This window comes from Ixodes scapularis, unplaced genomic scaffold (assembly GCF_016920785.2).
Source record: "Ixodes scapularis isolate PalLabHiFi unplaced genomic scaffold, ASM1692078v2 PGA_scaffold0__279_contigs__length_252992795, whole genome shotgun sequence".
NCBI classification, from domain to species: domain Eukaryota; kingdom Metazoa; phylum Arthropoda; class Arachnida; order Ixodida; family Ixodidae; genus Ixodes; species Ixodes scapularis.
In genome coordinates this window covers 44,864,504-44,925,451 of record NW_024609835.1, presented here as the reverse complement: position 1 = coordinate 44,925,451, position 60,948 = coordinate 44,864,504, and the positions used below count along the sequence as shown (strand labels likewise).

Below are 60,948 nucleotides of genomic sequence, written 5' to 3'. Positions count from 1 at the left end.
TCGCTCAACTGTAAAGTGATCTCGTAGACGTCGTACGGCCGCACTTGTGAGGCGGACCGACTCGTTGGTGGGGCTTTTAACCGCCTTCTCGACGGAAGATGCCGATTATTGAAGCTTGTCTATCGTTTCTTGACTCACAATGTAAATTAATTATCTTTTTTTAAATTTCTACCGTGCGCTTTAAACACGTACCTGCGATGCCAATTCGACGCGACCGACGGGACACGACTGTGTTTTGTACGGCGGAGGCGCTACCATCGCAATTTAGAAGCGCCCCATGGTTGGACGCATAGTTCCTATTAGCGGCTGAAATCAAAGCTGCTTGATGGATATCATGTAGCCTTTTCTGACCAAGGTGACCGCTTTGTGTTTTCTCGTGATCGCTTACGACTAGAACGCATTGGCGGCATCTGCCAAATAACCCTCCAGCAGTTTTTATTTTTTATTTTTTTTTACGCTTTACTTTCTTTCTTTTTTTTTTGTGGCTAGATATGATTTTCGCAATGTAATGAGCGACCGTTTCTCATGGATGGCCCGTATATCTGATATCGCGTATACTGCCTAACTTTCAGTTTTCGATACCCAGACCGGAATTTTTCCAGGGTTACCGGAGCGACGGCGCCTGTGTGTTCTCTCGCAAAGGTGTTATCCACATCTGGGTTGCTGTCGAATGGTATTATCGGTTTCACTGTCCCCTTCCCTTATGGAGCCCTCCTCGAAGTCAAAGCACTTAATCAAGCAATGGCACGCACCGGAACTGTCAAATACCGGCGTGCTAATTCCACCCCGGTGTGAGTTCCAGGGCCGTTCCGAACGCACGCCTCCGGAAGGGTGGCAGGACAGCAAATAGGACGAGCCCTCCGGTGCATCTGAGAAGTGATTTCAGTCCACTCAAGGCCGAATCCGAAGAAGAAATTACCTAGGTGCCAGGATGACTTCGGTTACCGGCGGGGTCGATTCTCAGGCCGGCCTTTCCGGATCTGGGGTGGTCGCGAACGACAGCCAAGTTTATCGAGGTTATTTTAACCCAATACTGGGGAAGAATGAGGAAATTCTTTTGCAATTGGTCGAGCTGAATATGATCTATGTCCATCCTGCGATGCGTTCGGTGACATCGTGGTATGCTTTGTAAAAGCAGGACTTATATATCTGAAAGAATATCACTCAATACTCGATGACGTGTAAAAGATTATAATTCAGTAAGGCTACATCATCTGCTTGGTCCTTGCTCGGTCTTCCGCCGTCAGAAAAAGCAACACCACACACAAAAAACGCCTGAATTAAGCAGACTTGTTTTCAAATCAATATATTCGATACAACCGTCATTATTGTTACTTCATAGAGCAGACGTATACTCTGAAACACCACAAATGTTAGTTTGCCGTCTACAGCGCGACACGTTAAATCATTTTATATTTAATACCAGCTATACTCCCTTCCGGGGGGCCCTAGACTCGTCAAGCACAAAGTTTACGGGGCGCGCTGATTGTACTCATGACGATGGCGCCGAAGTCTAATCGGGCGGTCCGCGAACTTTCGGCTTCAAATTTCTGTTTGGCGAGACTAGAGCTCCAGATGTGCCTCTATTTTCCGGTGTAATGTGTTTTCCTTTTTACCAACTGTAAACAAAAATGGTTTGACTCATCATTTAACAAGAATACCAACTGTACATACAACCGGTGTCTGCTGCGCATGGGAACTCGAGTTGTTATTCACGGTTGTTGGTATCTATCCAAATGGAAGTAGTTGTGCGATTGTTAACAACCGTGAACTACGCAATGCTTATATTATCTCAAAGGAAAGGTCGCTCATCTACTTTTATACAGAGCACGCAGTATAGAAAAACGCATTAGCGCTGCCAAAGCTAGCGCTCCAGAGAGAGTGTAACTCAAAGTTCAAGTCTCTTGCGGTCGCACATCTCGGCTTCGATCCTGCCTATTTCACGTCTCCCCGTTTCCTCAAAAGCCCATGCTTGTTCCCTCCCCCTCGCTTTCTTCTTGCGCAGATTCCCAGAATATGTGTGTGCGGTCCCGCAGCACAGTGGCAACCTTTTAAACTCGCTTTACCAGCGTTCGCTGCTAGCGTAGCTTGACCAACACAAAGAACATTTTTATATTTATTTAAGCGCTTTCACATTTCCCTTGTGATTTTTTTATCCGGTTGTATTTTCGTGTGACACGTTTTCATGCCAGGAATCTACGTTGCTTAAAACTGCTAGGCTATACCATATTCTTGGTTAAAGTTTTACTTTCTCTTTCTCTCTTGTGTGAATTGCGTAACATTCCAACTCAATATTGTAATATGACCCCTTTAAAGAAACAGCTATGCGGTGCGTTTAGTTATAAATATAATACTGGTGGAATACCAGTTCTCAGCGCTCGTTGCATGGGCGGGATTCGCTCGATTAATGGTTTAATATGTAGAGCGTTATAAAGCTGTCGCACTCAGTATGCTGATCATGACTCGATCTAAAAAGGTATGTTCAGTTGTTTTACTAGACAATTAGGGTACCCTTCCTCTGCATTGCTGAGGGGGAAGGTGCGTCGAAGTACCTTATTCGTAGCACAGAACTCAGCCTCATTTCGACTTTTGTCGCATTCAGTCCTCTGGTCCAACGTAATCACTGCAGTATTCTCCCGGGTGACTTTCCAGGGCACATGTTTTATTGATTGATTGAAATATGAATCTATCGACTGTTTTTTCTTTATTATTGAACGAGTATAAATAATGGAAGGCACGATCACAGATCAAACTATGCCATAAATTGCGGGCTTCCCCGCTTAAACAAACGAATAAAAAAAGGACTCGATGGAAACCAATGCGTTCCATGGAAGGCTGTGTGTCAAAACTATTCGTACTTAACTTTCAAACTTACGTGCTGTTTATTGTGCTTTACAATAAGAGTATTTCTTCCACCTTGCTTACTGCTTAACTCTAGGTATATAGCCCCTGGGTTACTTTACTTGAACGCAAGCAATTATAATAACGATGTTTGTTTTCATTTAAAGACATGATGGAGCATGAGGGGAAAGCTTCGATATTTAGCTCGACACGACCTGAGCTCATTCGGTGCGGGGCTCAGGAACTTCATGTACTTTTTTTTATGTGTACTTAACGTCTTCATCTCAGTGTCCTCGTCTTAATGTCTTCGAAAATGTTTGAACTGTTCTTGCTATTTTTATTTTTATTTTCTTATATCCTTGGCAACTGTGGTCTTGGCAATAGAGACCTAAGTTGGTATTAAGGTATCCTGGAACCTTGTCGTTTGAAAAGATCGTTTAGTTGAGAGGACGGTCGCGAAAAGGCGTAATTGTCTTTCCCCGGCATAAAATATTTACTGAACTACTTTCGAAACGAAACGACGTGAGAGGGTTGCTCAGTCGTGCCCGAGCCGCCTTTCATGGATCCACGCATCAAGGTGCCGTTCGTGCTGGTTCTGGTAGAGACAACGTTGGTCGTCCTCTTCGGTGTCTGCGTTCGATTCGATACGTCGCTGCAGCCGAAATCTTTACGTCTATCAGAAGACAGGGAGAGCCGCGTGTTCAACGAGTACTACCCTAGTGAGCCAATTTCGTTATTCCGAAACTTTGTCTCCACACCGTACAACTTGCGTTTGCACTGGGCACCGAGCGAGGCTTGTTGCTGGCCAATGGACGCTGATCTAGTGGAAAGTTCCCGTGACGTCACTGCGTGAAAAGATGTGCAGGCGGGCGTATATTTTACGGGCGTTGTCAGGCGGTTACATCGAAAAGTTGGCTTGCATTGAAATGCATGGGAAATAGAAAAGACCGACACTTAACAGTCGTAAGGTGCTGATTTGCTACACTCTGTGTTAGGGGAAAGGTGGAATTGGTAAAGGCTTGAGGAATGAAGAGTCATGCACTGTATCGTGGGAAACAAAAACGTGTGGGGTGACACGGCAGACCCCAGATCATTACATAACCATAAGCCGACTTAACACAACAGCTGCCTGTCTCTCTAGTATGTCACAAGGGCGCTCTAAATGCATATCATTTATAGGTCCTCTGTGACGTCACAGTGTAATATAAAAACGACGACTCGAGAATTTCTCGTCTTAGGACTCGTCACTGTTCCAGCCCCATGGTCAGACACCAGCTGTTGCGAACACCGTGACGTCATAAGGGTGTCGTAAACCATCGAGGCGACATCGAAGGCGCGGACACAATAACCCTAAGGGATGGCCCCATGAATGCCGTTCACTTAATATGAAGACGTAATTACAGGCAAAAAACAATCATACTTGTGTTGAAGAATGTGGGCGCCTCTTTGTGTATTTTACGAGCATCAATCGTTTTTCTTTTTTGCTTGTGTGCGTGTGGGCTTAGTGTTAGACCCATAGCGTCAGCATAGATGCCCTCAACTACTTGCTGCTTCAGTGGAGTAAGCACCCGAATTCTGGGCGTGCTTCAGTGTTCGAGGACGTGCACGTGATGGTGTACGTGGGCTTCGGCTACCTGATGACGTTCCTGAAGCGCTACGGCTACGGCGCCGTGGGCTACACTCTGTTGCTCAGCGCCATCGTGCTGCAGTGGGCGGTGCTCATGCGGGGCATATGGCACGTGCGCCAAGCCAAGGTACTCCTCGACGTGGAAAGGTGCGTGTCCCCTCCAAAGTTTGATTCCCATCGCTCTTCCTATCGGTCTGATTGGGAATCGTACCGACGTGCGCTCGCGTATTACTACTGCCGTGATGCACGTTAAAAGAGGGTAGCAGTGGTACTGTACTGGCACAATTTCTCATCAACGGCGGTGACGCCAGGCGCCCAAGGGGGCTGACTAACTTCCAACTATCTTAATTTACGCACCTCACAATAGTCTCCACCAGTGATGGCTGGCAACCTTGAAGTGACAAGGAAGTCACTGGTAATAACCTGCGGCTAACACAAGTGGCAATGGTGATTTCTTTTACCGTGCATATTAAAGCGCAAATTTCACTTTTTAACTATGTACCGCTGCGATGTTTACAGACAGTCCAGTGTGCGATTCCTACAGCCCAGCACGCGCATGTTCGTAGCTCTGGAAAGCGAGCAAAGCAAGTGCCATATGCACGAACGCTGACTCGGCAGCGGCCTGAAACCCTTTCTCGGAATGGTCTGTAGTATCTGGAACAGTGTTCCTATCTTTCAGGTCTACAACAGAACTATTACGCACTCCCTTAGAAGAGTCAGAACAGCCTTGTGAACAATCACGGCCATACACGTAGGCAATCGAGTGCCTGAATTGCCTAGAAATACTGTCTGTTTGAACATGCGTGGTGGAAGACACCTGCGTTAGCATAACAGGAGTGCTCTGGAATGCTCGAGTACTGCTGAAATATATAGAGGCGGGAACGTCGATACTATCTGTCCGTTCTTTAAAAAGCAAAACTCATATATGTGGTGCAGCATTAACGTTACCTATTGTCTGTGACACGGGAGAAAATAAACCAAGACTCAAAGGAACTTGACTACCGTTCTGGAACAACTCGATAAATGGCCAAGTTCTTCCAAGGCATGGGCGAAAAGTGATATCTGTTTGCCCACTTGTTGCTTCTCTGTAATATTTGAGACATTCTCTCGTACACCTGACGCCCGCTGATGTATTCCGTTACCCTTTAGCGGTGCTGTCTCGCTTTCATATGCGTTGTTCCAGCCTACTCGGCGCAGAGTTCTCGGTGGTCACGTTCCTCATATCGTTTGGCGTGGTCTTGGGCAAGACGAGCGTCGTTCAGAGCACCGTAATGGCCCTCGTGGAGACAGCCATTGGGGCCAGCAATGAATACCTCGGCGTCGAAGTGTTTCAGGTGGGTGTCTTCCAGTGGGGTTTCTAGACAACCTTGGTTACGAGAATCAATTAAATTACGGGGAGCGATATCCCTACACCTTGTGAATACCGACGAATTCTATATATATATATATATATATAAAGTCGTCAGTTTTAAGCCACAGTCAGACTGCTAACACATCATACAAAAGAAACGGCGTTCGCTGCATACATGATGACGTAATTTTCTGCAGGAAAGCCTCGAGTACGAAACACGTTTGCTTCATACATGTTTCATATATGTATGTGCTTCGAACATTTCTAAAGACAGCTTTTGTATGACGAATGTTGCCGGTATGATGAAACATATCGTAGGCAGTATCTGCAGATTATTTTATATTGATGTATGAGCAATGCGACCGCGACATAAAGAAAAATGTTATAATTTCAAAATGTTTTGTTGAAAAAAATTTGAATTTGTTTGATGTTTTTCCATAAAGCTACCCTATGACGGCGTTTAAAAATTTTTTTCATTGATTTTTGTTTCGAATGATTTATGATACCTCTTTTCTATGTAAGCTGAATAAGATCTATCACGGCCGTCAAAAGTTATATATATATATATATATATATATATAAAGGAACTCGAAGCACTCTATTATAGTCGAGCGCAGTGGCTGCAGTTGCTCGCTCATATTACCTTACGTTGAATCTATGTTTACAAAATTAAATTACAAAACAGCGAGTTTTTTTGTGTGTATTTTAACCGGGGCTTGACGAGGAGGATCAAACACAATGCGCACATCTACTGCCCAGGCCGTAGACCCGGGTGGCTCGATCTTTCTGCACACGTTCGGTGCCTACTTCGGCCTTGCGGTGGCGGCCGTCATTCACCAGAAGGACTTCGTCGACCACCGAAACGAGGGCTCTGTTTACACTTCGGACATCTTCGCCATGATTGGTAAGTGAGAAGTGATGGGTGAGTGACCACTTCGCCTGCTCCAGGTTTGACTGGGCCTGAATCAGGTGAGGCACGTTTTACGGTACGCTTCGTCCGACATAGTCTGTTTCATAGTGCGCGGAAAAGTCTACTCGCCTCGAAGCATTTTTATATACTATACATGGGACTGATTTGGGCGTTGATTTCATTCAATGCTGGTGGTAACAAATTTCCTATAGCAGCTAAAAATACAGAAAATTCGGTATGCTGTATTGTATTGTGACCATGGACGATGGTAGGAAAACGTTTTATATGTGATAAAGCCGATAGAACTCATACGAATGCATCGGTTTTACTTTAGAGGCACCGATAATGACTGGCCGACAGACACAGCGCTTCTGGCCTTGCACCATTCGAATACTCGTGTGTTTGATCATTGTCCTTACCTGGTGGACAAACTGAAGAGCTCGTGCTGAGGCAACGTCTGTTCTCTTTGCTTGCCTGACATTTTTATGTTTAACACCTTGCAGGTAGTTTTTATGTGTCGTAAATACAACCTCTGTGTTCACAACATCTGTGTTTAAAAAATATGGGTAAAGCAACTCATCACCTGCCAAAGGCGACAGACGGTTGTCGGGTGACGGATGTATTGGAAGATTTCTCTCGGCATGCGCTCAACAACGCACACGCCTGAGGCAGTTATGAGATTAATACTTCGGATACAGCGTTTCACTGTTGTACACACCGGTACAGCGTGTTTTTCAGATCGCGCTGGACAAGCACGTAGCCAGGATTTTGCTTCGTGGGGAGAGGAGGTCCCAGCAAAATGGAAGATTTGGGGGGGGGGGGGGGGCGGGCCCAATAGGTCCTCCCCCCTGGCTACGTGCCTGGCGCTGGATTCTATCATGCGCTTGGTTAGCAACACCTCACGTTTTCCTCTCATGTGATGTTTGCATGCCTGTTATTGTTTTTCGTGATTGAGGTCTAGTCTTCTGTAAAACGAGTTGGACATCTTGTCTAGGCCTTTGCTTGCGGCATCTGGCCTTCCTTTATGTGCACTCTCATGCGTAATATCATTGTATTTTGTTTCCCAAACACATAGATTGTCTGTCGCGTCCTTGAACGACAGGTACTCTATTCCTGTGGCTCTTCTGGCCAAGTTTCAACGGCGCTTCGGTGCACGGTGCCGAGAGGCATCGAGCAGTCGTCAACACGTACCTGGCATTGACGGCCTCCTGCGTAGCCGCTTTCGCCGTCTCGTCCAGCGTCGATGACCACGGAAAGTTTGGCATGGTGGGTTGCGCACCCCACAACGCCGGTTTTGGTGCGAAATAACATCTCGAACTATACTTTCCAATATAATTTTGGTCCGTACTCTATGCCACAAAACTCTGGACAACTCTGTTGAAAGTTGACCTCACGAAAACCTTTGTTGTACCTTTCTTAAAGTATGTGCCGTTTAAAGAAAACCGTCTTCAACTTGCTGGCGCATTGTAAAACTATGCATCTGAAAAAAAAAATCTTGTACCGCTTAATTGCGATCTATATTTTTAACTTTTCCGCAATTTACAGTCACCTCATGCGAATTCCAGAGATACCAAACTATCATTTCATTTTTGTTTAGGTTCACGTACAGAATTCAACGCTAGCAGGTGGCGTTGCCATAGGAACCACGGCCAACATTATGGCAGATCCACACAGCGCTATCATCGTGGGCAGCGTGGCTGGTGTCATTTCTGCTTTGGGCTACAAATATATCACGGTCGGTACCATTGATTTTATAAACAAATGAGGGATAAAAAATGAAAGCCGTTTACAAATCCCAGTAACGCCGAATTAGAGCGCAGCTCTCGAGGAGGAGGATGCAAGGGTACTGAGGGGAGGGTATACCCAAATACTTTACTAGAAGGGAATGCATTCCACTCCGCTCATTCGCATTAGACAGAACGCCTACAGCGCCGAATCCAGCCTTAACGGAGGAAAGGTCCGCGTCAGTCGAGTTTTTTTTTTTTTTTTTTCCCTTTTTTTGCAAATAAGTTATAATTATTATCAGTCGCAGACATTTTACGACTACGCGCTACGCTACGCCGGCGGTCGGTGCGCCAGTGCAAGCCAGTGTTTCGAGGTGTCAAAGAACGTCAAATGTGTTGCGTGGCATTTTTGGTGATACTTCTTAGAAACGATACACATGATATACCCCAAGTTTCAGCAAACATTAGCTTCGGTTTCTAAATTTTGCTTTTAGAAGAAAACAAAAACTCCCCAATTATGTGTATTTTTCCGTTTTGCGTTCAAGATACAATCTTATTTTTTAATTGCATATGTTATTTAAGTGATGTGTGCCACTAGTATGCTGTAGTTATGGACTTTGTATCCTATAAACTAGGAAACACTATTGTTCTTTCTTTTAAGGCGCTACCGGCTGTCGGTCGGCAAAGCATTTTGTCTCTAGTCTTTATTTAGTTGGCTCTGGAGAGCTGCTGCACCTCGCAAAGGCAGCTGCTCGTACCATGGAGGCCCGCGGTGCCGCGTCTAGTGAACATGATAATGTCATGAGCATATACATGCAAGATGACGACGACATGGATTGTTGCTATTGGGGAGGATGGCAGTCCGATTTGCATAAGTCCCGATTTTGTGAAGGCGGGTTGGGCGGGTCAGCAGCGAGCCATGGGGATCTGCCACTCTGTTCGATCGGTGTATGAAGGAGCCCCAGGAACATGATGGCGCAACAGCGCCATCATGTTCCTGGGGCTGGGACTGGGGTCGAAGCATCAGGCTCCAAAGAGGGAGCCCAGTGAAAGTAAAAGTTGCCGTCTCCTAGGAACCTAGGCCCAGGGCTCAGATTGAGGCACCGCCGTCGCCCGTCTCAACGTCGTCGTCGATGTGTTCTTTATTTATACGCGTTGCGGGATTCGACTTGCCTTACTGCACCACTAGGTCGATCCCACTCCGTAGCTCGATGTTGAGGACTGCTACAGCCGAGTCCGTCCGGAGGCTGCCGTGGACTCCGAGGAGAGGATTCACTCCAAAACACAAAGATACTGAAGAAGCGGGTTTATTTGGCTGTTGTGCCACCACGCTGTGCCCGTCGGCCAAACTAATAAAAGAAAAGAACGGAAAAGGGTCGGCGCTGTCGCATTAGACAGATTCACCTGGAGGGGGCCCACGCTGCCGCATTAGGCAGATTCGTGGAATGGGGAAAGCTCCAAAAAGAACGAGGCTCCGTGGCCCAGAGCCTTCCCCGGACGAGACCCAGGGCCGCCGTTCGCGGCCGCTTATCTAGCCAGCGGAAAGTGGACGCGCCCGGGGTAGGTAGTGTGGCTTATCCCGCAGATGGGCCGCGTCCACAATCATTTCCGAAGGGTGCGCCGGAGGCACTTTCACCCAAAAGGGCGAGGGAAGACACGCCCTCTTCGAGGAATGCGGCCTTACCCCCGTATCGGGATGACGTCGCCATAACGCTCCCACGGCCTGCTTGTGCTAGGCCTAGATAGGGAGACGGGAAACACGTGGTCCCCACAGCGTATATATGTATAAATAAAATAAGATAAATAAAAAGATACACAATCGAACGGCCAGTGGCGCCCCCACCGGATACTGCCTTTGAAGGAAAAAAAAAGTGAAAGCCGTTTACAACTCCCTGTAACACCGAATTAGAGCGCAGCTCTTGAGGAGGAGGAGGGAAGGGTACTGGGGGGGTGAAGTGACCTGGGGGGGGTCACGTGACCTTGGGGGGTCACGTGACGATGCCGATGATGTCAGCAGTGACGTCACTGATGACGTCATCCGTGATGATGACGATGCGGATGCCGGTGACGTCATCAGTGACGTCACTGATGACGTCATCAGTGACGATGACGATGCGGATGCCGGTGAGGGCATCAGTGACGTCACTGATGACGTCATCAGTGACGATGACAATGCGGACTCCGATGACGTCATCAGCGATGATGACGATGACGATGCGGATGTCGGTGACGTCATCAGTGACGTCACTGATGACGTCATCAGTGATGATGACGATGACGATGCGGATGCCGGTGAGGTCATCAGTGACGTCACTGATGACGTCATCAGTGACGATGACGATGCGGACTCCGATGATGTCATCAGCGATGATGACGATGACGATGCGGATGTCGGTGACGTCATCAGTGACGTCACTGATGACGTTATCCGTGATGATGACGATGCAGATGCCGGTGACGTCATCAGTGACGTAACTGATGACGTCATCAGTGATGATGACGATGACGATGCAGATGCCGGTGAGGTCATCAGTGACGTCACTGATGACGTCATCAGTGATGATGACGATGCGGATGCCGGTGACGTCATCAGTGACGATGACGTCATCGGGGAAGTCACGTGACCTCGGCGGGGGGTCACGTGACCTCGAGGGGGGGGGGTCACGTGACCTCGGGGGGACACGTGACTTTGGGTGTCACGTGACCTTGGGGGTCACGTAACTTTGGGGTGACCTTGGGGGCCACGTGACCTTGGGGTGACCTTGGTTACGCCGACGCCGACGCCGCTCAAGCCGGGAACGGGCCCCTAAAAGCTGCGCTCTAAAAGCCAGCCTCAGAACAAAGACCCTCCATCATCATCATCATCATTTACCGCCTGATAGCCGAGACCTCCCCGACGATAGATGGCTCTCGCCAAGCCCAGAATACCTGTCCACGCTGAGGCTATTGTCTTTTCGAGGAGTGGGATGTATTTTCCATAGTGAAGTATTTGGTATGCCCCTCCTCCCTCCTTCTTACCTCGTCATCCTGCCTGCTACTCCGCCACGGGGGCCACGTGACCTCAGGTGGGACGGGGGTCACGTAACCTTATGGTTACGCCGATGGCGACGCCGCTTAAGCCGGAAACGGGCGTCTAAAAACTGCGCTCTAAAACTAAACGTAGCATTGCAAATAAACAGTTCTGGAACATGTTAATCCACCATGTCCTAAGACACGCGCTTGAAGACATGCAGGTGTCGGCAGCTCAATCGGAGAGCAATCCACCTTCATGTTACTTTCAATTAGAGCTGTGTGTATGTGCTGTTGTGACCTACGACACTCCATTCAACCCTAAGCTGTCAGCGCGGTAGAAGCTGCGTGCCCATCAGACCAATCAACCACCTCCCTTTCATCTCCTTACCCCGTTGTGTGCGCGTGGGGCGTGAGCGCGATCACGGGGCGAAAGTAGACGTATATGACTGGTCCAACGCAGGGGCGGATCCAGATCCTAAACTCCGTTTTTTTTAATTTCTTTTAGGGGGGGGGGGGGGGGGGCGGGAAATTTGTAACGATACTATTCTCCCATTCTTTCTTGTGCCCCGGGGGGCCCACCCATGCTTAATTGCCCTCCGAGAAGGGGGGAGGGGGGCGGGGGGCGGCCGCCCTCGTCGCCCCCCTTTCGATCAGCCCCTGGTTCAACGAGCATGTAGCTTCTACCACACGCTCAGCTTAGAAATGAACAAAGGTATTTGGAAACGCTTTTACAATTGACGACACTCCCAATGTCAGAAGAGCGATGAATTAAAATGCCAAGATATTCCGCAGACACACATCTATGAAGGTGTAACATTACAACTGGTATATTGCCGCGACTTGAGTACGGCGACCCTCGGAATAATGTAAAGGGTTTCGGTGGTCGCAGCCCTTCCTCGCCCGGCGATGGAAGATCCATGACACGTGCGGAGTGAACAACCTGCACGGCATGCCGGGGCTCCTTGCTGGACTGATAAGCATCATCGTGGCTGCGGTGGTTTCAACGGACACCCACGGTGAAAGGTGACTCGCCGCCACGGTGAAAGCTGACCAAGCGAATGCGTTGTGCAGGGTCGTATCAGCTCAGCATCTGGTTCGCACATATGCTGCACCGCTATGCTTGAGTATAGCAGAAAACAAAAGAATTCGAGACGACGCTCGCTGCTGTTACTTGTATTCTACAAGAGCGGATCTTTTTAGTCACCTTTTCACACCAACGCAACCAACACCGACTTTTTTTCCGCCGACATGAACGAAATACAGCAAGTTCAAACCTTCATAAGAATCCATTATCCATTCTATAGTAAGCTTCATAAGAAACTTGTTGTTTTGTTGCAATTGCTGCCCCTCATACATAAAAAAAAAGATTGGTAGCAAAGCGTGTTTTATATGTCTGCCAGGAGTGTTTGGATTTTGTCGCCCTATTGTTTCAAGATTCTAACAACGCAAGTTTGAGGCCCTACGCGATGTTCGAAACTGTCGTAGAACCAGCTCTTTTAACCCGCTGAAATATATTTCGGCAATCTCGGATCCAAACATGATTCGAGACGAGAGGTATGCTTGCGTTCTGCTTTCAGCCTCTACTTGATCTACCCAGCGAGAGTGCCCCAAGCCAACTCGACCGAGTTCCTCGCCCTCAACACCAGCGTGGCCTTCCAGCCCGGCGCAGGAAGGTCAAACGGAGATCAAGCCGTCTTTCAGCTCTGGGCGTTGTTATCCACCGTCACCATCGCCATTAGCGGTGGAATTGCAACAGGTCATTTCGACAACCTTCGTCTGATTTTTTTCTTGTTAATAGGTTTTTAAGGGGACCATGAAATGATTTTTTTAGCTTCTTCCTCCTTAGTTTTCCTCCTCAAGTCAAAAGCGAAATGAGAAATGAGGTGGTCGTGACGTGCTTGGTCACCGGATGCGAAGACTCCAAGCTTGCACCGTGCTTTTTAAGCACACCGTGGAACTTGTCATTCGCAGGTGATGCTTAATGTCCTGACGGCACTCACTGGCCACGAACGCGAATCCAAATATTCTTTGACGGATTGATTGTTGACGAGCGCATACGTACGAGTGACGCAGTGCTTCTGTCCGATGCGTGAGCTGGGTTCGGCTGACGGGGTTGGGCACCGCGGATGTATATACCACAGTGAAAAGGCGGAGAGCCTTCGAAGGAGAGCAGGTAAGAAATAGTCCGGTATATCTTTGAATTTTCGTACGAAAAGTGGCTTTCGATTTTCGTGTACAATTTTTCTTTTCTAGCACACTAAACAATGTGAGTTCAGTAAGATTTAAATCTAAAACCATTTATCCCAGTCCAAAATTCATTTCATGGTCCCTTTAAATAGTACCTGCCAGCACCTAGTCTATCGTTCCCGTACGAGGAACTATCAACTGCCTAATTATCTGTCCTTGTTGACTTTCGCTGCGAACAACTGTGCAAAGAGTTGCAATCTCGTTCGTCAGAACATGCCCGCTGATTATAACCCGCTGTCCCGTGATTAGGGACCGATATGTGATTCCACTAGCGAAACAACAGCATGGGCTAACGGCGCTGGATGGTCCGAAGCTCATTATCTTAGTATCACGTGCTTTTTGTGTAAACACGCTTATTTTGACCGTTCTTCTTGCTATGCTTATCTGCAATTATGTGTTTGTGTATTTAGGATATACTGAAGGGTAGTCATTGGCTACGGCAGAAGTGTTTAAAATAAAGAAAACAATTACGCTGGAACTCTAAATATGTTCCTCAAATTAGAATTCGCGAAGAACTTCATTTGTCTCAAAAAGCGGTCATGAAACGATAAGTTTGAATTTCTTTCATTAGTACTGCGACCTGCTAAAAATAATTACATCGTGGTTAATATATTTTATTTTATTCAGGCATATGTACAAGTTACTGACAAAAAAAAAAGGGAACTTGATTTTGTTTTTGTCTTTTGCTTAAGAAGTAACTATGGAACGTTACTCATTACTGAGATTCAAAAGAGACGCGTTTCTTCAGCTCAAAACTAACGAATCACTTTCTCGTATACTTTGAACTTGTCGTTTATTTAACGCATTCATGGGCATGTTTTTTTATTTTATTTTTGGTGCTCTTTGGCCATGGAAGTCATAGGCACGAGCAGGGCTGAAAACCAAATATGGCAACTTGTGTTCTACACGTTTCCCTCCAGATGTATAACTAAATATTGTTACTCTCTATTCTGCCAAACAGTAACGAAAAAATGTTACTCGTTACTTCGTTATCGGATAATAGGGATTTTTCGTAGACCGCGTTTCTCTCTCCGCTAAGCCCTCCGTAACGAAGAAGCCGGTACCGCGCCTGCGCGTCGATAGCCTTGACTTTAGAGTTCAGGGTGTCGTAGCGGGTTGCGGAGGGCGTTGCGGGACGGCAAAAACCGTCTACGAAAAGTCACTATTGAAACGAGATAAAGGTAGCGCGTTACATACAAATCTTATTTTATCATGCCGGATAAGCGTATTAACGCAGTAAATATATTAAAATGACGACGTTGTCAGCTGTATGGGCATGGCTTTAAGTTGTAAATACAAAGGCGGAGTCTTATCGAGCAGTAGTATTTTATCTTTAACTAATTGCAGACCTCCTTTATTGCGCGTGTGCCTGAGACCTTCCGTCCCCCCCCCCCCCCCCTTTCCCTCTTTTTTTCTTTTTTCTTTATTAATCGCTTGCGCGATATAACGGCTTCGACGCTGCTGTCGAGTCCGAACAGCGACGCAAGACTCGTGTCTAACAATATTAAGTTTTGGTATTGTGTGTACCATGGATGGGCAGTATTTCAAATACAAGTATTTGAAATACGTATTTCAAATACGTTGCGTATTCTGAATTTGTATTTAATTAGAAATTGGGTAATGTATTTGACTTATGTATTTAAATACTAAAACGTGGGTATTTCAAAAACACTTGTAATTAAATACAATTTGGTGGGCACAAATACATCCCTCAAAACTATGTTCTGCACCGAATGCAGTGTCTCTCAACCAAGCACAAGCGTTTAGAGACTTTGTGATTACGGTTCTAGTCCAGGGCAAGAATAGTGACGAAATCGACGTTCACAGGCAGACTGGCTAATTAAGTGCCTGTGACAGCTTGTGATGCTTTCCAGCCTGATTTCCATCCATATTTTTGCCTAGAACATTCTAAATCCGCGGGTCGTCCAGATTTTCGTAACTGGTGCGAGGTGCAACAATAAAAAATTCTCTAGCTAGTGCTGCGCGTCTTGGTCGTCTCGGTTTTTTGTTGGTCTATACTAAAATGTAATCGACAAAAAAAGCTGCTTGAAGCTCTGCACTTTTTTCAACTATTACGTCCAAGCTCATTACATTTTTTTGTGATTATATTTCTATTACGTTACTAGAGCCTTGCACACTAACTCCCGAGTGTGCGATGCAAAATTAAAATGAGATACCCAGAAACCCGTTGCAGGCGCCATGAAGTCGCTGACGCAAATTTTGAGGAATGCATTTTGAAAAGTATTTGGAGGAGACCAAATACATTTGGTTGTATTTGTATCTTCTACTTAAATGCTTTTTTGGAAATGTAATTAGATTTGTAATTAGATACATTTTTGACGAAGTATTTTGTATTTGTATTTCGATACATATTTGCATGTATTTTGCCCATCCGTGTGTGCGATCAAACGCAGGTACTGTGCGTAAAGCCTGGTTCAGACAGTTGCGTTTGACTGGGTTGCGGCTGCGAGAAACCGGGACATCCCTGCGGCTTATATCGCGTGCCGAGATGATTCCTTGAATTAGTCTACACGCTTCATACGAAGCGCAGATGTGCCGGTGAATCGCTTTCGGTTCTCGACGCAACGCAGTCAAACGCACTCAAACGCAAGTGTCTGAACCGGCCTTAAGAGTTAGCTTTGCGTGTTCCCCACACTTCGCGTGCGTGGAGCAAAAAAAAAAAAAACGGAGTCTTGGCTTGGCGCATGGTGACGACGCGCATGCGCAGTGGGGAGCACGCAACGCTAACGCAAACGCACAACGCTAACGCAAACGCACAATACTAAAACTCTGTAGTTTGTGCGCGCACTCCGACGTAGTGCGATGACGTTGAAAACTCGGACTCTCAGCAACCATCCAAATGATGTCGGTTTACCGCAGAACCGTTGAAGCGACGTTTCATTCACAGGCTTTCTGCTCCGGCTGAGCTGTTTCGACCCCGTGGAAGTGCACGGCTTCTTCGACGACACGCTGGCGTGGGACGTCGCGGGACCGGAGCTGCCCATCTTCGTCGAAGTGAAGCCCAGGCGTCAGTCTCCGCAGAGGCGACCCTTGAGGTTCAAGACCAGAGTGCGGGCCATCATGCAGAATTCCAGGACGCAACACTGACACGAACGCCTCACTGGACGTACGCCGCAATGGTGGCGGACTTCTGCTTTCGCCAGGGTTCTTGTTTTGACAGAATCCTGCTAGAGAGGTGTTTTATTAGGGAGTTTTAGTAGATCGTTCTGATAATTCAGAACACAATACCCGATACTTTACCGATGTCTTTGTGCGCGTGTCGCATCGTTATCGGCTGTCGTTATCGGAGTTATCGGGACGATCTTCTAAAACTCTCTACTAACTTTGCACCACCTATGGTAGGCGGCTGGCTACCCCGACTCAGAATCTATATATATATATATATATATAAATAGAGAATTGAAACAACGGTGGAGAGGTCAGTTAGTGTACTTTCAGCATCGCAAAGTGCCATGCTGGGGTGAAGAGGAAACGGAAAAAAATATAGAACGAACCTTTCAAGTGTCGTGTCCTGTTTGCGAAAATCCGGTCTCGGGTTTTCGCAATGTTATAAGCAAAGTCATTTGAGTACAATTAAAGCAACTAATGCACGTAAAAAACTGGATCAATACCGAAACGGACGCATCTTTTGCCTGCAGCTGTGAATATTGAAAGTAGCCGCTAGCGTAGTTCTACTCTTTTTGCGTCGGAAGGTGGTGTGCAAAGCGTGCACCTTCCATCCAACGGAGGAGACTGCTACAGCTGTCAGAGCCTGCCACACCCACGTTTCACTTTAATGCCACCCTGGCGCATCTCGTTCGCGGCAGAGCCGTTTATACTGAGAGAGTTTGGCCTTCTTAAGGAGATTTTGGCAGTCTGACAACCACAGCAGCGTAGTCTGACAACCGGGGGATGACTACTTCCGTCCGCCATATTGTGGATCTGCCTCATAGGAACTCTACGCGATTTCACAGGAATGAACAAGACAAAGAAGTAACGCCATATTGTGTTATCGCGAAATCCGCTGGTTCTAGCGGCCAACAAGCTCCGCCCATCGGCCAAACTCTCTCAGTATAAACGGCTCTGGTTCGCGGTGGAAAGCTTGGATGGCCTTGCGTCCGCACTGTTTTGGCCACGCCCCCACGTCGTAACCAGCAGAATACCGGGACGCTGCCGGCCAATGCGTGGTCAGCAAATGAATTGTAACTTCCAGTACACCGTCGGGTCGGTTCCTTTAACACTTCATCAATCAAGTGTGTCATGTCTGGACCCATTCTGGCTAGAAGAGCGCACAAAAGACGAGGACGAAGTAGAAAGTAGAGAGCCGTGGCAGTAATACACGAACCTATGCTACAAGCACGACCATGTGGCCCTGAACAGTGCTTGCACTGCACGAGCGTTTTTTCTTGGCAGGGACGCTGAAATCCCGGAGCTCGCGCTTGTAGCTCCTGCTACGCTCACACTTATAAAGACACTATTTGTGGGTTCGTGGAACATCAGAAAACAGTTCTATAGCAAAATATTAAAGTGGGCTAGCTGGATATGCACTTTACAAATAAATAGCGCGAAGGACATGTCAAGTACACACTGACGGAACAAGCGCTAACTCACAACTTTCGGTTTAATACTCATACAGAAGACGAGAAAGAGGTAGCGTTTCTTTCCCTCCCAGACATAAATAAAAAGCGAAGTACAAAGGACAACACCCGGCTGTGATGACCTATATTCACCGGGTATCGCACAACATAAAAAGGTGGCTTCCAGGTATGACAGCCCTGTTGTATTTTCAGCACCTGGCAAGCTCAAGAAACTTTGTCCTAAGATAAAAAAAAAGAAAACAAAACAAACCCACAGGGACTTCACAATGAATGCGATCTGGGACGCAGGCAAACATATCTACGTACCTTGCCAAAGCCATGTTATAGAATAATAATAAAAATAATAATCTTTCACCTGTGGCAAAGTAAACGTAAGTCAGTCAGGCCGCTGCGTGAACACCAGGTTACGGGAACATGCTTCTTCACTCAAATCAACACCAACGGGACACCGTGCACGGAAGAGACTGTAACTGCAAACCGATACTAACATTGACAAAGGTCCTTCGAAGGTTCCGTGAGAAGAGATCAAGGGAACTATACTTCGTTTCACCTCATGTGCGAGCGAAGGCAAAGCTGGAAGCGCGAGCACGAAAGCTCCGTGCGTTCAGGCTTTGCTCGAGCGCGCGAGCTGGGGAGAAATGCAAAAAGCGCTGGTCTCGCGCTTTTAGCTTTGGCTCCGCTCGCAGATAAGGTGAAACGAAGTATAACTATACGAGGCGAGGACCATCAAAATAAACTACTGTCAGCAACGTCCCCTTTCTTTCTGCTATTTCATTTTTTTTTCTTTTTTAACGTAACATTCTCTTTCTTCTTTCTTTATCTTAATTCTCAGTTGTTTGAAAGTCACTTCCTCTTCCCATAAATTTCATTTTGGGAATTTTTTTTTGTTGTATGCCTAAAAAAAAGAAGAGAAAGAAACGCCACCTCTTTCTCGTCTTCTGGATGAGTATTGAAACGGCAGTTGTGAGTTGGCGCTTGTTCCGTCAGTGTGTACCTGACATTTGCGCTATTTATTTGTAACCGTTCTGTAGGTTGCAAAGCACACAGTCTAGCAAACTTTTACGAACTAAAAAAAAAGACATGCAATTATAATAGAGCAAATTACGTTAAGGGCACAGCTATGTCACGGTCAAAGAGGGTAAAATAACTTGGGCCTCATATTCGAGGGCGGTCCAAAGTGAATCCTTTGATTGCCTTGAATAGGTAAATAGGTCTCGTTAATTTCGCACCAACGACTTCACTAGAATGTGAATCTTCTGTTTGCCTCACCGTCCACGTCTGAAATGCCCAGCAGTTGCTTTTAATGTGTTATGCTATTGAGATCTTGGGTCGTTTATTTTTATTTTAGTGACACATCGCAGGAAAGTATATTACGTATAAAATTAAAGGCGCTAACAATAGACAAGGATAGTAAGTAAGGCAAGCAGGACGAGCGCTCACTATCAGTGGAACATTGATTGAGAAACAGCTAAAGCAGAAAAGAAAACACCAATAGAAAACACAATGAACTCATGACGCCTCAATAAAATCAATCTATTTTTGGTGCGGATAAATTAAGGGCTGGCTCACGCAGCCTTCCGTACCCTCTTTTTTTTTATAGCATTTGCTTCTAGCACTACCCTTGCTACCTTTTCACGGGCCCTCCCCGCAATCGTGCTATCCTAAAAGTTGGCTTGGCACGAGCAATATCTCAATGAAGAGGTAGATGTCACTAATATTTGTGGTTGTGTGGATATTTATACAGCGTGTAGTTGGTCAGCCATTTCGAAGTTGTGACGAGTTGCTCGTTGTAGATGAGCAATTTAGCCAGTGCAGTACAACCGCTAGCCTGGGGTCTTTAACGTGCACCACGCAGTACTGATACACGACCGCACCCCGGTGCGATGCTCATCCAGATTGAAACTGGCAGGGGTGGGGAGAGGTAGATGTCCTGTTGTTGATCGCAGTGATAGGTCAGGCTCGCGCATCTCTCAATTCGCACCGTCCTGCCTGGCCCAGAGCCACTGAATGAGCTGCGCTTAGGGTATCGGCACTCCGTTCCCCGACATTGTTGTGGGCGCCGCCATTTTGGTTTCTTTGCAGAGCAAACGCAACTGGCGATCGTCATGATTCAAAAGTGCGACTTCCTCAGCATTAGATTCGGTGTTATGAAGCTCATGTAATATTGCTTTGCATGTCGCGAACTGTTTAAACATTTCTGGATGGCTGAAAAGTGTTTCCTGTGATTTCAGATAATGCTTCAGATAACTGGCAACTATGATTTTAAGCTACAAAATAACCAAGTGTCGTTACTCTGAAGCGTAGCTTATTTAGTGGCACGAGCCTGGCCGATGTACACCCCACCGTATATTATAGTATATTACGTCATTTTCTTCGCTATTTCATATCGGGTATCGCGTTTTAAGTATATATATACGCCACGTCAGGTCCGTGACACGACTCCTGTAGCTCATTAAAAAAATATTGCGTTTTCGGGTGTGTGTATAATATTTTTTTTCAGCTTCCATAATTGAAACGGAGTAAAAAAATTAGAAACAAAAATTAAACAGATCGTCGCTGGGTTTATTTCAGTGGCGTCTCGAATTTCTGAACGGAAGATGAATTTTCTCAACGTAAATTGAAGAAACAGTTTAGGCACTGTATAGGCAGCTTTTTAAACCTTGCTACTTTTTATGGGATTACACTTTACGTTTGGGGGAGGGAAAGGGGGGGGGCTGAATATTATTGACAGCGCGATGATGAATAGGCATCGCTAATTTTTGTTATTATTAATTTTGTCTTGCATGCGGAGGTTTTTTTGTTTTGTTTTTTTGCGCGGGGTATATGGTGTTTCAAAAACACACTCTGAAGAAAAAAACAAAAAAAAAATCTGGTCGTAAAATAACCTTTAGGGTTTTTTCGGCTTGGCCACATTTTGCAACCTAAAAGTTCGCTTAAGCACCCCCTAAAAGGGTCCTTTGTGAATACATATGAGGGATACTCTTAAGCTCCCTTTTTTAATGCGAAAGAGTTCCTCATCGCCCAGTTGCCCTTCTAGTGCGCCAGGGGGCGATAGTGCTTGAGGGGGAACCGTTATTCACGAGCTGAAAGGGTTCTTGGGGCGTAGAAGTGCCTTTCAAGAACGGATGTTTTTAGAGTACGGACGAATGTGAAGGAACGCACGTATATTTTTATTGTCTTAAAAAAAAAAAAAAAAAAAACACCTCTTGTTGCTTGCACTAACCTATACTGACACGTGTTCAAAGTATACTCCGCTTTAAGAACACACTTCTGTGTCAGCAGACTGCAACGTTACTAGAGGCGGTCTGTTTGGAAACTCGCTTCCCGGCGTGGCGCCATTTCGTAGAGCGCGCGAGAGGTGGCGCTGGGGTCGCCTTAGAATCGACTCTCGGCGGTGTCTCGTTGTCGTCGTTGTTCCTCGTGTTTTCGCTGGTTTCATCGGTGGCTTATCGTAGACTCCTAAGCGTTCTTTTCTGGTGCCGGAAACGTTGAGTCATTCTCTAATCAATGAGAAAGCATGCCGGCCTGCTGGGCTCCCGACTGTCGCAGCGGGTACGCCTCACATGCGTCAAAGAGTGACGAGAAGCGCCACTTTCATACCGTTCGTAAGGATGCTGTGCGCCCGAAGGTATGGCAGACGCGATCTCTAAAAAAATGTTCTGGCTCACATAAAAGAAAAAAAAAAAAAAACTTTTTAGCGATTTTCATTTTCAGCTCGACGACATTATCGTCATTACCCACAAGTCATCAATAGGCAGACGGTTTTGATGGCGCAGCCTCGGTGGTTCTGCGGCAAAGCGCCGGCCTACGTATCCCTAGGTTACGGATTCGAATCCCGGCCGAGGTGCCCGCAATCTGACAGAGGCTTATTGCGGAGAAGGCGCCGTGTAACCGAGCTGTCGGTTGCACGTAACCCCATGTGGTCCAAATTAATCCTCAGTCCTCCGCTGGGGCGTGCCAGACATCTTTTGTTGATTCGGTTCGTAAAAACCCCAAAGTTAATGTTGTCTTGATGGCCAGAGGCCATCAAGACAAAATTACTTACTTAAAAACAGGATGCTGTGCCATGTCTGTGCCTGAATGTACCCGCACTTCTCTTGAAACCAGCCACGAAAAGCAGCAAACGAAAAGCCCTTGCCGATCGAAGCGTTGCTCTGGCTGTGTGAGTTACTTAGAAACGAAAGGCTATGTAAGCTTACTTACAGAAGCTGAGGCTTATGTAAGTAAGACAAGCGGTGAAGAAGGTGGCCTTTCATAGTAGTGTCTTCACTCAAGGTGTTTCATGCAAAGACTTCACGTGTCTACTCTTGTAAATAGTTTGTAAATAATTTTATTTCTGAGTGCATTAAAATTGTGACGAGTACTTGAAATGTTCCTGGTATGTGAGTCATTGAGTTGAATATAACGTTATTACAATGACTTACACATCTACAATATTAAAAAAAATCTACAATATTAAAAAAAAAGTGGATTTACAACTCGAGGTTGGTATCCTTTCAAAATTGATGCTTGCTGGAGGAGGATTCGCAGAGGATCTGCTGGAGCACTCCACGCTGCGCGGGTAGAACCGATCTCGCGTAGAGGCTTTAATTTCACAGCAACGCCAGCGCCACTGTTTCGCCAGCTACCGCAGCTACAGTGTACCGAAGCCGGCCCTCTCTCCTCCCGTGAATGCCCCTCGAGTTCCCAAACTGACCCCCACTAGAAACGTTGGCAGACTGTAACAAAGATCTCCCCACTCTTGTCAAAATGTCCCACCGATCTTTTAACAATTAGGCGGCGAAAAAAGTGAGACAGCAAAGGTTTTAATGAGGTCGCTTGAATGAGCAGTTATTTTATATATTAACGATAGAAGTAGCGCATAAGTTAACCTAGGACAAAGGAAGAGAAGACCAAAGGCTGCGCTCGGTCTTGTCTCTTTTCTTACCTCGTCCTCTTTTTATTAGCTTTTTTTTTGTAGAGGAAGAGTCATTAATTAGCCCGCCCTTCTTTATCTTCTAGTCTATACAGTTTAGTAATAATTAGAGAAAATGTATGCTTTTGTCAAGCGTACATGTACGCCATTGTCAAGCTTTGAAGCAGTTTGCTCTTTGGGCGTCAAAAGCACTTTCCTCCGCATTTGATATCATATATGACGAGAGTTTATTTTGCAAAAACAACGGAAAAAAAGAGAAAAGAAAAAAAGGTTTGCCGTTACATTACTACACAGTCCTAGGCTTTGTCAGAGGAGTACGTTTAGGAACGTTTAAACAATCCTTATTTTAACTTGAACAGTTTTTATTATGTTCCGATGTTTTGACATGATAAAATAGATCAGTAAGAGTCATTAATTACAAATATGTAGAACTAACAAGAACGTTTTATTTATTGCAGCATTTAGAAACGAGACACAATAAGGTATAGTGGACAAACGTTTTTTTTTTACCGCGGAGCTGTTAAGGTATAGTTTCCCCAGTATCGTGTCCATTAGCAAACAAATGATGACACTAAGCTCTGGACAGCTACCGCCATCTCTAAACGACGGCGCCAACCAGTCAACCGGCTTGCCGCTTGTCTGGTTACCGTCGTCGCTCACAGATGGCGGCAACCTCTCCAGCCTTTCCACTCTGACTTGCCGACTTGCTGCCGGCCATTACTTCCTTCCCACCATAGAACAGTTCGCTGGTCTTCCTTCTTCACCAGAGTGGAAAGGCTGAAAGATTTTTCAGAATACTGTCCTTTTTTTCTTTTATGTTCCATGTTTTTGTATATATTTTACATTAAAGTATAAAAAAATTTCAAAAATCGACAGAACAAGGAATTGACGAGAATATAATTTTATAGTTTGTAATATTATAAATTCTCTCAAGTCTGATTTTCTGTTTTAGTCGAATGCCATGCCATCGTCTCGTACATAGTTGTGCATACATCTGCTCTTTCTGCAGCCTTTTTTTTTTTTTTTTTAAGTGCTCTCTAGTTTTTTTTACGCGATTTGACAACAGCGACGAAATGGAAAGAGAACACTAGAACTAAAGATTCTGCAGGAATAAGAATTTATTTATGAGCGCTTATTTTGATTTCGAAATCTGACACAATGTAAAACAAGTTTATGTATAGGGAAAATAAAGATACTCTGAAGTTGTATTAACCTAACGAGTGATGGAAAGGAATACCAAAGCAAACAAAGTAGTAAAGTACGTGGGGGAGCTACTCAAAACAACTTCACGTATTCGCCTATAATTGAGAAAACCCCTAACATGACTAGCTATTCCAGGCCTTTATAGGGTCTGGAGCCTCGACACCGAGCTTACCCATCTCGTGTCATGGTGTACGCAAATGACGCGCCACAAGACGCGTACTGTAGCGCGCAGATGATAAACTCAGGGCAATCAGAGCGGCAGAAACGCTACACGCGGTGGTTCCCTCCCCGTAGATTAATGTGAAGCGAGACTAGCCGGAGCGATTCAAGTTCACACAGAGCTCAGTTTGCGTTATATTCGTACAACGACTTTTACGTGGCTGCCATTTTCACTGTATGTTTCTGAAGGGCGTACATCATGTGCGAGAATAACCGACGCGAGCACCGGACCATTTCTCTAAAAAGTGTTAATTATTTTTATTTATTACGACTTTATGCGCCATGCGGTAACTGTAGATTTAAAGGCAATCATTATCGGAGGCCGAACTAAATTATGCAACGTTCAATAAATGCCAGCGGGCGTTGAGAGGTGCACTGATCATTTTCTTCGTGTTCGTCGCCGTATACCGAAACTGTATACGCTGGAGAAACTCTGCGAGCGTTGCCAACGATGATGCCCAGAGAAGTGCCACACTCCTGACAGACATATTGTGGTCTATTTCAGCTGTGTGTTGCAAAAGCTCCCACCAAAGGCACTCCGTTTCACATTTAGTCCAAAAGCAGCTAACACTACAGTGTTGGCTGCTTTTGGAGTTGATGTGAAACTGAGTATACCCATGACAACGGCTAGGTGACAACTAGCAAACTCGGCGTCTTGGCGTCTGGGCCAAACGATGCTAAAATAATTTACGCGAGGCGCGACGCAGTTGAAATGATCAGCCAGTTGCGAAATTTTACGTCGTTATTTTAGAATTTAAAGACTCTTATTAAGGCTAGTAGCGTCGTGAACGGTGCTTATTCGGGGCATCAACGTATGCGTAAAATTTGGGGCTCATCAACACCCTACCCTCTCTTACCCTCCACCGTCTCTTAATCGTGCTGTGTGACATGCGGTATACTTTGTCACGCAGTGTACTACAAAGTTTGGCCCACCGTGGTATGGCCTGTCTTGTGACTGCACGAAGTTTAATTTTGGGGCTAAACGCCTTGTAGAGGGTGCCGGAAGTATGGGACGACAGCAGCTCTAAGTGTAGCGTTTCCGGAGCTCCGTTTGTCATCGCGTTTCAGCGCGTCGTGCCGTCAACCGTTGTGCGGGCTACGGTACTAACAGCCTTCCAGCGCCATGGAGGTGGCATAATCGGCATGGTAGGCCGGGAACTGGGCGTACTCGAGGGCGGCCAGGCCGGAGTCCGCCCTGGCTTGCCAGTGCTGCGCCGGTGACGGCTGCCGAGGGTCGCCCGGATCCTTGGGCGCCTGCTCTTCCAGCCGGGCCTTCGAGACGTCGGGTGGCGAGCTTCCTGTGTTCACCGCCTCGGGATCGCACACGAACTTGTACACGTACCGCTCGCCTGTTGGGGAAGCTCCGTTGCATGACTATATGATCTTATTACAGAAGCGGTCACTGTTAGCCAGTGTCGCTGCGGAGGATTTTGGTTACTTGTAACGCTTTGTCTTAATTATCAGCCGAGAAAGATTACTTTGTACGCAAGAACTGCGAGGCTAGCGCAAGAGCAGAACACCACGCGAATATTGCCACTCCTGCGCGCTAGCGCCTCATAGTCACTCCAATCGCGACTTCCTCAAATGAAACTTTTGCTCGCCTCCATTAGGGCAAATCGTCTCACGAAGTTAGATAACTTTGATAAATAATCGTCACGACCCTCTGTCGGGCCTTCAACTCCTTCCTCACAAAGGCATTTTCGGCAGTTGGATACTTTATACCCATGTTACGAATAAAAAAAAAAAAAAAAAAAACAGGGCGCGGGAAGGTTAAAAACGGTTTTCGTGTAAGGCTTGTCAGATTATGAGGCGCTGGAGAAAACTAACCTTCTACGTTAAGTCCTTATTTCGAACTATTTTTGTTCGCGTTCCGCCCATTGAAAAGCATGCGGAAGCGCCTCAGCACTAAGCTCGTATCACTGCGCCGCTGTGTTCTTCCGCAGAATAAAGGCCGTCTGCTTTCATAATCTCATCATGGCAACGAACGCCTAGTGACCTTTTTGGACGGTGCGTATATCACTGGGATGCGTGTTAACACTCCCCGCCTGCGTTCACGCCGCTTCGCGGCAACAGTCTGCCAGTTGCTCATTACAAAACTATTAAACTTTGGCTAGCAGGCGACGTTCGGAAAATGGCGTCAGCTGTTGCTGGCTTCACGCGGCGGTACCGTCTGTGCTTCCATTCATTCGGCGTTCGTTGCCATGGTAACAGCGATCAAAGCAGGCGGCCTTTATGCTGCGGAAGAACACTGCGGCGCAGCGATACGAGGTGCGTACTGAGGCCCTTCACGCATGCTTTTGAACAGGCGGAACGCGAACAAGAAGAGTTCGAAGGAAGGACTTAACGGAGAAGGCTGGTTTTGTCCAGCGGCTCACAATGTGACAAGCGTTACAAGAAAAACATGTTTCTAAACCGAAGTTTTGAGCTAGATTTTTTTTTATTTGTAACAACATAAGTTTAAATTAAAGTAACAATAAGCCGGCATTTTCATGTGTCAATGTTCGTAGCAGTATTCGAAAATAGCTAAGCATTATTGAGGGCGTTCGTTATGTATATCGCTTGCCTTTTAAAAGCTATCGCAGACTTTCTAACAAGGCACCTCGTCGGTATAGTAAAAGGATCCAGAATAATTACATTCGTCGAGGTTCCGAAAAGGCCGCACGTACCCACCTGCCACTTTCTGCATGATTCCCTTCTCGTAGTAGTACCTCAGGGACCGGCTGAGTTTGTCGTAGTTCATGGCTGGCCTGTTCTTCTGAAGGCCCCATCTCCTGGCAACCTGATGGGTGCCACGAAAGAAAGAGGAGGAGAAGAAAATACATTAGTTGTGAGGGGCGAATGAGGTTTTACTTGGTGAAATGCACACCTATACTCCCTTTCACATTACGTTCGTCTACAGCTAACCAAGCAGCGCGAGCCGGTGGAATCCATCACCGGCTAAACCCAGAAAAAAAGAGCACGATATCACGGCACATTTACTCTGCGTGAGTGGTGTAACTGGTGAGAGCAAATGCTCAAAGACGATGGCCACCATGACGGTGCACTTTTGATGCTGCTTGATTGGATCCTTGAGATGGTAGCGTTGGCTGCAGACGGCCCTTCGTACGAAACGGAGCATAGATCTCACAAAAAGGAAGCAAAGAGCAATGGACATAGTGTGTAAGGGTTCGCAGGAGAGTGTATCTGAAGGACGGAAAACGAAAGGGGAATAAATCACGAAGGGTTAGTAGATAAGCGCTCAAATATATTTTCGTACATGTTATTTTTTTTTTATTTATTTAGATGGCGTAGTTGATGAATTTTGGGCGCCAGCCGGAAAATGCTGATTGAAATATGCCGACAACGAGAATGCAAACTCCGTTTAAATCGAATCACGCGGAGCTCCGCTTGTGTGTACACTTCTGGTAGCTATAGCAGAGTACACTGTAAATTGGCGTCTCATGTAAATATTCAAAAACTTGCTACAGCGAAGTTTTATTTCTTGTGTCCTGTCTTACGTTTATCGTTAATAAAGTTGTAACCGGACCTTATAAGCTATATTACCTTGAATGACGTAACTTTCACGCAAAGTAAATTTTCGCAAATTTCGCGACTCGAAAAATATTGCGAAAAATTGTTAACCTGAATGTATCAAGCCATGGTAACAAATACATTGGATCCCACTCCCAGCGGCGAAATTTTGTGCCTGCGAAAGATTTCCGAAACACGCACATCGCAAAATATCGAGTCTTAAGCCTAAACATATTTCTAGAGAAAATGATAAATTCACAACTTTTACCTCCTACGCGTTTTACGGTATCGACAGAAATGGACAGAAAGCTACATCTTCATCAACCCCACCTTCTATTATCAGGTCGGCGGATTGCAACGCGCGCTTATTTTGGGTCAGCACCCTAATTGACGCTCTCGCTCACAGATGGCGCAGGGAGTCTGAGATTCATAAATACCGCGGGTTTCCAACCATGGAGTGCTTCCAACCACGGGTCGGACCGGTGTCACCTCCTCTGGGTGGAAATGGCAGTCACTCTGGTAATTCATTTCGCGTAGAAAATGATAGTTTGCAACACAAACACAAATAAAGCACGAAGTCACTACGCATTGTTTCCACTTGATTGGATCAGTTGGCGGTTACGCACTTATAGGAACATGAAAAAAAAAATATCGTGATGTGGTGGTTTTCGAGATGGTTGACTGGCACCATTGACCCGCAGCGTTGGCCGCGCATGCAATGGCACAAGGGTAAAAAAATTAGGTGTTTTGATGTCTGATGTTTTTTGCCCATGGCCCTGTTGGTTTGTAAGGATGGCCGGGGAGGAGAAAGCAGACGGAACACTAAAGAGAGAAAGAGGTTTCCCCGTCTTTTCTTCAGCGTTCCGTCCGCTTCCTCCTCCCCGGTCCGTCTTAACCTCGCCGTACCTCCTTGAGTTGATGTTCGGGTGAAATGATTAAGGTTCAACTCAGCTTATTTTCTTAATTGAATCGGCTTTCTGCCAAGTCCTTTGAGTTCTTATGCGTTTGTGTAAAGAGTGTTCTCCCTTTCTTTCTTTTGGTTGGGGGGGGGGGGGGGGGGAGGGAGGGGGCAGCGAAACCCTATATAAAGACGAACTTCTGTGAAATAAAACTCAGCTGTGTTTGAAACTTTGTGTGTTGTTGTCCTTCACCTTTTCCCCAGCGTCGGGGGTTTGTCTTAAATTATGTTAAACCTTAACCAGCTCGTTTCCGCCCTAACTTTTCGTTCATAAAAGCTCCTCAAGTCACGCGACAACGGCTATATTTTTTGCAACGCTTAGCTTTACTATACTTCGTTTCAGCTTCCATCCGAGCGCAGCCGAAGCTACGTGTGGCCGGAGCCAATCACGCGCCGGCAATAGGCCACACGATCTCGCCTGCACTTTTGTATAACTCCGCTGCGCCGCCGGTCGGCCGCGCCGCCCGCGCTCGCCGAATATTTCGTCTGCTACGGGTGTATCAACGATATCGTCTGCTACAGGTTTAAAAAGTGCCCTTTCACGTTCTGAAACTTAGTCACAGGGGATGTCATTACGTAGGCTGGCCGCTGGCATCTGTGTCCGAGCTTTCCACCTGTTCGGCATAGTTTCGAGTTGTAAGTACACGTTGGAAGGTCCCCGATGACCCGGCCGTTGATGTTTCCTTGTATTGTTTGGATATACCAAAGCTCGAGGCGCAGTCCTTTCCACCAGCTTCTCGGCGTTCAATGTGGTCGGCAGGTAAAAGGGTGCCCTGATTTCGCCGCGTATCTGAATTGTAGTGGCCCGGACGCTTTGCTTGTTTACAACGCATTCGCGGTACGACGCGGCCGGAGTCTCCTGCCAAATTTGAAAGTAGACATTCATTACGACTTCTCGCGCCTGACGCCCAAACGTGCTTTTGCGAAAGGGCGTTCTGAAGCGCCTCGATGAGGAAAGCAGCGAAGCACATGATTCGGCGATTACGGGAACGAAATCACACAGAAAAACCGAGCGCTGCAGCCGTGTTGCCAGCGGATATACATGTTTTCACCAAACCACATGCATTTACATATGTTAATAGAAACATAAACTCCAGAGATTTGATTCCTTTAGTTGCAAATCATTCTTAGCAGTACACATCTGGAACATTGTGCAGTTTTTTACGCACAAAACAGTTATTTTAAAGAAATTACTTTTGTGAACTACTTTGTGGTGCGTAGGAATGCTCTTCTCGAACTTGCGAACCGTCCCTCAGCCTTTGGCTGCGCTCGGACGGAAGCTGAAACGAAGTATAGATTAGCTCAGTTGTGGAACTCCCGCAGAAGTAGGTACCCCCCCCCCCCCCCCCCCCCCCCCTGTTCCTTTTCAAAACTGTGGATTCCATGAGTACAGTGAAGCGCCATCTTCACGCTATGCTTCAAAATATAATTTTTCGCCAAGGCGCCGTGATCTTGTTGTCGTCACTTCCATTATGGGCGAAAACATTGTTTTGCCGTCGCCACGCCAATAGAAGGCATTAGGACCATAAACGTAACCGACACACATTCTCGTTTCGCCTCCCCTCTAGTTTTTTACTATTTGCCGGTTGGAACGTTTTGATATTTTTTCGTCGCCCATACCGGATATGCCTATTGGCGGGCGGGGGGGAGAGTAAGCGGAAAAGGTCTTTATGTGATACACTCAAGGAGGATAGAAGGGTAGGGGAGGGCATGACGTCAGCCGCGTAGCCTCCACAAGCCATGCTTCCTTGACGCCTCGCCTCTCTCTCATTTTCCTCCTTACTCTCCTCACTTATCAGCCCAACATGATCGCATCACGTAGCTAGCCTTCGTCTAGCCTTCGTTCTGATAAAACCTACCGGACGGAGCGCACGCAAGCCTGCAAGGAATCCTTCTGCAATCAACCATCCATCTCGCACGTGACATGTCACGCGCACCAATCACCAGAGAGATCTGCGGTCACGTTGGGCACAATATCGTTTAAACTCTTTATGACTAGGCTTCACAAGTATTGCAGCGTGCCCCCTCCTATAGTCGGTTACAGGTTAAGAAGGTAGCGGCAAATGCCCCTCAGAGGGAATCATATATCCCTCTGCCACCTTCGTATCCAATAGCGTCCCATCGTTTCCGTGACGTCGCGGCCAACGCGCGAGGGGGGGTCTTGCATTTTGTACATATTTGCTTTATCTTTCGACTTTGACTTAGCATTGTGGAAGCCACGAGAGGGAGATTAGAGTTTTGCCCCTCCGATGGAAACAAATACGACTTTCGGGGATTAGCTTCCCCTCCGATGGATACAAAGGCTGTTTTCAGGGGCTCGGTTCCCCCCGCAATGAATACAAAGGTCGCTTTCTGAAAAAGTGGGATTGGAGACAAGTGGGAATCCATTGAAGCGGAACAAGGAGCGTTTCCAGTGAACTCTTCTTTCGACTGCGGAGAGATTTGAAACGGGCGCATCACGCTTGTGGGAGGAGCTTCTCCTACCTTCTTGACTTGTGTACACTGTAGTTACCTTAGCACACGTTCGCACAATGGTGTCGCATCGAACGACGGGAGGCGGACCGTAGGGAGAGAGGGGGGGGGGGGGGGGAAGGGCGGGAGAATGTAACTGAGTTAACCTCTAAAGTTAGGAGCTCTGCACAAGACACCTGACATTGCGTCGATTGTGACTTCATAAAAAGTGAGAAGACAGATGAGCCGACTGAAGTTACGCATTCTAATACCGGAGACGAAGGATATATGACACAGAAGAGAGGACACAAGAAGGATACGTCATAATTGAAGACCCTATTCTTTTCTGTTATCATCAAAAGGGGAAAAACAAGTTCCTGTTCTGTCTTTTTTTTTTTTGTCATGCCTTATTCGGGATGGAAGTGATATTTGCTTTATGGTAGAGGTGCGTAAGGTTCTTTGTCAGAGACTCACTTAATGCGTCTTTTTATTTAGTCATAGAGCGAAGTTGAGATAGTTTTTTTATTCTTCTCATAGAATTTCGAATGGAAGGGTATACAACCACGCTAGAGCGAGAAGTACAAAAAGTTCACTTTTTCCTGTGAACTGCGTGCCGAAAGATACGAACGAAGTAGGGAAACCTACGTCAAATATGAGCGAAGGAATTATAATGCAGTTGGATCTTTTCACCCGTCCTATTCCATAATCGTCAAAAAAAAAAAAAAGCATCAAAACAAGCGCAGTAGCGTTCCAATTTCGTTCAAATAACCTCTAGTGAACTCAACGGGACATCTGGTTTCCGTGGTGTAGCGGTTATCACGTGCGCCTCACACGCGCAAGGTCCCCGGTTCGATCCCGGGCGGAAACAGTTTTTTTTTTTTTTTTTTTTTTCCTAGTTTATATGCTCTTAGGTTGATATTCGATTTAGTCTCTCACGTTCTATAAATCATAAATTACTTTTGTTAGTTTTTTTTTTTGTTTTTTTTTTCGTTTGAAGCTGTAAAATAAAAATAATGATCCGAAAAAAAAAAAAAGACGCCAAAGATGCTTTTTTTTTTTTTTTTTTTTTTTTAAATAACAACCACGAAACCGGGGAAAAAAAAACCCCAGGCAAAAAGAGACAATACAAAAAAAAAAAAAAAACAGAAGAAAAAGTCACAAAAAACAAGTAAATAAAAATGGCAGCGACTTTTACCTTTTAAAGTCCTATGATGCATGAAATGCAGTGCTTAAAAAGCAATTATTTTGATTTGTTTAGACTTAAGAGAACTATATATATTTTTGTAGAGGATAGGTTCCGTCACGACGTGTCACGTGACATAAATTTTTTCGTTAAATTTAGCGAGGAAACTACATTTGTGTATAGCTCACGTGACGTCAGGTTACGTGACATCGATTTTCCCGCCAAATTAAGCGGGAAAACTTAATTGGCGTATACGCCACGTGACGTCAGGTCACGTGACATCAATTTTTCCGCCAAATTTAGTGGGGAAACTGAATTGGTGTATAGGTCATTTTACGTCAATTTTGCCGCTAAATTTAGCGGGGAAAGAGAATTGGTTTGTAAGCCCCGTGACGTCAGGTCACGTGGCGCCACATTTCCCGCTAAATTTAGCCGGGAAATTGAATTCCTGTGTAGGTCACGTGACATCAATTTCCGCGCTAAATTTCACGAGAACTTCTCGGACGGACGAACAGATTTTTGAGATCGGGGGGTAGCGTCAAAGTGCGTTTCATGCATTAAATAATAGAACCCTAGAGGCAACTTGCAATCTAGAACGGAGCTCAGTGGTAAAGAATATACCACTTAGAAAACAATTCCTCCCTTTAAACGTCATCACTAGTGGACCTCCCAGCGCCGCCTAGCTGGCGTCAGCGTCGTCACCCGCGCCTCCTGCATCGTCTCACAACGAGCGCGACGCCAGCAGACGGCGACGCCAAGACGTATACGCGTTTGCCTCTTTGACTCTCGTTGAGCCTTTGTGTTGTTTTGCCGCTTGGGGCCGGTCGTGGATCCACTAACGATGACGTCACGCGCGGGCCTTCTTCCTTTATGTGGTGTTAGGGGCGGACGCACCTCTTCGGGGTCGGTGAGCTTGAACTCGAGTCCCCTGCCGGTCCAGGCGATACAGGGCGCGTTGCCAGGACTCCGGAGCAGCGCTGCTAGAAACTGCCACAGCTGGAGCGAGCCCCTGCCGCCGCCGCTGCGACCGTACCCTGGGCGCTCGTCGCAGAACGGGGCGCACGACGTCGCCGAGGGGAGCTGCTGCTGCTGCTGCGGCTGTTGTAGGGGCGACAGGGAGTGGCCCGCGCACGGCGGGGACACCGGAGGTGACGGAGGCGGCTCGAACTTCACCGGAGACCGAACTGTCGATGAGGATAAATGGGGCAGGTAGAGTGAATCCGGCTAGTCTATCTGAAGACGTACTCCTTTTGGTTTATTCTCTCCGCAGACACACTGGTTATACATCGTAAAAAAGACACGGAGTTCGTTGCGGAAATATAATAATAATAATAATAATAATAATAATAATAATAATAATAATAATAATAATAATGTTTATTGGGTGTTCAAGAACAGCCAGTAGTCTTTTTGTTGAAACACCAGGGAAACATTGAGAGAAAGACTAAACAAGAGAGGGAAATCAAAGCGTAAAGAAACAGAAAAAGCAACACGAAGACAATAAGACAAAATAAGTGAAGACACACATTAGTGCAGATAAACACACTCAATCAGTGCACAGAGGTACACCCGCAGGCGATATGAAGGTGAACGCCGGACCGTCGACCAGTCCGTGCTATCAGCGCCATGACGCGGCTGCCGTGGCGGCTCGCTTTCTTATCGCCCTCTTCGCCGAGATTAAGCGCTTGGATCAAGTGTTGTTCTCAGCTCTGCTGCTACTCCACGCAGAAAGCGCGAGGATTGGGAAAGGAGCCTTTCAGACGCTATCTGTAGACAATGTGATTTAGTAGTTTTTTTTGTTATGATATGTGCTAAACCGGTAAGCTGCGGAACAAATCAAAAAGTAACTTATCCTTTCTGTTTCTTAGAAAGAACAGTTATTAGCGTTCGAAGTTATTATACTTCGTTTATGAGCCGAAGGGCCAATCAAACAGTGAAAGAGGCACAACGTCGTGGCGTGCTTTCTGCAGTTGATAGGACCAGCCGGTATTCGCCGTTCCTCTGTGCGTGCTCCTCTGCCGGCTAGTTCTATAAAGCGCAGAGAGCACGCCATGACGCTGCTCTTTTTGCGCTGTATGATTGGCCCTTCGGCTCCTAACATAGGCCACGCCTGGAGCTAAACTCAAACGAAGTGTAGCGTTCACTCATGAATGAAAAAAGCGGTTGAGTCACTGAGAAACCATGCCGAAGAACGTCCATGCCGAAGAACGTTCAAGTGCAATGTGCAAATCATTTGCCGGCAATGACGGGGGCACGTTGCCCACAAAAAGCGATGCCGAAATCGAAACCCACTTCCACGCTTTCTGCGGGGAGTAGCATCAAAGCTGAGAACAGCGCTCAATCCAAGCGCTTAATCTCGGCGAAGCGAGGTATAAGAAAGCGAGCCGCCACGGCAGCCGCGTCACGGCGCTGATAGCACGCACCGGTCGACGGTCCGCCGTTCACCTTCATATCGCCCTGCGGGTGTACATTCACCAGTTCGATCCAGAAACAACCTTGGCAAAAAAATAAAATAAAAAACACTATCAACTGCGTTACATTAGCCTTAACGACGCGCGAAGACCTGCCATGCTGTCATTGAAAATGTCTAGTTTTTCGGCAAAGTCACAATATTTCAATTGCCATCCGGGTGACAGGGTTCAACATATTTGCTGCAGGGGGATAAAATGTGCTACTATACACAGTGGTGTAGTGGGGCACACGCAACGAAATAGAGGGTAAAATCTCAGGAGAATCAGTCTAACCGTGTAAACATTTCAAGAGAAATAAAATGTCAGCAGAGAGCCTGCGGTGATACAAAGTTTCGATGTTGTAATAGTTACAGACACTGGAATAATTGTATGGCTCGTATTGCAGGTAGCGGAAGCTGAGAATGTAGGCAAATTTATTTTGAACGCAATCAAGTAAAGCTTCATTTGATCTCGTCAACCTATTCCAGACTACAAATGCATATTCCAAGCGGGATCGGCAAAGACTTTTAAAGAGTGTGATAAATACAAAAGGCTGCGAGAATTCACTCGTTATGCGGCTGATCGCACCTAGCGTTCTCATAGTAACAAATGGTGTCTCTACGTGAGAGCGAAACTTTAAATTTGAGTCGAAGTAAACACCCATATCTCGAATTGTTTCAGTACACGCAATTCTCTCGGACTTATTTTTGTAGGGGAACATAGTTTGTCCCGTGTTGCGACTGTAGGTGACAACCTTTGTTTTTGTTCTATTGAGTACTAAATTATTGACCGAGCACCAGTCTCTAATTCTGTCGATATCTCCCTGCAGCTCGTGGCGGTCCTCCTCTGACTGTATTTCTAGAAATATCTTCATGTCATCCGTCTGAAAAACGGACGAGTGGAATAGGCATGACTGTACGTCAGTGACAAACAATGTTAACAATAGGGCTCCCAGAACCGAGCCCTGGGGGACACCAGAAAAGGTGTGATATGAAGAAGAGTTCACACCCTCAATTCTAACTCTATTCTGGTGTCCTCTTAGGTAACAGGAAACCAAGTAAGCATTAATGGACATGTAAAGGCGAGCGAGTTAAACATGAATGCTTTAAGTCGGAAGAATAAAACACGGAGGACAAGCGTGGTTGTCCTGTGCTTGTCATCCGTGTTTTATTCTTTCGATTTTAAGTCGGCATTGCTCCTCTCATTCCCATTCGCCGTAATTTGTTCAAGAGAAGATTATGATCTACTAAATCCAATGACTTCGTCAGGTCAAAAGAAATTACATCAAGCTGACTAAGATTGCTCACAATCGGCACAGCGATATTCATAAAACACGTTAAATTGGTTACTGTGGACCGAACCGGGCGTAACGCCGTGCTGGCATGTGACAATGGTGTTTCTAAAAACAGTAAGGCATATATAAGTGCACCACAGCTTCAAGAACCTTTAAAAACACACAAAGTAACGACACAGGTCGGTAGTTCGAGACCTCCGACAATTTTCCCAGATTTATAAACAGGTACAACGTTAGATGTTTTCCATAAATCTGGGAACACACCAGACCTTACTGACGTATTAAAGACAGTTGCCAGGGTAGGTGCGAACAGCTCCGCGTAGGCCCTAACAATGGGACCAGGAAGATTGTCAGGACCCACCGACATTAAATTACTGAGCTTCTTTATGATGACCAGGACATCTGACACCGTAATATCGACCCCAGAAAAGATACCGAGGAAGATATCTTCTTCATCAGGGCAATCCCGCTTACTGTAGCATTTGTAAACGAAACTAAAATAAGCTGCAAACGTGTTCGCGATATCTGCTGCAGCACTAATAAATCGCTCGCTTTGAATTAAAGTTATTCTGGACTTTTCTTTTTGTCCAGACCTGCCCTTTACGTAGCGCCAAACTTCCTTCCGATGGTGGGCGAGGAGGTCTTTTGAACTGTTTTGGAGGTCGGTGACGTGTATATAAGACGATGGTTGTTAAATAAATTTTCAAGCTGTGTTAGAGACTTCGTTGTACTGTCCGTTTTTTTATTTTTCCTTCGTCTCAGGGTTATTATGGATTCCTTCCGATTCCGGTAGAGACTAGCCTCCACATTGTCCTTGTACCTGTGCCGATCCGCCTTGAGCAGAGCCTTGGTGTGTTTCCTTAATCGACTAAACTCCTCGTACCAAGAAAACATCCTTTTTTAGCATACATTCTGTGAGCGATAGTCTTCCTTTTCAGGCTCTTCCCCAGCTCTGCTGAGAACCACGAGGGATACTTTTGTAGGGAGATCTTTTTCTTTTTTTTTTTTAGCTATATATATATGCTTCGCTATTCCCTTTTTAACCACACCGGTCATTGCGCGTACCTGATCATTAACATCCTCAAGCTCTTGAATGGGGGTCCAATTAGCTTCTGCATAGAAGTGGTATAAATTTACGTAATCTCCACGGCAATAGCAGAACTGTTCCTGTGCCAATGATGTAGGTCTTGGTTGAGCCAATCGCATGTTTATACAAAATACGGGGTGATAGATATCGATAGGTACTGGCGAGGCCTCTACATGGTTTACTTTAAGCATTCCAGCATCTGTAAGGCAGAGATCCAGAATGCTTCCTGTGCAGTATTTAATATGGTTATACTGGGAAAGTCCCAGGAATGATACCATGCTCAGGAGCTCTTGGGTTTTTTGTATTAAAAACGAGTTCGAGGAGTTGATTGTCTCGCGGGGAAGGAGCGACCAGCCACACCGGAGTCCGGAACCCAAGTGTTTTATTATCACTTCTCTCGAACTAAAGATAACCCCGAGCATGCGCACTAGCATGGACGCGTTGCCGCGGGGCACGCGAGCGAGAACTGTCGTGTCATCACTACATTGATGAGATTGTTTTGCCAATCAATACATGATTTATTAAAGCCACCTAGAATAAGAACATTTCCATTTATGCTGCGCAATTCCGTCTCGGGCCTAGCCGAATTATCCGAAAAAGAAGTGGCTTCTGTTTGGGGAGGCATGTAAAGATTACCTATAAACATATTTTTAGCTTCGTTAGTCTGAATTTCATTCCACCCAAACTGATTCGTCAAAAACCTCCAAAGCAGGCCTTCTATAAGTCACCGTATTTTCCTTTACGGCTATCGATGCGCCGCCACCTCGACGGTTTTGAGTGGTCTCATATTCCCGATCTCTTCGATATACCTTAAACGAGGGAGGAAAATAATCCGCGCTTGCAATTTAGGATCCCAGCCATGTTTCGCTGATACAAATATTGGAGTAGCAAGAAGAACAAACGTTAGAAAAGAATCCCGGTGCTTTTGTTCTCCCATGAGGTTGGGGGATCACTCTACACGTTCACACTTATCATACACGTGGCTAGCCGTCAGCAAGGCCCTGGAGTTCCCTGAAGAGGCAGTAAACGTATTCGAGTATTTGATGCTGGATCCTTGGACCTCGGAGCTCGCCGATCCGGCACGGGCCAAAAAGGACTCCATATTTGAGCGCGTTTCTCAGAGCGTTCACGGCGCATACTCAGAACAATTCCCCGCTTCTCCTCTGCTAAGATCGTCTCTATGGTTTGAACTAGAGGTTGCACCAGGATTGGGGTATAGCCTCTTCCTGTGAAAGCTCGCCACCTGCCCGCACTCCCAACCCTGCTCTAAAAAATAAAAAAATACAATTTCAATTATACCGTATTCTTTCACCTACTGGCAGGTAACGAAAGTGTTAGATAGGAGGTGCTAAAGCTGCGAAGCATAGTCAGGTCGTCAAATGGTTACGCTTCTTCGCGTAGAGGAGCAGTTTTGGTGAGTGTAAGCGTAGGTATATAAATCTTTGTTCAGGAAAACGTAAAAAAAAGGAGATCACCATTGATTTAAGTTATCTACTATATCAAGCTACCGTTATGAGTAGGGTTGAATATACTCTATACAAATGTTGCACTTGTTCTCCAACTGTGGCGGTCATGGTTAGTTACCAATTTCCCCCGTTAAATGGGAACGTTTGTTTTTTTGTTTTTTTTTTGTTTCCAATGCTGAACTCGGCTTGCTGCAAATTTTTGCAGAGATATTCTAGTTCGCTTCTAGGTCTCCGCCACTGAATTGACTAGCGGGTCAGTTTGGAGCACTGTCGCGTAGGAAAGCAGAAACGCAGGCGTCGTTCTAAACGGCAATGTTTCAAAAATCGTTACATATTCTGTACCGGTCTACTTTTCGATGACGTTTCGAGTACATATTAATCGAAACACAAAATGTCGTGCGGCCGACTTCACCTCAGAGTTTCCAGCCGACGGCAATATACGCTCCCTTAACATGTTTCCTTCGGGGGTCCACTTTTGATTTGCCGGTTTGGCTGACCCTAGAGCAGAGTGCTCCCGCGCTGGGTATCGGGGGGAGAAGGAAGGGATCCCAGAGGTTTCGAACGTCGCTGTCCCTCTTTACTGACCGATTCATTCGATCCGCTACTTGCGCCGGGTTTCCTCGCCGAGCGGGGGAAGGCAGTTTTCTCCCAGAATCGTCGAGTGGGGTGATGATCTTCTTTACGAGATTTGTTGAAGCAACAGGTCCTTGGGCGCGCACTCCGGCTTACCTCTCTGAAAGCTGATTAGCTCCTCCGAGTTGAGCATGCATTTTACATGAGGGGTCGTCGGTGCAACCAGGGTCACGCCGCCGCAACAAGTTTCGTCTTCTCCGACTTCGGCGGGAGCAGCACCCACGCTTCTGAGCGCCTTATTTCCTTCGGGGGCACGCCATGCGCCCGGGGAATTCATTAATGGCTGCGTGGACTTCATTCCGTGGCGTTTTCTTGCTCGTTAGGCCTAATACGTTTTTGATACGTATCCGTTCGCCCTTTGCCCGGGTTCGCATGAGCCGCGCCGCTGTGCACACCACCATCTCTTGGGACCTGGCAAAAAGTATTGATGTGTTTTTGCTTGTGGGGGGAAAAGAAGGGGGGAGGGGGTTAGCGGCGGTGACTCCTCGATTTGAAGTGACGGTCCAAGTGTGTTGGCCGCTGTCTAAATAGGCGTTTTTTTTACTTCAAAAGTGCAAGTTAACCAGATTACAGAGAAAATGTAAGATACCTAATATGTTTATACAGATAGGGCCTTACAGCGGCACTTCGAAGGGGGGGGGGGGGGGGGGGTAGACTGTTTGGCAACGTTTTGCAAAGAAACTTGAGCCACTAGTGACCTCAGTGTTTTGCATAAAATGCATGGGGAGACCTTAACGATCGAACACCCGCTCCCCATCCTTATCCCTCCCTCTCCCTCGGCCCAACGGGACAATCGAGGGACCAGAGATCTATAGGTTTTATAGGACGAGGCGGTCAGATCTAGGGAAGACCTAGTGCTATATTACCCAAGCATCAAGGAGGATGCAGGGATTGGTGTTCCACGCGCAACACGCTCACGGCTTCCCCGTATAAAAGATGCGAAGTAAATAACCAAAATAAAGCCTTGACGGCGCCTGGAACACCAATCCCTGCATTCTCCTTGATGCTTGGGTATTATTTAATAATATTGAAATAGGTCTAGTTGGGCGACCGCTCTCGGTGAAATCCAAGAACAGGTGCAATGGCCCGAGCGGGAAAGAAGAAATATATATAAAACGAATGAGGATAATCTTGATGATAATTGTGATTTAAATAAAGTGGTTGTAGTTCATCTGCTCCCTCACAATATTAATAAATGCGTTTTCACCACCACCCTTTAAGTTCAACTCAAAGATTCGGGTACCGAAATTATTCGCCAAATGTCTGTTCTGCTTAGGGAACATTTAAAGCGTAGCTTCATTGCCGCGATAAATCTAAATGATAGGGTTCAAGATTTCAAGAGCACTGAGGACAAGGCGGGGCTGAATGCTCGCCGCGAGGAATCAGATAGCGTTCGTTCGACGGGCATCCGAAAGGCTGCATCATTCCGCGGCCAACGTGCCCACGGCTGACAGTGTCGCCGGCGGCCAAACGGCGAAACTGTGTGAGAGCGAAACAAATTATCTCGTTGCCATGACACCCCGGTACACCGTGGTCTTTCTGCACGAGCGACAACCTCGCTGGAGCTCTGCGCGTGTGGAACATGAGGCGGCACGAGCCGTCTTGTGCACTGCTGCCTGCCTTCTGCGTCTTACACCGCGCCTACGGGTCGACGAGTCATCTGCCGGCGCCGCTTGAAACCATAGTGACAGAGAAAAAGAGAGAGAGAGAGTGAAAAGCGAACTTTATCGGCACGGTCGTGAGGAGCGCGTTGTCCTCACCTGAAGAGTAATATCTTACACCGTGGCCGGGGTCACACTGCTTATACATCATACAAACGACAGTCTGCATATATCCGTCACCGCAATATCCGTGGTTCGAATGCCGCCTGTCAAGGTTCTCCTTAAAGTCGTTGCCATGGGACATTCGAAGCACGGGCCTCGTGGTGACTTGCATTCGCATTGGTTTACAGACTGTCTTTTGTATGTGTATTAGCAATGTTACGCCGGCTTCACATGTCGCGACTAGGAACCGCCATGACGGCGGCAGTCAATCACATTGGAGGGAATCATGGCGTAATATAAAACTTAAAAAAAAATAGACAAGAAACTAAACGCCGAAAAAAAAAAAAAAAGCAAGGTGAACGCGGTAGTAATAATTCTCTACCGACGTAACGCTACATTTATTCGCTGCTTCTTGGTTTCCAGTGGCCTGTGGCGTCTCTCTCCCACATGAAAAGCGCCGTTTGTTTTTGTGGTCAGGGTTCAAATTTGTTTTACTTCGTTTTTTTTTTATTGGTTGTTAAAAATACACTGGTTGTTAAAACTACAAAAATAAACATTTACCTTTTCCAGAGCCAAACCGACCTTTAATGGAAATTTGAAATCGCTGCGTGGAGAGGCCGATTTTGTAAAACATTTTTACGTAGTATCTGTATGTCGATGGCCGCCTCATAATTGAAAGAGATCAAACAAAATACAGATTTTAGTGAAACAATATTATACAAAATAAATTTTACATGGTTAGACAGATTGCAAAGGTAGCCAGCTGGGCGTAACAAGCTTTAGTTTCGCATTTATTTTATTAAGGACAGAGGTAGCTAATATTGAATTTCTCCTCGCAGCTAAAACCGGTACATAACTGGCACGCCCAGTAGCCGCGCCAATCTTCGTTTCGGCTTCCCAAAGCTTCGACTGATTGGAACCACCACCCCGACCTCTAATGCTTCGGTTCCAGACGCCCACATGCTGAAATCTGCCATTTATAATCTCTTAATATAGCCCTGCAGCTTTTTTTTTTCTTCTTTTGACTTTTCCCGTATAAACATTGATGAATAAATAAAGTATTCATAATATTGCACGAAAAACTACAATAAATAAATAAACAAATGATGGAATGAAATAGTGACTAACGTAATTCATAAATTAATAAACCTTGTTTTAGAATGAGAATCGGGTCAAACATTACACATACAAGTCATACTTTAGTACGAAAAATTGAATTGTCGGGTTTTACGGTTCACCTCAGTGCAATTTTCGGCATAAAAATACTTTCATGCGCGCAACGCGAGGCTTGCAGAAACGAACACCAAGTTCCGGACGTTTCATTCGGATGAAATTGAACTTTAGTAGCTGCGGCTTCCACTAGTAGCCATACCGAAATGAGTCTGCTGCCCACTCAAACTGCGTAGGAAGAGTTACGCAAAAAAGGGAAATAAACAAACGTATAGACGTTGCGTTCAACTTTTTCCTACGTGTGGCTAGAGGCACTTTTCGTAGTCTACCCGTGTCTACTCAATTATTAAGAGCGACGAGAAGACGACAAGAATTCACGAAACGAGAGGAGCAGCGCGTTGGTCAACATCCAACTTTTTCGTCGCGGAGGTCGGCCATCGGCGCAACCAGAATACGGGTATAGCGCTTTGAGAGCAACGACGATGTTTTCTTGCACTTTCTAAAACTAAACTCGGGCGCTGTGGGCCCACGCCGATCTCTTCCATCGCGTACTTTTGAGTCGCCGAACTTCGTTAAGGATAGAAGGCGAAAAGTTATCTACTACTCCGCGTTCGGCGACTTCGACATTTCGGAGTTGATCCTGTTTAAGGCTGGACGGGGAATATGCTGTGGGATGAGGAGGGCTTCCAGGGCTCGACGCCATGTTTTATTTCTTCGCGAGACACCGCTATTAGCCAATCCGTGGCGGCCGAGGAGACTCGCATCGCGAAAGCGCGGTCCCCCACCGAATGCGTTATCAATATTCTAAAAACGATCGCAAGGGGAAAAAATCAAGCACAGAGTCGTGTTCGCGTTGAGGTTGGACTGATACGGCTGCACGATCACCCTGAGGGATTCTACTCACGTCAGTTGTTTTTATTTTATTTTATTTCAGTTTTATTCTACGAAACACGATAAAAAAGGAACTCATCGAAACACAAACAGTGTGAGACTGGCCTGTGAAACGTAAAACTTGCGGCGTCTTCATTTTATTTCGAAAAGTTCAAACTTTCGGACTGACTTTTTTTTTTTTTGTCTTTTTACTTGTTGAATTTTTTTTTAGTACATAAACCGATTTTTCTTGAAGATCCTTTCATCACATTTTGTTTCTCTTGTTCTTGCCGCTTGAGCTTGTTCACTATAGTGTCTCTAAATACTGTCCAGTGACTCTATTGTCTACACGGGGAGGGGAGTCGACTTTGGCATGGCACATTGTATCTCGAGCAAGGACTCAGGCTCAACACTGGCAAGCGTCCGGATGTACATTTAATGGTACGTAGAATCCTTTACAAAAACATGTACCTAATTTCCACAGTATTTTTTATAGAAAATAGTGCAGAGAGGTTATAGATAACCTAAAGAGAATGTACCACTTTTCTTTTCACGGTGTATAGCTTCCTTCGCCCCGATGTTCTGTAGACTTTCTGTGTGTATAGAAATTGTATAAAAAAGGGTAGATATTTTAACGTTCTTATCCCCCTTTTAACAACAATAAACTAGTTTTTCGCAAAAAAAACAAAACAACAACAACTGAATATCGATTTTAGGTTTGTCACGATACACCCATGGAAACGAGCACTCGCCACTTGCTGTGTGCACATACGCAGGCGTCACAGATACACACGGCACGGAGCACCCATAATACTAGTAACTCAGCAGTGTTCACTGCTCCACCGCTATGCATACCCTACACTTGAGGGCGATCGCTTGAACGACGACCATTCCAGAGGATAAAAAGTTTGCAAGTATGTTTGCAGTGTTTTTTCGCGCATAATTTCTACCAATTGTGGTTTATAAGGATTGGTTAACTGCATCTCCAACTTCAAGCATTGCAACAGGCGATAATATATTTGACACAGTCGAAAAAAGCAGCCTTCGCAGGGAGGATCCAGCTGGGTGCGATGTCGTTTCTCCGCACTGGATCTTATTATTCTATCGATTCTAATCTATAGACATTGTATAGAAATATGGGGACAGGAAGTCTATTGACGCGTGATGAATGAAACTATGTAGCATTTCTATCGTCTGCACTCTATAGAATGCAGTTGAATGAAAGGCTGTACTTAACATAGGAGTGTGAATAAGACTCAGGATCTTTGCGTATGTAGCGCCAACCGTTCGTTTTACAGAAACTCCGCGTACCCGCAGATCCCAGAGCAAAGGCTATGAGACGGAGCTCCTTTATGAGGCAGCGCCTTAGTTGCACTAATGAACAGGCTGTTGAAAGCCATTCGCTCGCACCTATAGCCTTTGCTAGAGATGGCGCTGAGGGGAGAAGAAGCATATACAGGTTAACAATATCGGCTCCTCGTCGAACGCTTGGCGCAGCGTATGTGTACACAAGCAGAGCGTCGCGTTCTATGCTGAATATTGTCAGCACAGACAGTTCATTCTTATCTGATGTTCAAGACAGCGGCGCAGACTAGACAAAGAAAAGTTTTCCTTGTATTTTTTTTTTATTCCTACGTTTCTGGTGTTTTGAACATAAGTCAGCGTTTTCTTACTTTCGTCATTTTTCGCGGTTGCTGGCCATCATTGACGCAAAGTTAAAGCAGAGTCTGGCTGCCTTGGCGGTTGGACACCCCTTTTTGCCCGGTTATGTTTGCAATGTATATATATATATATATATATATATATATATATATATATATATATATTTGTGTGTGTGTGTGTGTTGGGGTAAAATTAAAAGCAAAAGAGGGGGGGGGGGAGGTGGAGAGGTAGGGAGAGAAATGCAGGGCTATCGGACGGGGAACTCGCTATTCTACTTTGAGAGGAAAGGAGGTATGATGGGAATGGGTGGCCCGCCATGTATACAACGGTGGCTATAAATTTACGAGTATGGGAGAACGGCGAAGTCCCGCAGTAGGGGGTTTTCTGATATCTGATATCTAAAATATTACAGGACGGAAAAAAAAAAATGTCTAAGCAAATATAGGATTTCTTTGCTGACATGTGCGGCTTAAAGAAGCGTGTCTGGTACATTTATTGTTTGTCACACAACTACGACCCCCAAGAAGCAAGCTGGTCGAATGCACTCCTCGAAACGGCTTAAGCCGATTCTCTTTTGGCGAAACCCGAGTCCGCATTGCTCTCTCGCGTTCTCTCTCCTCTCTTTCTGCCCCCCCCCCCCCCCCCCCCTGAAAAAAATAAACTGCCTTAGTACGTCGTATAATAGAGGTCTTTGGATGGGACAGTTCAAAACAGGCGATCGACCAAAAAAGGCGACAACTTGCAACAAAATACACTTCTTTGGATACAACAACGTCTAAATCAGAAGATAATGAAAAAAAACAAAAAAAAATTAGACCGGAGCTCAGTCTTTTTTTGCTACCAATAAAATGTTACATATTTGCCGTAGTTTAAAACTTTAATTATTGTCGATCGACTCCTAATACCACCGACAAAAACAGTGCCATGTTTCGACTGCACCGCTTTTGTCGCGTGGCAGGTCTGGTACAGTATACATGTGCCTCTCGGTGCCTCACAAATTTTGGGTGAATATGCAGAAATGTTTCTCAGCAGCAATTTATGTGCGTTTTCGTACAAACAGGATAGCGTTATGTTACGAGCATCTACGAATGCGATAGAATTACTTCATGAAGGCCACCAACGCCCTGTTTACAAGCAATTAAATCCAAACCAGGTTGGCACGTGCGCACAAACCAGATCCGCGTGAGTTGACGCGTCTGCGCTTTTGCAGTGCCGACAGCAGCCTCATAGGGTTGAATTGAAAGGAACCAATAGCGTGAGTCAGAAAGATCGTTGGCTCTTTGAAGAGACCGCATATATCAATTTCTGAACATACCGAGCTAAGCTTTTGCACAGAGATGGCCGAAGAACGTGCATCAAGTGTGTCAAATTTGCAAATAATTTCAAATGAAAATCAAAAGACGGACGCCGTAGCCTATAGGGTTTTCGAGTTCTTCTTAGTCGGGATCGGTGGGCGTGTGGGCTAGCGCACACCAGCTCGGAGCACATGGAGCGAAGCCTCGCGCTGCAGAACCCAAGATCCTGAGTTCAACCCCACCCCTGCCCGCTTCGATCTAGACGAGCATCGTACCGGCGTGCATGCGGTCGTGTATCAGTACTGCGCGGTGCACATTAAAGACCCCAGGCTAGCGCTTGTACTGCACTGGCCAAAATGTTCATCTTCAGCTGGGAGACAAATCGCCCATTGAGGCAGACTAAAAATTCAAAAATATACGAAAGAGTCATACAAAGAGGACGGACAGGACAAACATCTTCCGACTTTCAACACATTGAGGCAGACTAAGTTCTAGGCTTTATAAACGTACACACACCCTAATTTGTTTTCCTCGAGTTTTTTGGTTTTATTTTGTTACTCGGGTAATTTTGTTCAGTAAAAGTTTTATACGCTTAATGCACATTCTTCAGCTATACGTTAGGAACCGACTTGTGCGGTCAATTCATACAGCCAACGATCCCTTTGACTCACGCTGTATATCAATTCCGCGGAAGGACACAGCTGTGTATGGTGCTGTAATCACACTGCAGGCGAAAGGCATTGACCCTCCCGCAGCGGCAGCCCGCGGTGTTGCTTCGAACCGCTCTATATTATAGGAATATGCGGAACTGCTCGGATGTCCAGCACCATTGTGCTCGAGGCTTCCGTCCGCCATCTTGATTGTGTCAAGGTTCCTCGGCGTTTCGTGGCGGTGGCGAAGCGTGTTCGTGCAGTGTTACACGTTCGTTACTTCCCGTGTTTCAATGGTACAACGCGAACGAAGGACTTCATTGTCGGGTCTTTCAGTGCTCAGGACATTGCACTCTCTGTGGGACGCCAACGCGACACAATGGCGAGAAGACGACACGCAGGTTTTGACTTGTTAGGAACCCGAGATGCCTTTTCTGCACACCAGTTGATACTGTTTCACTCGCTTCGCCGGATGGACTAAACACAATTCATTATAAACAACGGAATTGAGATGGATTAATTCTTCTTTCCGCTCGCTGCTTTTATTTTACGATTTGTTACTACAAGTGTATAGCTCTTTCGGAGATTTTGCATAAAAGCAAAGTCGCCGGAAGCGTCTTGACTCCCACGTCTCTTCGTAAAGCGGCGTAAAATGTTTTTAAGGTCCAATACAACGTTCGAAAGTTCAACTAAGTAGTAATGCTTTCGACTCCGTGCTCAAATATGCATTTAAAAGGTTGTGCACGAATATACACGCTTGATACCACAACCTAATGTTTAATTTAGCTTCATCCTAGGTTATTGCTGCTTCCGGAAAACAAAACAAAACGCCAGCAAACTATAAGAACAAAAACCTAGTTACAAAGCTAAAGTGCTTGGCAGGTGACGCCTCTATAGTAGCCACACCGCCTGTTTTTATATATGATGAGTCGCGTTACTCAAGAGCCGTTTGCTGAGTAAAGTCACGAAAAGGTGGGTTCCAGCGCCCCTGTCTATCGCTGTTTGCTCAGCTGCAGCCCATTGTATCTCTTTAGACTTTTGACCCACCCTCTTAATAATGTCTCTATCGAATGTCCTTTTTTACAGAAACCTTAAAAGTACTCGGATTTACAGCTCCCGTGAGAGGCGATTCTCCGTGACCCCGCGCGCACCGGCATCGTCATTGCGTTCGGCGTTCCTCCATTTGAACGAAACGGTTTATGAGTTTGCTGGGCCCCTTCGGAGTATAGAGCGGCCGGGGGGATAATCCTTTCTAGCACCTAAAGGTTGACTGAAGAAGAGACAAAGTTTACCTTTTTTTAGAATTACTGTTTCTCGCGAGGGCAGATGAGGGTAAAAGCTATCGTGGACTTTTTTTTTTTTTTTTTTAAAGTGTGTGACTGCGGAAAAAGAAATAGTACAACGTTTTGTCGCCCAGCAGAGTTTGCGAGTTTGTTTGCTTATAAACCATTTACCATGCCCATACGTTGATTTCAAACAGTAGGAAAACTGCGGTGTGCTTTACTTCCGACACTATAAATAATGGGCATTGTGTACATGACGGTCATTCCCCCTGCGTTCTAGTCAGCTCAATCATCAGATTTCTTACACTTTCAGCTCCCCCCCCCCCCCCCCCCCCTCCTTTTCTGCTCCTCTCTTCCCGTTCTCTTGAGGCTCGAGTTTTAGGGATTGCCCACCCTTTTGACGAAGAGAAAGAATGGGTATGCAAAGGTTCACGAATCAATCTAAACCCTCCCATGTCTTTACTTTCCCGTATATAGCATTCATGGAATCAATCGCAGCGCTACACCGAGGCAGCTCAACGAATGGCAAGGCTGAACAATCGGTTAGACTTAAATATAAAGTCTGCAATGTGAAAATAATCGTGGTGTCAGCCTCGTCATTTGCCAAGTCTAGATTAGAATAATTGGCTCTTCAAGTTTTCTGCGGAAAACTAATAGCACGGGAACTTTGACAATTTTGTTTTAGTAGGATCCGTACATTTTGCTCTTTTTAATGATGCTGATATTCAGTTCAATTATAATATAAATTGATTAACTTACCGAATAATCGATTAACATTAATCGTCAGCTACTTTCTTGATTGGTTTATCGGTCAAAGCAGAACCTGACTACTGTACTCGAAAATATGTGTTACAAGTTTGCTGTGTTTGCTGTTTCCCTCGACACTGAAATGTTCCACTGAGTCCATATGCTTTCTGAGTACCATGTATAAGTACGTTACTGATAAATTATATTTAAATGAATTGAATTAAAAAAAAAAAGTATTCCTCTTATTTGCGCTGTGTTTCGTTTCTGATCTTGCTGCTGCCTACTGTGAGGAAGTGGGGGATCAGTAAAGCACCACGTTCCTTTTGTTGTTTTTTTACCAAAAGAGGGGAAAAGATGGGAAGGTCTGGTCCACCCCTCTCCCCCGCAGCCATTAAGGCACCTCGTCAACGCCCCTTTGAAGCGACGTGTGTCGAGACTAGAGTTATGAGAGGGATGGCAACTCCCCCAACACCCTGTTAACGAGACACGAGGTTGTGAAAATGAGACTTTGTCGGCCGACTTTCGCCCACGGGCGCCGACCGAAGGCACCGTGATGCGAGGCCTACCGTGACAATAGCCCTCGCCGGCGGTCGCGCACCCTGCCGCAGTCGCGTAGGTTGCGAAGAACGGTTGGAAACCACCCAGTCTTTTATAATGAGCCCTCTAGTCGAGCGAGCGCCGTCGTCGTCGTCGTCATCGCCACGGGCCTCCTTGTTAAAGCGACTACTGGCCTCGGGGCCACCTTTTGAAAAGAAACCGCCTGTGGTTCGTTTGGTCGAACCTGACGTCGCTTCTCACCCGCTGTTACACCACACTATAGTCTGTGTGCGTGAAAAAAAAAAGGGGGGGGGGGCAGCTTTCGGCTAAATGTTTTTGTCGGGTTTGCTTTTTAAATGCGTGTTTGCTGTTTGTATATATTTTAGATCCATCGATTTTCTCAAATTGTTGCTCGAGCCTATTCGTTTCGTCGTACAACGACAAGTGCTGCGTCACACTGTTAATACACCATACAAAAGACAGATTACAGACACCGTCTGAGACATGTTTTTTCCTTAAGACGGTCCCATTTGGTCGTACGAAAACGGTCTGCGGACATTTTCTAAGCATAAAAATGTATATACACCAACGCGCTGTTTACGAACGAGCCCACGCTTGCCGACTGCGCATGCGTAGTGCCGACAGCAGCGCCACCGCAGCGGTGTGACGTCTGAGAATTGAGTTTGTGTTACGAGCAAACGTGCTCTCGAACATGCTTGGCGCATGTCCGCAAATAAGTCTGTCATCATGTCGGTGGAGAACTCCGTGTCTTTTGTATCATGCGTGAGCCGTGTGAGTGCAGCTTTATAGGTCCCCTTCGATCATAGAAACGAGTGAAGGAGCACACGGTTGGTCTGACTTGAACCCTGTGTCGTGTCTTGTTTCCTCCTTCTTGCTCATTAAGTGCAGTTGAAGTCAAGGAGATATCGTTTGGCGTTAAGGTGGAACGAATTCGGTCAAACCGGCGCGTCTGAGTACCACCATCTTTACCGGGAAACACTTGTAACGAGCGAAATTATGTGGTTGGCTTCGAGGCGTCGACTGGGCATACGGATCGCCACTTAGAACGGTTTGAATACAGGAGGAGGTGCCCAAAGTCAGCACTATGAAATTGAGCTTTAGCTGTTGCATGTTTAACATGCAGAAGACCTGTGTGCTCGAAATGTGGTTGACAATAACCGGTGTCAGAATTTAACGGCGCTCCTTATTCGAAAACCCGCACTAAAAGCCTACGATTCACTTACTGCACTCTTTATACAGTGCAGTGGCTGCACTCTTTATACCGACAATAGCTAGTCGTTGTAACATAAATGTTTACTGGCGTCGGAACGGCGTGTCCCCTGAATAGAGTAATTTGTTAAGATATTCCAAGCTTCTGCCTTTTTGTTTATTAAAAAAACTGACTGTTTAAAGGTTAAAATAAATGACTAATCAAAACAACAATATAAGCATGAGTTCAGAAAACTCAGATATCACTAAAGATTATTGTTTATTCTTTAACATGAAAACAGCTGGAATTTTCGGCGTTCTCTTTTCAGTCACCGCTATGTGTTCTATGTTTCGCTAAAGATCATACCTTCTTCTAATGACCTGGCAACGCTTTTCCTCGCCGTTGTTTGTTAACGGTACTGTGTACTAGAATACGGTGTATTGTTAGGACCGGAGCGGCTTGCGTGAGGCGTGTGGTGTCGACTCTGGAATATGTTTAAGACAAAGCTAGAATCCCTTACTGACACTTTTGTTCCATCAAAAGTTATAACCTCCAAAAGACGCAACGACAAGCCATGGATTAACAAAGAGCTACGTCACATCATTAAGAAAAAAAACGGCGAGTGTTTATAAAGTACCGACAAAATAGCAACGCTGGTAATTTGGCCCGCCTGAAGGAGCTTACAACACTTTTCAAAGAAAATATGTCCTATTTTAAAACTATGTTTCACAACTCCCTTGACGAAAAGTTAAAGCGAAACCCGAAAATATTCTGGAAATACGTTAAGGCCTCCAAGAGAGACGTCACAGGCATTCCACCCATTAAAGAATCCGGACGACTAGTAGATAAGGACAGTGATAAGGCGATGCTCTTCAACAGTTATTTTGAGTCTGTATTTACGTTGCCTCTTGCGGATGCCATCCCTTCATTTTCCATTACTTTAGGAGAGAGTATGCCTGATATTGAAATAAGCCAAGATGGAATCCTTAAGCTGGTAAATAATCTTAAAGAAAACAAAGCCACCGGGCCGGATGGACTATCTTGTCGCGTCCTTAAGGAATGCTCTGGAATATTGTCATGCTTTTTTTTTTTTATCTTTTATTTGAAAGCTCACTGTCCTCTGGCTGTCTGCCCAGCGAATGAAAAAGAGCACATGTTGTTCCAGCACGCAAAAGCGAACCAAAATATAGGGTAGACAACTACAGGCCAATTTCCCGACTCTTTGTGTGCTCGAAAATACTAGAACACATAATTTGGAGTAATCTATTCAAACATCTTGGTATAAAGAACTTCCTTAATCCTAATCAGCATGGATTCAGAAGTGTTTTTTCCTGCAACACTCAGCTAGTTGAATTTTACCATGACATAGCTTCTTCCTTTGATAAAGAAATGCAGGTAGACTGGTGTCTTTTTAGACTTCCAAAAAGCATTCGACGTGGTCCCCCATAAATTATTGTTGCAAAAAGTAAAAACTCTTAACTTTCCTGATTGTCTTTTTCACTGGATTTCAGACTATTTACAAAATAGAAAAGCTGTGTCGTCTGTTTTGTCCTCTTGTGTGTTTCTTTCGTTTTAAGTCAAGGCAGTTCTGGTCAACGGGAAAACATCAACTTACGTAGACGTAACGTCGGGTGTCCGCCAGGGGTCTGTGCTGGGGCCTCTTCTGTTTTTAATATATATAAATGATATTTCTGTTGGAACTGGATCATGCATTCGCCTCTACGCAGATGACTGTGTCATACCTAGTAATATTAGGACTGAATCGGACTGCCTGGCTTTGCAAGAGGACATTAATAGAATTTCACGGTGGCGTGAAAAGTGGGGAATGAAGCTTAGTATCCACAAATGCGCCCAGATGACGTTCACCAGGAAGCGTCAGCCAGTAACTTTTGCGTACTCGATCGGCGGCATCAAACTAAAGAAGGAGGAAGTAGTAAAGTATCTAGGTGTTAAATGTTCTCATAATTTGTCATGGAGCGCAGACATCGACTTCGTCAAGGCCAAAGCCAACCGCATGTTAAACTTTTTGAAACGTAATTTCAGGGACTGTCCCCAAACTGCGAAAGCAACTCTTTTTAAGACTAACGTTAGGCCGATACTGAAGTACGCCAGTGTCCTGTGGGACCCAAAAGAGAGTTACTTGGGGAAAAAATAGAGCAAGTACAGAGCAGGGCTGCAGGATTCGTCACAAGAAACTACAATTACAGAGAAAGTGCTACCGCTCTTAAAAGGCAATTAGAGTGGGAGCCGCTTTCCTCCAGAAGAAGACGTCTTCGTTTGAAGTTTCTTCACGCAATTTACCATGGATCAAACCTGGATTAATAAAGCAAAGTTTATTCAACCCCCCAACTTCGTATCTAGGAGATTAGACCACTCGGAAAAAATTAGGGAATGGACAGCCCGAACCAACGCTCTGAAATATTCATTTTTCCGAACACTATTAAAGAGTGGAACGCCCTGCCAAATGACACCGTTTCTATCTTGGAAAATTCACTTTTCTTTGACAGACTGTCACGTGACAGCTGGCCAGGCTAACATGACTAGGAAAATGTTTGGTCCTTGCGATGCGAATTTCGAGTGATTACTGGGCGTGATATGATGTATGTGTATGTTTAGTTGTTCCTACTTCGATTATTTTATTACACTTTGAACGTAGTTGATAAAACTACATCTGTGTGTGTGTGTGTTTTTTTTTACTCCTGTGTCACGCAGCAAGTGAGAGTTATTTAATTTTGCTGTTAGCGCATATTTTAATCAGTTGATGTTTTTATCTGGCACGTATGTACAGTCCTAATCACACTTGTCTATAACGCGCGAGCGAGCGGCTTTCTCCGGGGAGCGCTGGACTGGTGGCATTCGCGGAAACTAAGCTAGTCACGTGGCGCAACATAGAACGGCCCGCTCGAGGGGTGTCCTGCACACTCTATCAGCTTGATAAGCGATAAAAATGAAGTGCTTTATGATATATTTTTGTTTTTTGATGACGACATCGTTGATACGCCTTCATGCTTTACTCTGTTCATTCTTCGAACAATGATGTTTGTAAAAAGCGTGCGAGCAGCCTTCCGCGTTCGCCGCCAGCTGATAGAGTGGGCTGGACGACACCCCTCGAGCGGGCCGTTCCATGTTGCGCCACGTGACTAGCTTAGTTACCGCGAATGGCACCAGTCTAGCGCTCCCCGGAGCAAGCCGCACGCTCGCGCGTTATAGACAAGTGTGATTAGCACTGTACATGGAATGCGAGTAACCGATGTTTGTTTTATCATATTCTGGGCTTGCTTTTGATTGAGTGTGTTTTCCTGCGGGCTTGCGTTTTTTCTTGTTTTTTTTGGTGCATATGCACGTGTGTATTTCTACCTTCACAACTATGTAACCCCCCCCCCCCCCCCCCTGCAATAATGCCTTCGGGCGCTGCGGGGTAACCCGAAATAAATAAATAAAAATAAATAGACACCGGCGCATCGCAGTAGGGTAAGTATGGTATTGGTTGTGCGCGTGCACGGCGTGCACGCGCACGTGCGGCAGCCCGTGACGACTGCAGCGACTTTCTGCTGCCCTGTTGACTGCAGCGCCGCGATTGTTGCCTACACGCGCAGCATCACAAGTTCCCATTGTCGATTCGCGCCGCTCCAAACACTACCCCGTATTCTAGTACACTGTAGTTACCAGGTATATACTCTTCGTACTCAGCTAGCCCGCTCCATCTCCTGATTCACACTGCTTGTTTTTCCGACCAATTTATTCATCCCACGAGCCGGCACCCAGAAAACTTCCATCTGATTTTGGGACGAATTTCTGCGGATATCCAAACGAATCTACACGTGGTGGCCTGTGGCAGGCCACCGAGATCGAAGACACCGCATATGCACGTGCAAAATGCGGATGTGATGATAGAACGGCAGCGCCAACTCCAAGTAAGCTTTGATTGAAAGGACACGTTCGATGAGATTAAACCGCGCGCATTTCTGGCTCTAAAGTTTAACGTTCTGGGTAAGTAGACCTTAAAATTCAGACGGAAAATCGTTTCTTTACACAAACATTCCGAGCCTCTTCTCAGACACGGATTTAAGCCGAAAGCGTGAAAGACTTTAAATTAAAATAATCATGAAACGTTTTTTCTACTCTCGCTGAATAGTACTCAGAAACGCTCTCTAACGTTAATGACTGAATAAGAGGTTGAAACGCAGTCGAGCGCACTCAAACGCAAATATGTGAACCAGCCTTTAAGTTCACCGACGCGGAGGCCGCGCTAATCGTTGCCGCACATTATTCGCACCCCGAGATGAAAACGTTTACAGGACGTGTAGCAGCTACCACTCGTGGATATCACTACGGACGATCTTTAACTGACGCCACCGTTACGTCATCGTCCGCTCTAACCTCACCACCCGGAAGTTCGGAACCCGACGTCTGGTCTCGATAACTCAGTCGCTACTGCGAGGGGGAAGGCGATTCCATTGACCACACCTATAAGTTCACATCAGCTGAGAAATTCAAGACAATGCTAGTGGCGAACAGTGTGGACAACTTAAAAATTCCCCGAACACTGTCCAACACAGGCTACTATTCGCGACTCTAGCAAAACGGACGCCACCAAGCGGGAAAACCGGGAACCAGCCGGAACAGGTCGCTTTGCGCCCCTCCATGTCTTTGGCGGCTTTCGCGGACACGTGTTGTCGGCGCGGTGGCGAACAATCTAATTTGGCTAAGGTCCGAAAATTTCTTAAGTTTGCCTGAGTGTTCATTAGTGTGGTGAAGACTCGGTAGATTGTTTCCTTCCATAACGTGTTTGAAAGCCCGTTTACTCCACAACACACGGTCGCGTGCTTTCGATTTCTTGGATGGGGAGGAATCGCGGAAAAACGTTTTGATTTCTTATCTGTCTCGAATCACATTCAAAGTGACGACTACTTGGTAACTGATAAGTGGTTTCTTTATAAGGATGTAGAACAGTGGACATGAGAACGATAGACGAGGTGTTTCACCAAAGGGAACACCAATGTTGCTGTCAAGTGAATGGGAAGGCTCGATAGCTGCTTTTCTTGAATTTGGTTGTGTTCGATTAGCTTCTAGTTTGAGCCACCCACGCCCGTCGGTACGTTGGCTGTTTATTTTGGCTGCTTTTCGCAGAAAAAACCTCTGGACCACACGGAAGGAGTTGGGCTGATTTCGCAATTACTTGATTCCGGAACACCTGCTCGCGCCATACGACTAATGAGAGAAATTGTCTGCTTTCAAAAGGGGGGGACGCGTCTCGCCAAGTTAGAAGCTGTCACGGCATTATGATCTATCGAAGCTCCAATATTTATATTATACCCCCGTCGAAGCCAGCACCAATATACCAATATATATTGCTCAGGTAGACCGGGCACAAAAAATACTAATTTTCTCCGTTCAGTATTCGAAGTCAAGTTCAATGCAGAGAGGTTCTGCGTGAATCTCCGATGAAGACTCTCCTCAGTTTGTCCGCATTCGTCTCCGTGCTACCGGCTAGAACCATTTGGCTTAGTTTAAATAGTACCTCTCTGTCTGAAAAATATACTTTTATTCAGAAGTTCACTTAATAGCTAGTCAACTAAGCTCGTATTTCAATCCGAAGAATATACTAATATCGCTTTAGTGGGACATAGTACATAATATAATACATAACCCGCTCGTCAAAATGACTTCTCGATTACTACTAAAACATGAATTGAAATACGAGTATCAGCTGCTTAGTGGGGCGCCAGCTGGTTAACATGCTCCTTGTCTCAAGAAGCGCTTCCTTAATTTTCGTAATTTTCCTGCAGCCTGTGTTGTTGACCGAGCAGATGACTGGAGCTGTTTCTTAAACGCGGATACGCACAAAAGCTCGATTTCGCGGAGATAAGTCGCATGGTTCAGGCATGCGAGTTAGCTGAAGATTACTCTCGGTGGAACAGTTCTGTAATCATCGCCGTTTTCCTTAGCTGATCAAAACTAGATAGAGTCTATTGCCGTCTCTCCGGAGCCCCTAGTTTCGGTTTTCAACGAAATCTCCGAAACGAAAGCTTGACATGAAAAGAACAAAAAACACCGGGAAAACAAAACTATGCTCTGCAAGTTTATGTGCACCGGCTACACTTAACCTTCGCAGTTCAGATATCTATGAAATTGGGCAGTAAACAAGAGAAAATATGCTAAATTGAATGCACCACCCGTTCAGGCGGCCGGGCCGAGCAGACGCGACCTGGACCTAGCCGCCATGTTTGTCTGGTGGTGGCGCCCCCTATAGGTCGCTGGAGTCGCGAATAGGCTGGACGTTCGTGTTTAGGAGCTCGGGGGACACAAAAATACCGCCAACGTCCAAACTCTACAGCGCCCGTGGCTCCAACTTCTGCATTTTATTGACAAACATACTGTCGCACGTCTACAACTCATGCGTCAACGCTAAGGGCGAGCGGTCCCGTATTAAAAACGCACGACAAAATTTTGTAATGGAGACTTTTAGCAAATTCTTATCGTGTTCCGCGTACCGTACCTTTGAAGCGTGATTTTAAAAGCGCGCCCCGCGGTCACGGTATCACCCGGTACGCATAAAAAACATGCCTAAGTACGCTAAAAGGAATACTTCTAAGGTTCCTGTAGTATGGTACTCGGAACACGTTAACGGTATGCTGAAAGTCTTCAATCTCTGGTGACATCTTAAAATAGCCATGTAACGATTTCTCTAGTTTCGCTAACTACTACTTAGAATCACTTACTAACGTTAATAAGTGAATCAACTTGCCATAGATTTTCTTTCTAGGCAATGGCAGTCGCCAAAAAGAATTCGAGAATCATGAGCATCTTTCGTACCCTCAACTCTGAGTCAGAACAAGCGACCACATGGCCTGGTGTCTATTCTATGCCGCCAACGGAAATCATGGCCACGCGTTGGAGTTGGCAAAGTAGAAAACGTGTGCTGAGCTCCGGGCACCGTTAAATTCGGCTTTTCTTGACGCCGGAGTGATTGGACATGAAACACTACCCGAGTGTCCGCCGAGGCATTGATTGATTTTTAATAGCCGGAGCTAGTGCTCACGCAGTTCTCCTGTCCAATCCATGAGCCGCGCTCTATTGTCGTCAGGCGGGTGGTTTCGATCCCACAATTACGTTCTTGTGCTTTGCCGGAAGGTAAGACTGCAAAAAATAGTCCCCACTTATCCTCGCAATTTCAACGCGACAAAGAAGCTTCTTATCCAGTGGCGGTCTGTGAAAGCATACTTGGGCCAGGCTAGGACCTGTACACCTCTGCAAAGTTATGAACATCCCAAACTTTGTTTCATGACCCCTTTAAAGGCTCTACAGCCATGCCGAGCCACATGTAGTACGCAAGTATTGCGCGCGCTGCGGGCGACGCAGCTGAAGCGCGAGGTGCGTTTTGATACGCGACGCAGTAGCGTGGCATTCACAAGAGGCGACGACGCAGCTGGACCGAGAGGATAAATCATCTTGGCATCTATCATCACCTACCGTCCCGCATCTTGTCTTGGGTGGCGCGAGCCGTGTTGGTCCCGCAGCTGGGCAGCCGGTAGCAAAGGTCGATCCTGTCCTGTCCCGGCAAGGCAATGGCGTTGTACTCGTGCCGTGGACTCGCTCGGTGCTTGAGTCGGTGGGCGATGTCGTTGCTGCAATATACCCAGTATGTGTCGCATGGCTACTCTGACTGTCATAATCACAATAGAAAACTGGACGATTTTTATAGCTGATTTTGAAAGTTTAAATCTGGATTGGTGTTTTTTTAACTTTTGATAGGGTTCCATTAATACAGCAGTTTCCAACCTTCGTACTCAAAAAAAAAAAAAAAAAGTTCGGATTTTTTGTTACTTTAGGAGTCTTCCCTAGGGTCACTTTCCCCCAAACAGGTTTTGTGGACAGTTAGTCACGCTTTAGTGCGCCTCTGTCACAATGTCAGCGAAAACACACACTGCGCCTTTGGCATGGTCTTAGAATCGCCTCAAAAACACCACGTGCATATACATGCATTTATTGCGATCTCGTACGCGATCTTTCGCACTATTAGCACACGTATAGTATCGTGAAACGTACTTCAAATTATGATTTATTTTTCCCTGTTCCCGTTCATCTTGTGGGCCACATTACAAATAATCGTGATTAACTGCGTGTGCTTAATATGTCTGTGAAAAATATTTGTTGGTCGCTTTAGTTCGACAATGGTCTTAGTGTACAAACAACTCTTTATATATAAAAAAAAGATTATGCAAAGACTGCATAATTGGCGTGGGCTCGTAAGTCCTCTGGCAGCGGCCTGTGAGCAAGACAAATAAATATTATTGGTAAGCTGTTAGTTCTGCATGGGTAGTTCGAAGTCATTATGAACTAAAACTGCAAGAACCAAGACACTCGGGAAGTTCTTGTCTTCTCAAGATGAAAAGTTCAAGCATAAGTATACTATCCTCTGTGTGTTAACACCAGTTCCATATTCAACCTAGAAAATAAATTCGACTTTTGCATGCTTAATCTTCGCCATTAATATGTTTGCGAAATGGGAGCTATTAGTTAAATGAAAGTTTTTGAATCAATTATAGGCTTTAGAGTCGTCAAACACAAAGTGGGGTCGAAGTTAACCCAAAAGAGCCGGTGGAACTCTCAAGATCACGACGGTGCGCTATTGTCGCCCAAGTGAAATCGGCGCACTCCGCGAAATGTCGACTCTAACGTTGTGTTTAACGAGCCTAGAGCCATTGAATTTAGGTAAATTGACAGTCCTGCCAAACTGAGATGCGCCTAAAAAACCTGGTTCCGAACAAAAAGTTAGTTTGACAACCTAAAATTAACGTACATGGACGCCTTGTGAATACACACGTTATAATTAGGTTTCCGAATCTAAGAGTTCGTGCATCGCAAACTTTGTTATGGGCCATAAAAATATGGCCTTAAATAACGCGTCAAATTACCTGCCCGCTTTTCTAGAAAGACGAGTATCACAGCGGTTTCGATTCTTTCATTGAACAGTGTTGAACTGTCCCGTATATATGGGAGAATCTGAAATCTTGGCTTTGGATACCTGGACAATATAATACAAGACAATCTTTATAGGCTTCTTAAAATACAGTTCAACGTAAGTGCCACACAAGTCAATACTAGCTTGTGAGTGGGACGCGAAAGATTCCTCTGGAATTTTTATTAGAGAAACTATGAAGCTTCCACTAGAGAAATTATTGTAAGGGTGCAGGTAAGCTGGAGAATATTAACCATGTTGAATTAACCTGAGACTGAGCAGAGAGGAAACATCAAAACGTAGCAGAGACAGAAAATAGACAGGACGACGTCTCAATGGAGCGCGCCATTGCGAAATAAAAGGAGTTTATATCTCGAGAAAAAATATAGTTACAGTCTGTTCCACTAGTTCACTAAACAGCAGTAATGTATCCGATATGTTGGATGTTGGCATTACTTACATCACGTTGTTAACTACAAATCAACTTATCGAAGCGAACCAATTTCCCTGGAGTGTTTTTTACTCTGTTCAAGCGTCCACATTTTTGACAGCTTTTTTATTTTGGGGAATTTTATCGACAGTAATTGTTCAGGTAATTCAATAAATATTTTGGGTACATAATGATTTTCTGTGGCCTCTACATATTTGGTATAAATAAATTCTGTCTTAACGTTATGACAAACCAGGTAAGAGGTGGTTGAGCTGAGAGCTAAAGCTCTGTTTTGTTGAAATTTCATTGTCAAAATTCCATAGGCTTCAACAATCAACATCATAACAGCTAATTGACATACCATTGAAGGTATGTCAATTAGCTTACAGATGGCAGGTTCTTGCTAACAGTTTCCCGATTTAGAGGCGTGTGGTAAACCTTAGACAACCCCAATGCCAAAGGCTGACAGCTTAGCACGACCGAAATTAAAGCAGCAAACGATCTGCTATCATCATGTTTGAGACGTAAACTCCTGTAGAAAAGGCACCGCTCTCAATGTTTATTTTCTTATCTTAATATCTTGAACGTTTCCAGATGTTTTGGTTTTCATTAAACTTTAGTTTACGAGGTAGAGGACATAATAAAAATTAAGTCAGTCAATAAAGGATATGGACAGAACGAGCGTTCTCT

At 45.7% G+C, this 60,948-nt stretch overlaps 2 protein-coding genes and 1 non-coding gene across 3 annotated transcripts; 2 read left to right on the top strand and 1 right to left on the bottom strand.

Moving 5' to 3' along the window:
- The first annotated feature begins 3,400 nt into the window (after positions 1 to 3,400).
- Positions 3,401 to 16,842, top strand: LOC8038076 (ammonium transporter Rh type A). Its single transcript, XM_040206945.2, has 9 exons — positions 3,401 to 3,560; positions 4,432 to 4,615; positions 5,652 to 5,802; positions 6,579 to 6,723; positions 7,832 to 7,995; positions 8,327 to 8,464; positions 12,355 to 12,488; positions 13,043 to 13,221; positions 16,621 to 16,842. Exons 1-9 carry the CDS (start codon positions 3,401 to 3,403, stop codon positions 16,818 to 16,820), a joined length of 1,455 nt encoding a protein of 484 aa, XP_040062879.1. The 3' UTR covers positions 16,821 to 16,842.
- A 7,394-nt stretch (positions 16,843 to 24,236) lies between these two features.
- Positions 24,237 to 34,321, bottom strand: LOC8041976 (ETV5-related protein Ets96B; the record flags this gene model as incomplete). Its single annotated transcript, XM_029967792.4, has 4 exons — positions 24,237 to 25,996; positions 27,318 to 27,426; positions 33,644 to 33,933; positions 34,294 to 34,321. Coding segments are annotated over 4 exons (672 nt in total), but the record flags the coding sequence as incomplete, so codon positions are not given.
- Positions 32,362 to 32,434, top strand: Trnav-cac. Its single transcript has one exon. It is a non-coding gene; the product is annotated as a tRNA-Val (tRNA).
- Positions 34,322 to 60,948: the final 26,627 nt, after the last annotated feature.

Coding starts and splice junctions, on each gene's coding strand:
- LOC8038076 (XM_040206945.2), top strand. CDS start 3,401: ATGGATCCACGCATCAAGGTGCCGTTCGTGCTGGTTCTGGTAGAGACA. Junction 3,561..4,431: donor GTTCAACGAGTACTACCCTA/GTGAGCCAATTT, acceptor GGCGTGCTTCAG/TGTTCGAGGACGTGCACGTG. Junction 8,465..12,354: donor TGGGCTACAAATATATCACG/GTCGGTACCATT, acceptor CGGTGGTCGCAG/CCCTTCCTCGCCCGGCGATG.